Below are 72,089 nucleotides of genomic sequence, written 5' to 3' on the forward strand. Positions count from 1 at the left end.
TTAACCGCTCGCATGAATCTTATTGTTAGTCACTAATCGTTAAGCAAATAACATGTAATGTGTCAGTTACAAACTAATAACAGTAACAAATAAATAAATAAATATAATTAAATAGCGTCAAGAACACGATCATAAATCTCACTAAAACTCTCCGTATCTTTCTGTAAATTAATACTCTATTTTTTATTAACGATTAGTGATTAACGATTAGTGACTAAAAGATTCATGCGAGCGGTTAACATCTTTATATATTCCTGTTTATTATGTCAGTTTTACATTGTTCATTAAAACAATTGTGAATATTATGTCAGTCTGCAGTAAACTTAGTTTAGTCTTACTAATGAATTATATACTTCCGCTTAGTAGGTAATGTATTCTTCGTTTACTGATATTTGGCGTTTATAATTATTTGTGTGATTAATGGTTGAATAAAAGTTATAATTATTTGTGTGTAATTGTTTATAGATTAACTTGAAAAGAACTGCAATGACCGTCGAAACGTTGTATTTCAATTAAGCATCTTTTAATAAATTATTGCCAGTTTGGTTGACTTTTATCATTAATTGAAATTAGGTTTTTTATTTGCTTTTTTCTTCTTTTACTTAATTATCCCAGGTAGCACATGTACGTTTCAGAAATGTTTCCTAGACGTATCCAACATTTATTAACCGTTTAAGTACTTTTAAGAAACATCCCAACAAGAACGTCTTTAAAATTATAATTTAAGAAACATTTCTTTTACGTTTAAATTATATCTCCACAGCACGAAATATTGCTAAAATATTGCAATAAAATAAATATTTCAATATCAAACTACATTACAAATATTGCAACAATACTATAAAATACAAATATTATAAATTAATATTTTATAAGAGACATTGCAAAATTTTATTGCTTTATTATAATGCAATCACATAGTTCCTTTATTTACCGTTATGCGTCGCAAGTTGAGCTATCTATCTCGCTATTAAGTTTTAGTCAGATAATTATATAAAGCATACAAAAAGTAGCTATTACAATCAATAATTTTTATTAGTTTAATTCTTTTGACAATCCCAACAGATTAAACTGATTATTAAAAAATTGGTTAAGTAAATGTCCGAATAAATAAAGAAAATAAATAAGAAATATTTTACAATATTTCATAAATGTCATATTAAGTCGAAAATGTATCAGCATTACAAAAATTATTGCACAATATGCGATTTAGGAGCAGACATAGCAAATATATCTATATTATTGCAAATTCACGAATGAAGTATAAAACGGTAAAAAGTGATATTTTGAACGTTTCTTAAACTCGAAAATAAACGTTTTCCTAAACGTTTTTCGAGTGGACATTTTAACCAAATATAAACGTTTCTGAAACGAATATGTGCTACCTGGGATTTTTCTTCGATTTGCTGAGCATTTAGCGCAAATCTGTTTTTAATTTACGATTGATAAATCTGTTCTCAGTTTGTTGCGTCAATCTGTCGTCGCACTGTTAATGACAGATCTGCTCTGGCGTTACACCCAACTTGATGTTAGAATTAGGATATGCTTTCAACTTTTGATTGCAATTGGGGCGCACTCGAGGACACTCGTAGGCTCTGGATTTGCAGTCGTATTTGGTCATATTTTGTTTCCCGATTGTTAACAATTTTCAAGCAAATGGTTGTTAGTTGGGTTAAGTTTATCTTCAGATACTCTGTAGCCAATGACTGTTTCCACCGAGAGTTCGAATCCGGTCAGAGTCGAGTCACAATCGGGTTATAGTGAGCACTCTTACGGTGGAAACACCAATAACCCTACCTGACTCTGACCCGACTTTGACCCGATTCGAACTCTAGGTGGAAACATAGTCAATGAAATGATCCGTACAGTGTCTGAAGATGAACTTAAGACGATCTTAAATATAAGACCTGACTGTGAATATTGGCCTAACATCAACTGCGTTACGCAGATTCTGCTCGGTTTCTGCCGCCAATCTGCTGTCAGATATATGTGCACAGGCTCTGCGTGGTTTTTGCTGATAATCCGCTCACATTGCCTGTCAGCAGGCTTTGTCGCATTTTTGGCAACAATTTGCCAACATCGTTTGATAGAGTAACTTCTGTATGAAAATTAAATTTTGTCTTTTTCTGACAGCATAAATTGATTGCAGATTTTGCTCAAATCTGTTCACGCATGTTTGATATTTGATATTTTATATGTGTATATATAATTATCTGTAGATTATTATATATATTATACTTTTGCTTTCACGCACGGTTCTCATACCGTTATCAATTAATCTTATCAATATAAGCTTAGGTTTCAAAGGTAGCGCATTACATACCCGAAAAGTTTCGTAATATATTCTTCGAATTCACCCAAAATATCGGAATAAAACGCTCTAGATGTCAGAGTTAATGTCTTGGCTTGATCGATCATCGCTTTGTAGATTCTTGGATGACAGTGGCCTTGATTGACTGCTGAATAAGCACTTAGAAAATCGAAATACCGTTTACCCTCAACATCCCACATAAAAACACCTTGAGCTTTGCACAGGGCCACGGGAAGCGGATGGTAATTATGTGCCCCATACTTTGATTCGCGTTCAAATATTTCTTGAGAGCTAAGGTTTCTGCGATATTGAATAATGTGCTATAAAGAGAAGAGAATTTTAAGTTAATTTATTTTTAAAATATTTAAAAATATTTATACATATATATAAAGTCTTAATAATAAAAAATTATAATTATATATAAAAATAAATCTTTAAGTTATTACAAAAATTTTTTTTAATTTCTTTACATTTTTGAATGACATTTTTGTATGTATATTTAATTATATTAATTATAAGATTACTTTAAGTATAATACAAAATTGTATAAAAAATTAATTATAAAATAAACTTATATAAAATTAATTGTATTAAAAATAAATTATATAAAATTGTATATACATTACCTGAGGTTGAGAGGATAATAGCATTCTTGCCGATCCTTTAATATTTAGCAGCGCCATTCTCGCTAATAAATTGAAAGATATATTGAAGTACTTATTGCTTGTTAAGAGGCGACAAACTGTAGAACGAGAAATTGATATTAGATCATTTTCTGACTGCATAAACTATTATAAGTGATAAAAGGTTCACGAAAAGTGTGTGTGTGTGTGTGTGTGTGTGTGTGTGTGTGTGTGTGTGTGTGTGTGTGTGTGTGTGTGTGTGTATTACGAAGATCTAACAGAGAAGTGTAAGAAAGTTAGACTTATACATATTTTGTTACTGTTTTATGCAGCAATTATATTTGATAAAGTGAAAGTTTATCTTTAGTACAGCATTTTTATTCCTTTGAAAAATATTAATTTAAATATTTGTCAAAAAAAAAAATATATTTTCAATTTATATATTTAGTTATATATTTATTTACAATTTTTTCTATATATTTAAAAAAATATTTTTATATAGACAAACTTTTAAACTATAAAATATTGTACACAGCTATACAATATTGTACATAATAATTAATATTGTACACAATAATTAATATTGTATAATTACAATTATTAATATTTATAATTATATAATAAATTATTTAACAATTTTTTAAATCATATGATAATCATTTATTTGTTGATTTATTATTCCTTATTAATTCTTTAAAGGTCATAAGTATCATATGTAAAGAACTTTAGGTTAGTCATATTAATTATATTATCTATATTTTCTGAAGTTATCATAAAGAGATTACGATGCTTGAATCTTTATGTATAATTAATATAATGTTTAACGATTGAAAATCATATATTAAGAGTTTAAAGAAGATTGATTTGTTAAATCATCTTTTACTCGCGGTAAAATTTTCGGTCCAAATTAATATGTTAACGAATGAACTAATGTGTTAATTTTTTCAACACTGTCACTATAACAACACATACATGAACAAACTTACTTCAGCGGTTCTAATCAGACTCTGACGAATAATATTGTGTTCGTCTTCTGCGTGCAAGTTCAACTTTTATTTATCTTAATCGTACTGTAGAGTGTGTACTGAAGGATAACATTAATATACAGTGTGTCCAGAAAATCGCCCGTAATACTTCGGGAGGTGATTTGGAATCTAAAAGGAAAAAAAAATTATATAAACATAGGCCTGGAAATAAATTATTTCCGAATTATAACTATACTTTTAGGTTTCAAAAAACATAATTTATAGTTTGCTTGGCATTTTTCTCTTAGTTTTTTTTTTAATTTAAAATTTTTTAAAAATTAAAAATATATGATAATCAAGCTCGTATCAAATAAAAAATTAATTCAAAATACAAAGGCTTATAAACGAGCAAATATGGTTGGAAGTGTAAAATTAATATAATATTATAAATGGGACATCAAATTGCATGATACGTTTCGTCACTTACTTATGACTTCTCAATCGCTGAACTTAATACTAATACCTAACATATATGATAAAATTCTAAAATTTCTTATTTTTAATACAATGGTTGTCTTATTAGTGAATATATATGTTTGTCCTTGTTCTTCATATTATAATAGTTTCGGTGATCGGTAATAATATATAGTCAATATATGTTAAAATTAGCGTACAATTAAACGTTTATACGGATTTTTTAAGTATACATAAATCTTGTCAAAATGCATGTTACTTACAATTTTTGTCGGTTTGATCTTCATCATAGTGTGTGTGTTCTTTTGTAACATATAGGCTGAATATACGTAGAATCTCTCTCCCAAGCTTTATACATATATTATTTAGCGGAAGTTTATTTATATATTGAAATTTATTTATATATTGTTTATTTTGTCTAAAATCGGAAAATATGCTTTGTCCAATAAATCAATATCGTTTATAGAGTTCAAGCTGTTTTTTTGTTGTTTAAGTGTAGTGTTTCGGATATTAATCTTTTATTGTAATAATTACTTTCATAATTTAATATTTGAACGCTATTCCAATTCATAGTATGATTTATGTCAATAATATGTTGAGAAACCACGTTCAAATTCGATTGTTTTATTTCTTTTATGTTCATAAATTCTTATATTAAGTTTGCATTTAGTTTGTCCCACGTATATGAGGCGTCGCAATCATTACACATTATTTTATAAATGTTATTTTTTGAAATTTTGACAAGCATATTCCGGTGTATATTCAGTATTTTTGAAAGATTTTTTAATGTGCTGAGAGAGATTCTTAACGTTTGGAAAACCTATGAACTTTTTCTGTGTCGTTCGTATCAAATTTTGATTTGTATTGTAGTTGCAAGTATTGGAGTTATCATATATTATTTTTTTTATCCTTATGTTGATATGTTTGAATATAAATTCTAATGGATACCCATTGTTCAACAATAATTCAATGCAATAATTTATGTTTTTATTGTAATAGGTGAGGTCCGACAAAAGTAATACTCTGTTTGTCAAACTGTAAATTGTGCCTATTTTATGATGGGTTGGGTGGTTTGAGAAAAAAGAAAGGTATATTCCTGAAAAAGTGCTCTATGGTACCAGTCAGTGAGAATTCTATTGTTACTTCTGATTAGTTTTATATGTTTAAAAAGCTGATACTATTTTTTTCTAATTCAATGATAAATTTGATTCTATCATGGTATGAGTTGAATAAGCTAGTTTTGTATTTCTGTGATTTCACTGTGTTTGGTCGGACATATAATGTCTACGTATCTATGGTAAAATAATATGTTATTCTTAATTCTGTATAAAACTTTGTTTTCAATGTCCTGGAGAACATATCAGATATTATTGGGGACAGTGGTGAACCCATGGGTGTGCCAAATATCTGTTTATAAATGTTGTTATTAAATTTGGAATAAGTTGAAACCATTATGAATTGTATCATGTTTATAAACTCATTCTGTGGAAATAACCGTTTCATTTTTTATGTAAGTCTAGGGAAATCATCATTTGTGTTTTCCATTTGAAATGTGTCGCTGTGTTTCAACAACACAAATCAACATTTGCTAACTCTGCTTTTGTAGAGAGTTAGGTTATGTGACATTCAGTTTTACTAACGTCGAAAATGTATCTATTTATTTGATCGTATATCTATAAATTCTATTATATTTAGTACTAATAAGAAAGATTATCGTAGAAAATAGATTATATATCTCTCTACACGTAAGTAAAATATATTCAATAAAATATTTTTAATATAATGTTAAATCTTAATTAGTTTATTAATATACAATAATCTAAAATTTTTTATTTTTGTTAGATTCTACATACAATGGAGAAAAGTGAAATATTTATTCTAGCTAAGAACTTAGTTGATTGCAATTATAAGTTAGTTTTTTATAGCTGAATTTCTTACATTAATTCACTTTCTTTTTAATATTTAAATATTATCATATCTATTTCATTTGCTCTCTATTCGAAAAAACACTATATATAATATTTAATATCCCAGACAGCACACGATATTTATGATAAAAATTCATAAATAATTATGAATACACATTTTTTCAAATATTATATAAATATTTTGAAAATGTTTTATAAAAACCTTTGTTTAACATATTATTAAAACATAGATTAAATATTTCATATAATATTTATGGTATAAGAATTTAACAAGGCTCTGTAATATAAATATAAATATAAATTGAGAGTGTCAAACAGAGCCTTGTTAAATTTTTAATTAAAAAATTAACTCAAAGGCTCGTAAGATTAAAATCACAGAAAAGGGGGGCTGAGAGCCGAAGCCGTTATTGTGACCAAAAATTTTTATTTCTTATAATACAAGCTATTAAAGGAACATAAACGTTTCTGTCTTATTTAGACCATCTTCAGTATGAAATTAAATCTTAATACAATAGATAAAGACGCATATTAGAACAGAATTCGCAAATGCTACTATCGTTTATTATGTTACTTTACTGTCGCTATATACATATATTAATTACTACATATTTTTAATCGAAAGCAATCAAACTTTATTACTATATTTATATTTTGTGGCAAAATTTATATTAATTATCTTAATTATAAACAAAAAATGTTGCGTAACGTTTATGTTACTTTAATACCTTGTATAATAAGAAATAAAAATCTTTGGCCACAATAACGGCTTCGGCTCTCAGCCCCCTTTTTCTGTGATTTTACTTATAAACATTTTTTACTCATTTTTAACTTTTTATAAATGGCTAATAGAGTTTGAAAAACACAAAAACATCTAATCGACCAAATTTTAGATTAGATTATATCAACCGATTATTTTGATTAAAAAATCGTTGATTATGTCTTTTTAACTCATGATTTCTTACTGAGCATTTATATTAAAAAAAATATAAATTTTAAAAAATTTGTATCATAATGATTTAATATATTTATAATATTTACCATAATATTTATCGTAAATATTATCTGATATTTATGATAAATATTTATGATCTATTGAATCTAAGACTCCAAAAACATTTATAAAATATTTATAATAAATATTTATAAAATATTAAAATGTTATTAAAATAATATTATCATAAATATTCTATAAATATTTTATAAATATTCTGTGCTGTCTGGGTCCGAACCTATGTTTATATATAACTTTTTTTCTTCTTGTGTCCTGAATTACCTTTAGAAGTATTGTGGGTGATTTTCCAGACACCCTTGTATCTCGCTTTTATATATTGATATACGTCAATACAAGTTCTATTACTTTCTCACTGATATATCTGTTCTTGTCGTGCGTATTATCGCTGATAACAGCAATACATTCTTATGATACGTCTTTATATATCTATATCTATATATAAAGTCTAACTTTCTTATATTATTCTTTGTTGGATCTTCGTATAATACATAATGTAAAAATTCAACAGAAGTGTAAGAAAGTTTTAAACATGTATATGTTCATAAAGAAACGACTTTTAGGTACGTAAAATAAATAAATCATTTTTTCAATTTTATTCTTTGATAAATAACAGCTATTCAGTTTTTGTATAGAAAAATATTGATATTAAAAAACTGTCGCTGTACGTATATTAATTACTACACATATTTTTAATCGAAAGCAATCAAACTTTACTACTATATTTATATTCTGTGGCAAAATTTATATTAATTATAAACAAAAAATGTTGCGTAATTTTATTATTTATGGAAACAATAAATCAGCTGTTGAAGCTGAAAATAATTCGTCGCAAAATAATAAACAACAATAAATTGCACTTTGCTTTGTTACAACATTCTGCTGTTGTAACAGAGAATAAATAAATTATAAAATGTTATTATCTTTTTTCTAAAAAAGGCATGTTATTGGCATTGTCATTTTCCGCGATGTTGATTGGCTATCTCATTCGCGCGCTTGCTTTATTCGTTTGACTTATATTCGCTTCACACTCGTCAAAATAAATAATCAAGAGACACGGTAGTGTCTCGCGACCAGTTAAGGGCGTAGCCGAGACACCGTGTATCTTAACGCGAGTCGGACATTTGAGTCTTTATAATATTTCGAATTCTCAATAACGGCTGAAGCAATCGAGTTTATACTAGACTTAATCGATAGATTGAGTTTGAATTATATAATAAAAGTGTCTTTATTTCTGCTCTACGTGATTTGTAAGCAGAGATATATAATTGCAAAGTCAAAATATGAAAAATTTCTTTTAAGAAACGTCCCCGTCATCATCATTATTATTATCATCATCGACCACGCAAACATAGTAGTATCGTGCTACACGTATTCACACGTATACAACACATGCGCACACATATATCACACGTACACAACACATGAATAGATGCATGTATTGGAAATGTCCATCTCGCACGTTTTACAACAGACGGCGATAGTTGCCCTCCGCTATATTGACAGCGTGCGGGGTTAGATATTTTCAATTTTCAATTTCAATTTTTACATTCAATTTTAATGTTATTATTTGCAAATTTATTGTCATAATAATTTATGTGCAAGTTTACAGTCTGTGATACAAAATCAGATATTTTGCTATTATTTCAATAATATTTCAATTATATAAATGCCTATGTATGAGTATGCATATATTTTTAATAATTTTCTTAATTAGCTTCTATATTTTTTTCAGTTGTACATCAAGCAGGTAGCATTATCAGCTCACTTGTGAGCATGGGTTGGGCAATGGCTAGTTATCATCGCAGCATTCGATTAGCTTAACAAGATAAATCTAATATCAGTGCTATAGGAACCATTTTACAATTTTTCTGGCATTTTCTTATTGCAGGTACATATATATCCAATAATTAATATACAAAATTAAATATTATTTATCACACACTTTGTATCAAAATAATATATTTTTTAAAATTTATTTAATCATTTTTATCATTGTGATTGTAGTGGCAAGGATCTTATTGCTCAGTGTCATTGCAAGCATCTGGCCTGTATATACCATAATATATTGCGTAATACATTGGCTAAGTATGACAATATGGATTTTGATAGATTCCCATGGAATATTGGAATTTTGTCGGACTTACAGTCATCCACCACATATGCAGCCTACAATTAAAGAACGCATTTATTCCATATGATTTGCTTCCGTTATTGGAATATTTAAAATAAAAATTTTATTAATAAATTTCGATGAAATAATTTATAAGAGGTTGAAGAAACTATGAAACAAATTCAGTCTCATAAAAGGGTAGTTGGAACAATAGTGGTGAATGCAGAAGGTATTACATGAGATCATTGACATGATTTACTTGTAGTTGTAAACAAAAATTTATAAAATTATATCTGTTTTAGGTATTCCTATAAAGTCAACATTAGATAATACGACAACAGTTCAATACGCAGGTTTGATAAGTCAATTGTCAGATAAAGCTCGTTCTGTCGTACGTGACTTGAATCCAACAAATGATTTAACTTTCTTGCGCATACGTAGCAAAAAACATAAAATTATGATGGCACCAGATAAAGAATTCATATTAATAGTACAAAATCCAGTTGATTGATATTTAAAAGAAACAAAAATATATTTCAAAGTTAAGATTTATTTCTTTGGTTGTTAATTTAATCTGTATGCTACATTGTGGATGTTAATATCTATTCAATTAAATAAAGAAAAATAAAAGAATAAAGCTTAAAAATTATACAAAATGCAGTATTTAATTACTAATCTAACAAATTATGAACTTTTAGAGTTTTTAAATAGTGCTTTCTTCTTTGGTAACAATATTATATTTTTAAGTTTGATAATTATGAAAATATGTATATATAGTAATTCATGGCATGTTTATTTTTGTATTTAATATAATTATAAATGTACATTTCTCATCAATAAAATATCACAGTATCTTTTTTATAATTTAATTTTAATATTGAGATTGTTTTTATTCAGTGGAAAAAAAAATGTGTAGTTGGTCCCTATTAATTATACATACATATAAGAGTGTCGCACAAATAATTCTATGCAGTCTTTTTAAGATAATATAAAAATACTTATAAATATAATCAATTAAAATACATATAATCAAAATTGTATGTATTAAAATTCAATAGCATATAAAAAAGATTTTTTGAAATTATATATATATAATAAAAATCCAACATTTTATATATATATATATATATATATATATATTTATTTATTGTATATCATAAATATATATTTATTTATTTATATTTACCTATCTTTTTTTTATATATATGGTAGAAATACAATGTGAGTTATTTTATTTTGCAAAATTTTTGAAAGTTAAACTATACAATGAAATTATTTCATATAATACCGAGATTCTTTTCATAATAAAGATTAAGAGAGAGTTAGATTTTATCATAAGATTTATAAAAGTCATAAGATAAGGTTAATTGCATATTGTATAATTTATCTCTCATTTTTTAAAGTAAATAAATATCAAAGTTACATTGCTTGAACTGGTGCGTTTGAAGTATGTTGTCTTTTTGAGGGATGCAAGACAATATAGTACAAAAGCATTGCTGTAATTCCCAAGAAAAAGGAAATGATACAAATAATAAAGATTATATTAAAGTACTAAGCCTCTTTAACTGCAGGAGGACAAGCATATTGCCATAATAAATTTGCTGCAATATTTTCAAAAAAACAGATAACATAGAAAGATAGATGTTTTCAAAATGTTTTGCTATCTACAGCATTGAGATATATAAAAATGTGCACTATGCCAATAACGGAAGCAAATAATATGGAATAAATGCGTTCTTTAATTGTAGGCTGCATATGTGGTGGATGACTGCAAGTCCGACAAAATTCCAATATTCCATGGGAATCTATCAAAATCCATATTGTCATACTTAGCCAATGTATTACACAATATATTATGGTATATACAGGCCAGATGCTTGCAATGACACTGAGCAATAAAATCCTTGCCACTACAATCACAATGATAAAAATGATTAAATAAATTTAAAATAAATTTTTAAAAATATATTATTTTGATACAAATTGTGTGATGAATAATATTTAATTTTGTATATTAATTATTGGATATATATGTACCTAAAATAAGAAAATGCCAGAAAAATTGAATTTGCTTATTTATTTAAAGATGCTTATCATATACAAAAATGAATGATATAATCTCTAAAAACTCACCTTTAAAAAAAGGTAAAAAAAGGCGACCAGTTAAGGGCACACCATTAACAAAAATTATCCATTGCAAACCCATGTACAATAGAATTGTATGAAAAATTATCGATTATAAACCAATGTACAATCGTAACAAAAGTAATGAAATAAAAAAAAAATTGCGCCAAGTGAAAGTAGAAACTTGTACCAGTGGAAAATTAAAGTTGCAGACATATATAGAGTCGTATAATGAATCAATAAAAATTTAAATTTGCAAATGTAGAATTGTACCATAAAAAAACTTATCTTTTAAAAAAAAAGATAAACAAGATGCCAAGTCCATGCTCCATGTGAAAAAGTGTTAAACAAAAAAGTATTTTTAAGTAAAAAAATCTATCAATTGACAAAAATTTATGTTCTAAAATTAATATCTCTACAAAAAGTAATGTCCAATTATTGCGCGAATAAATAAACATTTTTATAAAAAATTAAAATTTAAAAACTTATGCAAATTTAAAATTAATATAAAATAAAAAGAAATAAAAAAATTTTAGTTAAAAAAACTGGGCGCGCTGCTAAATAATATTCTAATGATATTAAAATTAAATTGTTACTTTTAAACTCATTGCAGCGCGCCCAGTTTTTTTAACTAAAATTTTTTTATTTCTTTTTATTTTATATTAATTTTAAATTTGCATAAGTTTTTAAATTTTAATTTTTTATAAAAATGTTTATTTATTCGCGCAATAATTGGACATTACTTTTTGTAGAGATATTAATTTTAGAACATAAATTTTTGTCAATTGATAGATTTTTTTACTTAAAAATACTTTTTTGTTTAACACTTTTTCACATGGAGCATGGACTTGGCATCTTGTTTATCTTTTTTTTTAAAAGATAAGTTTTTTTATGGTACAATTCTACATTTGCAAATTTAAATTTTTATTGATTCATTATACGACTCTATATATGTCTGCAACTTTAATTTTCCACTGGTACAAGTTTCTACTTTCACTTGGCGCAATTTTTTTTTTATTTCATTACTTTTGTTACGATTGTACATTGGTTTATAATCGATAATTTTTCATACAATTCTATTGTACATGGGTTTGCAATGGATAATTTTTGTTAATGGTGTGCCCTTAACTGGTCGCCTTTTTTTACCTTTTTTTAAAGGTAAAAATAACATCAATAACCCTTGCTGCGCGAAGCGCGCGCTTGTGTTCTCTATTACATAACAAAAATGCAGAAAGTAAAATTATATATCCCTATAAGCGCACGATATTATTTAATATTTAAGCAATATTCGAGGCGTATTTTTAGAATATTTAATATTCTAAAAATACGCCTAGAATATTAAATCATATTATGCGCTTATAGGGATATAATAGAAATTCGGTGGATTAAAATTCCCAGACAGCACACAATATTTATGATAAAGATTCATAAATATTTATGAATATATATTTTTTTCAAATATTATATAAATATTTTGAAAACGTTTTATAAACCTTATTTATTTAACATATTATTAGAACACAGATTAAATATTTCATATATAATAACTAAGATTAAATTACGGCTCTGTAATATATTAAATATAAATCTAAATCGCAAGAAAGGAGGCGTAAAGAGCCATATACGGATGTTGCTGCGTATATTTCCAACGAAACTAAGTTTTCGTTGGAAATAAACCGTGCACAAGGCACGTATTATTCTCGGTATACTACCAAGACTTAAAATTTAAAATAATCTTATACTTGAGATTTAATTTCAAAAACCCCCTAATCTGTCTACGAAAATAAATAAATAAATGCGAGAGAAAAATATAGATCCGAAATCGCTGAATCGGGAATCGAACCCGAGACTTTTCGCTTGCCGGCGACTGCTTTTCCAACTGATCATATATAATATTTATGGTATGTAAAAATAAATATTTATAGTAATTATTTTGTAAATATTTTTAACTAAATTGTTAGTTTTCATTTACCGCCCAATAAGCACAAGTACATCCTATGTACGTACAACGGATGTCCGGTCGGACATTGTGTACATCCATCGGATGTCCAGATTACCTGCAGCGGACGTACAAGGGACGTCCATTGTACGTCCGTTTGCAACTGGTCTGGACGTCCATAAATCGTCCATTATTGGTCATTTATGGATTTTAAATGGATAAATTATGTATCTAACGGACGAATTTTGGATCTTTTATGAATAAATTTTAAATCTTTAATAAACATATTTTGGTTCTTTATTATACATGTATATCGTTGAAAATGACATTTAAAATTCATAAAGAAGAAATTTATAAGCAATAATAAATTTGACATGCAAAATTAATTCATTTTTATACTAATCATAAAATATTGCAGAATATTTCTTATTTTCGCATTTTATTTATCTGAATTTTTCTTTGTCCAATTTCTTCAATTAATTCAATATCTAAATTTTTTGTGTTGGGATAGTATCAGAAAGGTTAAACTGATCAAAATAATTATAACATATTTAACTGTAATAGCCACTTTTTGCATGCGCTTTATAATTTTTTTAACTAAATTTAATAGCGAGATGGACAGCGAATCTTGCGTCGCATAGCGGCAAATGAAAGAACTATTACAAGATAATATTGCATAGTATATTTTGCAATGTCTCCAATGAAATATTAAATTTATAATATTTGCACAATGTTGCTTCAATATTTATTATGATACAATGAAATAAAATATTTATGCAATATTTTAGCAATATTTCGTGCTGTAAGAGAATTTGATGGACATCCTGTGGACGTCCAAATATTAGTCACTGATGGATGTCCGAAATCGGATGTACAATGGACGTTCATTTTATGTCCATGGACGTACATACGTAAAATGGATATAAAATGAACGTCCATAGGACGTCTTGTGCTATCTGGGCGCTATGTGACGTATAATAAAAGTTTTTATATAAAACATTTTCAAAATACCATTTATATATTTGAAAAAATATATATTCATAAATATTTATGAATCTTTTATCATAAATATTGTGTGCTGTCTGGGACATAAGGCTGGCAAAAACCGAAATTAATTAAATTAAAAATGTCATAAAATTATTTCTATTTTTGAGCTACATTCTGCAATATCATATGTCTTTTAACAAATAAATTTACGTATATATATCGATGTGTACGTAAATTTATTTGTTAAACTACTGTCTTGCCTAAATATTATATTTAGTGTATATTATTATATATTCTATTTTAAAATAAATGTCTAATAAGTTACTTATAAACATTTAATTTTTACACGTTTTTAACTTTTATAAATGGCTAATAGAGTTTGGAAAACACAAAAACATCTAATTGACCAAATTTTAGATTAGACTACTATATCACGGTCTTAAGCGGGGAGCACACACTCTTGCATAAGCGCATATAAGCATAAGAAATTTGATTGGTTGAATTTTTTAGACATATGTTCATAGACCAATCAAGATTCTTATGTTTATGCGCCTATTGCAAAAATGTGTGCTCCTCGCTTTACATACAGAGGTCGCAACTCGGCCGAATTTTGAGTGGTGAAGGTGACTCCGGGATTGAAGGCATTTTAATTTTTGATGTCTGCACTTGGTATCGCTGCTATTGAGGGATGTTGTAAAAACCAGAGAGAAATCTCTCTGAATAGACTAATCAAGATTCATAAGCGGGGAGCACACACTCTTGCATAAGCGCATAAGTATATGCATAAGAAATTCGATTGGTTGAATTTTTTATGCATACGTTTATAGACCAATCAAGATTATTATGCTTACGCTTGTGCGCCTATGCAAAAGTGTGCTCCCCGCTTTATGTTTACGCCCAAGGTCCGTAGATGAACGACGGGAGGGAAGTAAGGTCGTCGCATGAGCCGCCATTTTGAGACAACGAAGTTGTGTGTTGTATGTCGGTGTGTGTCGTACGAAGTGGTTAGTAAAAAAAAAAACTATAGTTGAACAGCTGTCCGGTGGCTGGATTGGCGGCGCCATTTTGGGGCCCAATGCCGAAACAATGAATGCGACGACCTTACTTCCCCTCCCGTCGTTCATCTACAGACTTTGGTTTACGCTTATGCGCGCCTATGCAAAAGTGTGTGCTCCTCGCTTTATTCTTGTACTTTATACTCCTGCTGCCATTGTAGACCCCGCATAAAAGTGCCTTTACGCAACATGCTGCAGCAGCAAATCAGTCACGTGATCAAAATTTATTAGAGCATATAATTCTTTGTTCTCTTATTATTTCGAGATTAAAATTACGATTTTTACTTTTATATTCTCACAATAATCTATTTTATTCTTAAAATTCATTATTTAACTAATATAAGAATAACTAATTAAGAATAACAATAATTAGAATCAACTAGTTGCGTGTTCTTTTGCTTTGCTGCTTTTGCTGTTCGTTCAATTGAACTTTATCAATAGCAACAAACTGCTGCGGCAGCACAGATTAATAGACAGATCGCCAAAGGCTTGTCTAAAGAGGAGACCGTCATTTTTGCCCCTTACCGACACACTTTGCCCCTGGTTCGAGTCCAGACTTATAAAATTCTTTGATTTTACCAAAAAACTTTGCCTTTTGTGCGAGTTCAGGCTAAAATCTTTTTATTTTACACGTATAATCAAAGGATTTTAGTCTGAACTCGCACTAGAGGCAAATTTTTTTGGTGAAATTAAATGATTTTATTAGCCTGGACTCGAACCAGGGGCAAAGTGTGTCGGTAAGGGGCAAAAATGACGGTCTCCTCTTTAGAGGCCTTTGGCGATCTGTCTATTAATCTGTGGCGGCAGTATGCTGCACATGAAATAATACCTTAAGGCCGGGTCTACAATAAGTGTAGTAAGCTCTAAGCCTTAAGAAATTGATCAATCACAGTCGATTATTCCCCTTATTCTTGACTGTGATTGGTGAATTTCTTAAAGCTTAGGGCTTACTACATCTGTTGTAGATCCGGCCTAAGATTTTCAAACGCACCTGAACGGTGAAGGGGAAAGAAAAGGTCTGTTCTTTTCAGCTGAACCAAAAAGAATATAGACGAGTACAGAAGCACGGTTTTCGGTACCCCGCGGGTCGCACGAGCTGGGGTACTTTGCTTTGCTATAGTTTACATCACGTATACTGTACTGAAATGCTATAGATAGTACAGTATACGTAACGTAAACTATAGCAAAGTACCTCAGCTCGTGCGACCCGCGGGGTATCGAGAACCGTGCTTCTATATTCGTTTATATTCTTTGGCTGAACTGGCTACATTAGTTTAGAGGTTATCCTTTTCCTTTCAATCTCGAGCAAAAAGGACAATCTCTGAACTAGTGTAGCCAGTTCAGCTGAAAAGAACAGACCTAAAAAGATGCCGAGATTTGGCGGCAAGACGCAATCAGCTGATTGGCGGATGACGTTTGGGCGCGAAACACTGGCGGGAAGAGGTCGGGTGAAACACCCCAAGTCCCAAGATAATTTTGCCGCGTAAATTGCTTCCTGCTTCCGTTGAAACCGGTCACTGGAAACTCGACTGCCGAAAACTAAAACGATGGCATTGCACGAATCCACTAAAGAGAATGTTCGCAAGCATCTTGAGGACGTGTCGTTACACGTGAGTGTATAATTGTGTATTCTTTATATATTATTTCAAGAGTACCACTGCTTTTTCATATCCCGTCCTCTTTTCTTTTTCTACAAAATCACGTTTTTTTTTCTTTTCTACCACACCTCTTCTTATATTGTCAAGCTTCTGTCAAGTTTTTTGACAACACAATATTGAACATGTATTAATGAACAATTTACAGAATCTTCTCATCATATAGTACTTTTTTAGGTTAATATTTTTTGATATATAGAATCTCTGATTGGCATTTAATTTTGAAATTATAACAGATAAATATACTACAACAGATAAATATACTATGGTTTACTCTTAGACCATGTATTTCTGGAAGGAGAATTGAGCATTGAGAGATGAATTCAAGAGCTATGCGAGCAGAGGTGTTACAAGGGGGTACGCAATATACGCTCCAGCATAAGGCGCAAAGTTTAAAGAGGGTGCAAAATTTTGATAGTCAAAAATAATAGAGCCTTTGTCATTGGGGCGCGCGATCAAATTCCAGCGTAGGGGCGCCTAAGACTGTCATAACGCCTCTGCAAGACAGAAAGGTGATGACTGACTATCATCCACAATACACATGTGCTGATATCGTCATGCCATGGGAGTTTGTTTGATGATTTGATTTTGATAAATTTGAAGTCAAACAAATCATCCCATGGCAATGATATCTGCACATGCATATTGAGGATGATAGTCGGTCATTACCATTTTTTTTGCATTACTCTTGAATTCAGGATCATTCCATGAAAATATAAGCAATTTCCCTTTTATTAATATGTTCTAACAATTTATTATTCCATATAAGTACACAATATAAAATATAAAATTTTGAATGTTATTTAGTCTAAAATACAATAAGCATATCTAAATTCAGGATTCAATATATTATTTCTCAATAATAAAATTTTTTATGATTTTGTTGATTATTTTATCATTGAAATGTCACATTTGCATTGACAAATCAATTTGTATAATTAATTTCACAAAATAGTAACCCCACATACTATTTTCTTCAAAAAATATTTAATACGGTGTTTGAATTATGCAAAGATTTCATTGAGTTATTAGTAATTACATGAATAATATAATAAATGATTTAAGAAATAGTTATTATTATGGAAATTATTACTTCATTATCAATAATCTTTTTGTTATAGAGAGAATTTATTTAGATTATATTATTTTATTAAATTTAAGATTAATTGCGATCTTTTTTTGCAGACATCACCAAAGAAATCATGCATATCACCAACTACATCTGAGGACCATGGATTGAAAAATGGAGTAAATATAATTTTACTACTAAATTCAATATATTCTTATTATATTTTATTTTTTATTGAAATTCCATGAATTAAAATACTTATAAATTTTTATAGCTTTCCAAAACAAAAGCAGTGCGAAAGATAGAACTGAAGGAAGAGTTTAATCCAGAATTGGAACCACTACTTCAGGAAGGTCCAAATCGCTTTGTAATTTTCCCCATTCAATATCCTGATATTTGGGACATGTATAAAAAGGCTGTGGCATCCTTTTGGACCATAGAAGAAGTACCTCTTCACAAGGTAAGAACTTAATACATTTTTTCAAAGAAATACAAATAAAGTTTAATGAATTTTGCTTTAAAAAGTTTTTATAATTTACTTTAATTTTTTACAGTTGGACAAAAAAGACTGGGAGGAGAAGCTTAATTCTAACGAAAGATATTTTATTTCTCATATCTTGGCGTTTTTTGCTGCTTCTGATGGAATTGTTAATGAGAATTTGATTGAGAGATTCAGTCAAGAGGTGAAAATCGCGGAAGCACGTTGTTTCTATGGCTTCCAGATAGCCATAGAGAATATTCACTCTGAGATGTATTCTTTGCTTATCGAAACTTATATTTCCGATCAAGAAGAAAAGCAAGTATTATAGTTGACAATATTCTGTAGTCATTTTAACATATGCACATAAATGTGTATATTTATCTTGATATAATGTTTTTTGACATTTTTATTTCAATTTTGTAAGAAGATTGCATATTTTATAATTAATATTACTTATATAATTATATATTGAAATTATTATATACATTATATTTATTTACATCTATTATTTAAAAAATTAACGATTTTAATTACGTTAAATGCATTAATGCCATAATTTTATTTGCAGAGATTTCTTGTTTAATGCAATTGAAACGCTTTCTTGCGTCAGAAAGAAGGCCACCTGGGCATTAAACTGGATTAATCATGAGAGTGCCACATTTCCTGAACGCGTAGTCGCGTTTGCGGCGGTCGAAGGTATCTTCTTTAGTGGCAGTTTTGCTGCAATCTTCTGGCTGAAGAAACGAGGAGTCATGCCAGGTCTCACCTTCAGCAACGAACTTATTTCACGAGACGAAGTTAGTAATTAATTGAAATCATATATATATATAAGTATTTATATAACATTGTTCACTTATTCATTGTTCATTTTTTAGGGATTACATTGCGATTTTGCGTGCTTAATGTTTAAACACATTGTACAGAAGCCATCATTTGAACGCGTAAAATCGATTATCATGGATGCTGTAGAAATTGAAAAGGAATTCTTGACACAAGCGTTACCGGTACAATTGATAGGAATGAATTGTACACTCATGTGTAATTACATTGAATTCGTTGCAGACAGATTGTTTGTTGCGTTAGGATTTGAAAAAGTAAGTATACAAAAATCTGATAACTACTATTTTAATTTGTTTATTTCTTTATATTCTGTAATGATTGATGTTTTATATAAAATAATGATTGATGTTTTATATAAAAGGTATTATTTCTTTCTCTCTCTCTCTTTTTTTTTTTTTATTATAAAATTTCAATTTTACTTTTGTTTGTATTTATCTAATTTATATATTTTAATATTATAATGTGAAATTTAAGGTTTATCACTCGGAGAATCCATTTTCATTTATGAACTTTATCTCATTGGAAGGCAAAACCAATTTCTTCGAAAAGAAGGTGGGTGAATATAAAAAATTCGGAGTCGTAGAGGAAAGTTCTCAGAAGAAGAACAACACATCGGGCGTAGTGTTTAGTGCAAACTTTTAACACACGTAAAAGGTTTTTTAAATATATAAATGTATAGAAATATCGTATAAATGTATGTATATCTCTTCCTAGATGGAGAAAAAATGCTTGTATATTAATTATTATCTATAATTTTAAAATAACTTAAATATCTATAATTTTGAAATAACTTTGTACTAACAATAGCCTTAAAATTGACAAATATTTTTGTGACAGGAAAGAAGAATTTATAACATATTTTAAGATGTATATGCATAACCTAATGGCATTAAAGAAAAGTATTAAAAGTGCATTTTCTATTACAATTATAATAATTGTCTAAGTGCTCTTTTTTTACATGCTTCAAATAAATATAACTTATATTTACGTAGTTTCATACACATTTAATATTTTCTCTTTTTCTATTGTAACTAATTAAAGAAAAAGTTTTCAGGAAGGTAAAAGCTATTATGTTAATCCTTTTAAAAAGTTGCAACTTTACAATTATAATAATACTTTTCATTAGTGTCGTTATTGTTTGACAAGCTTTTCACAGTGATATTTAGACTTATTGATGAATTAAAAGAAATTTTATGTTCTATATTAAGTTAATTTTATATTACAGTACACTACTGCCATACCTGTGGCACTTTTCAAAAATTTCTGTTTATTTTTTGATAATGATTTATTTTATAATGGAACAAATTGATTATAAATAATAGACATATTCTTTATTTCTCGTTAAAATACAAAATCATTTTCATCATATTTTGTTCCAAAGTGCTACATATAACGATTGGATGTGTCAAAAACTGTGTATATAATTTTGAATAATTGTATAAATTAAGATCTTTCCTACTTTAGAATTGAAGCTGGTATAACATTATTTATATATTATATGAATTAATCTTTGTGTGAATATGTCAGACACTAATAATATGGAAATATAAATGTGATTATAAAAAATTAAAAATTTTTGCACCTTCAAACTTTTATGATTGAAAAAAGATTTTAAGTAAAGAAAGAATTTTAACATATCAGAGCAAAACTGAAGTTTTTTTAGAAGAATAAATGCGCAAAAATTAAATTTTTTTTTATTTGTATGTAATAATATTTTGCAAAATTTGGATATTTTACATATAGTTACTTATATTTAGAGATTATTCATGTTTGTTGTATAGTAAAAACATATAATTAATATTTTATATATATAACGAAAAATATACATATTAGATATAAGAAATATATTTTTATGGAAGTGTATATAACATTAATACAGAGTTCTTAAAGGGAAGACTTAAAATCCTTTCTGCAACTGTTTGAGGTATTTTTTGCGACATTCCATGTGATCAGCTGGTCTATTGTATGGCAACCAAACTGGCTCTCCCACAAAGTATCTTTTCGCTTTTATGTAATTCTGAAAGAATTTATTTAGAAATTTTATAGAAAAATATATTTTTAGAATTTATAATAAATTGAGAGGGAGAGAGACAATCTTTTTAAGGACAAAACTTTTTCTTATAAAAAAATTCACATAACTTATCTTTATCTCAATTAATTATCTTTGATATTAAATTTCTCAATATAACATTAATAACTTTTAATAAAGTTAAATATTTATTTAAAAATTATTTACTCTCTTCTGTATCTCTCAGAAAAAGATTGAAAAGAGAAGAACAAAAATATGTAATAAAAAGAAAACAATTATGCTAGGATGCTTACATTAGTATCCAAAGTGAATCGGTGATAAATCCCACTAGGTATAATTATTAGATCGCCGGCCATGACTTCAATTCGAATCCAATGATCATCCTTATCTCGTACATCGAAGTAACCTGATCCATCCAGAATTAAACGTATCTCTTCATCGGTATGAAGATGCTCAGTGAAGAAATTTTTCAACTGAAGATGAAATACTTATTGTTAGATGAAGAGTATTAATATAATTACAAAAATTTTAGAAAACTATAATATTAAATATACAGTTTAAAACTAGGATAAGTTAGTTTAGGACAGTTAAAAACTAGGATTAATGAGCATAAAAGAAATATAAAACAACTATCTGATTTATCTGTCATATCCCAACATATCATGGAGTGCAATCACACAATAAAATGGGAAGAAACAGATATTCTCGATCATGAAAATAATTATTTTAAAAGGTTAATATCTGAAATGATATCCATCAAACAGCAAGAGAATGGATTAAATTATATGGAGGACACCGACTTATTAGACGAATGTTATTTCTCTCTTATAGAAGCGATAAACAGTGTATAAAAATAGTCACCTTCGAATATTGTTTATAAAAAGGTCTATTGTTTGAGCGTTCACCCACAGTATAAATCCATACATAATACGGATAACATGTAAAATAGTGTAGACATGTAAACTGCGATACGAGCGGTGCTTGATCTCATAATGTAAGTGATCATATATACTTCATATGCTTTCAATTTATTAAAAATATGATAAAATCACGCAGATTGACCACAAATAATACAACGTCAAGTCATATACTAAATTTATATAGTTTCTTTATAACGAAGTACGATAGTGGAGTATAAGATGACGGCAATTTTAAATTTTGGATTACTATGCGTAAAATGTAATAAGCGCGGACAAATTGTACTCGTATATTGATGTGTTATATGTTTTTATAATTTAATGATTGATAAGACATAAGTAATGTTCGAAACGTCTCATGGTATAATTACAAATAAAATAATTTAATTATTGCTACATCGTTTATTTACTCGTGTATAAAAAAAGCCTATCAGCATTAGTTGTCATTTATATTTAAATATACAGAAACAGGTAACAAATATATTTTTCATAACTATGACATCTTCATATTATAAGTTTATGAAAAAATTGAACATTTACATCAAGTGTTTAATGAACAAATAGATAAATACTTATTTAGAGGAGTAGTAAAAAATTTGAATACATATCTTTTCAATATTTTTGTTAAAAAATTTTATCAAATTTATTAGCAAAATATAATTAAGCAATAAACTAAACTGAAACAAGCTACTTATTCAAATTCCAAGAATTAAGCTCCTATTGATCTGATTATTAAGCAAAGATGTATGATTGTGAGAAATGACAAAATACAAAAAAATTTACATATTTTTATATTAATTTTCACAATGGCTATTTTATCAAAATCTAAAGTTTGAATTTTATTACATAATTAAATTACTTATAATCGATAAATCTGCTACTTTAATAGCAATCGAATCTAGAATTAGAAATGCAATACATTTTTCTTATACCTTTTCTTCATAATTTGGTAAACACTCTTTGGAGCATGTTATTTCATCCTCATACGTGTAACCACGTTTCTCGCGTAATTCCTTCAAAGTAGTATCTGTACTGTAATTAAGGTAATTTATCTGCAAAAAATATTTCGAAAGCTGCACTATACTAAATTAAAAAATTACATATATATATATATATATATATATATATATGTATATATTAGATTTAATATATTACATATATACATATATAATTTAAAATATTAAATTTTATTATATGTACATAATTATACATAAAAAAATTCATATAATAAATTATATAATATATATATATATATTATATAATTTATTATATAAATTTATGGCTCACCCTGTATATAATATATATATATATATATATATATATATATGTATATATTATATATTTTATATACAAGGTGAGCTATTTTAATCAACGCACGTTAATGTCTCGTATAGTAAGATGGAAAAAAATGTTTTGAACAAAAATTTTTTGACTATGAGGGGAACATAAAATGGTGTTATTGATTTGACCTTGTATAATCATTTAAAGGTCACGTAAAGGTTACTTTCAAAAATAAAACCTGCTATTTTTCATTACATATATATTCTTATAGCTTATCTAGAGAGCTTTCCAAAACCCTATAATAAAGTGTTGTTTGATGAAGTACTTTTCAAATTATAAAAGCTTAAAGTTTTACAATTTTTTGGCATAAAATGTAAAATATCATGTAAAATGTTCAAATCAATGACACCATCTTATGTCCCTCTTATAGTTAAAAAACTTTTGTTTGAGACATTTTTTTCCATCTTGCTTACTATACGAGATATTTACGTGCGTTGATTAAAATGACTCACCCTGTATATATATGTGTATATATATATATATATATATATATATATTATATATATATATATAAATATCAAGAGACACGGTAGTGTCTCGCGACCAGTTAAGGGCGTAGCCGAGACACCGTGTATCTTAACGCGAGTCGGACATTTGAGTCTTTATAATATTTCGAATTCTCAATAACGGCTGAAGCAATCGAGTTTATACTAGACTTAATCGATAGATTGAGTTTGAATTATATAATAAAAGTGTCTTTATTTCTGCTCTACGTGATTTGTAAGCAGAGATATATAATTGCAAAGTCAAAATATGAAAAATTTCTTTTAAGAAACGTCCCCGTCATCATCATTATTATTATCATCATCGACCACGCAAACATAGTAGTATCGTGCTACACGTATTCACACGTATACAACACATGCGCACACATATATCACACGTACACAACACATGAATAGATGCATGTATTGGAAATGTCCATCTCGCACGTTTTACAACAGACGGCGATAGTTGCCCTCCGCTATATTGACAGCGTGCGGGGTTAGATATTTTCAATTTTCAATTTCAATTTTTACATTCAATTTTAATGTTATTATTTGCAAATTTATTGTCATAATAATTTATGTGCAAGTTTACAGTCTGTGATACAAAATCAGATATTTTGCTATTATTTCAATAATATTTCAATTATATAAATGCCTATGTATGAGTATGCATATATTTTTAATAATTTTCTTAATTAGCTTCTATATTTTTTTCAGTTGTACATCAAGCAGGTAGCATTATCAGCTCACTTGTGAGCATGGGTTGGGCAATGGCTAGTTATCATCGCAGCATTCGATTAGCTTAACAAGATAAATCTAATATCAGTGCTATAGGAACCATTTTACAATTTTTCTGGCATTTTCTTATTGCAGGTACATATATATCCAATAATTAATATACAAAATTAAATATTATTTATCACACACTTTGTATCAAAATAATATATTTTTTAAAATTTATTTAATCATTTTTATCATTGTGATTGTAGTGGCAAGGATCTTATTGCTCAGTGTCATTGCAAGCATCTGGCCTGTATATACCATAATATATTGCGTAATACATTGGCTAAGTATGACAATATGGATTTTGATAGATTCCCATGGAATATTGGAATTTTGTCGGACTTACAGTCATCCACCACATATGCAGCCTACAATTAAAGAACGCATTTATTCCATATGATTTGCTTCCGTTATTGGAATATTTAAAATAAAAATTTTATTAATAAATTTCGATGAAATAATTTATAAGAGGTTGAAGAAACTATGAAACAAATTCAGTCTCATAAAAGGGTAGTTGGAACAATAGTGGTGAATGCAGAAGGTATTACATGAGATCATTGACATGATTTACTTGTAGTTGTAAACAAAAATTTATAAAATTATATCTGTTTTAGGTATTCCTATAAAGTCAACATTAGATAATACGACAACAGTTCAATACGCAGGTTTGATAAGTCAATTGTCAGATAAAGCTCGTTCTGTCGTACGTGACTTGAATCCAACAAATGATTTAACTTTCTTGCGCATACGTAGCAAAAAACATAAAATTATGATGGCACCAGATAAAGAATTCATATTAATAGTACAAAATCCAGTTGATTGATATTTAAAAGAAACAAAAATATATTTCAAAGTTAAGATTTATTTCTTTGGTTGTTAATTTAATCTGTATGCTACATTGTGGATGTTAATATCTATTCAATTAAATAAAGAAAAATGAAAGAATAAAGCTTAAAAATTATACAAAATGCAGTATTTAATTACTAATCTAACAAATTATGAACTTTTAGAGTTTTTAAATAGTGCTTTCTTCTTTGGTAACAATATTATATTTTTAAGTTTGATAATTATGAAAATATGTATATATAGTAATTCATGGCATGTTTATTTTTGTATTTAATACAATTATAAATGTACATTTCTCATCAATAAAATATCACAGTATCTTTTTTATAATTTAATTTTAATATTGAGATTGTTTTTATTCAGTGGAAAAAAAAATGTGTAGTTGGTCCCTATTAATTATACATACATATAAGAGTGTCGCACAAATAATTCTATGCAGTCTTTTTAAGATAATATAAAAATACTTATAAATATAATCAATTAAAATACATATAATCAAAATTGTATGTATTAAAATTCAATAGCATATAAAAAAGATTTTTTGAAATTATATATATATAATAAAAATCCAACATTTTATATATATATATATATATATATATATATTTATTTATTGTATATCATAAATATATATTTATTTATTTATATTTACCTATCTTTTTTTTATATATATGGTAGAAATACAATGTGAGTTATTTTATTTTGCAAAATTTTTGAAAGTTAAACTATACAATGAAATTATTTCATATAATACCGAGATTCTTTTCATAATAAAGATTAAGAGAGAGTTAGATTTTATCATAAGATTTATAAAAGTCATAAGATAAGGTTAATTGCATATTGTATAATTTATCTCTCATTTTTTAAAGTAAATAAATATCAAAGTTACATTGCTTGAACTGGTGCGTTTGAAGTATGTTGTCTTTTTGAGGGATGCAAGACAATATAGTACAAAAGCATTGCTGTAATTCCCAAGAAAAAGGAAATGATACAAATAATAAAGATTATATTAAAGTACTAAGCCTCTTTAACTGCAGGAGGACAAGCATATTGCCATAATAAATTTGCTGCAATATTTTCAAAAAAACAGATAACATAGAAAGATAGATGTTTTCAAAATGTTTTGCTATCTACAGCATTGAGATATATAAAAATGTGCACTATGCCAATAACGGAAGCAAATAATATGGAATAAATGCGTTCTTTAATTGTAGGCTGCATATGTGGTGGATGACTGCAAGTCCGACAAAATTCCAATATTCCATGGGAATCTATCAAAATCCATATTGTCATACTTAGCCAATGTATTACACAATATATTATGGTATATACAGGCCAGATGCTTGCAATGACACTGAGCAATAAAATCCTTGCCACTACAATCACAATGATAAAAATGATTAAATAAATTTAAAATAAATTTTTAAAAATATATTATTTTGATACAAATTGTGTGATGAATAATATTTAATTTTGTATATTAATTATTGGATATATATGTACCTAAAATAAGAAAATGCCAGAAAAATTGAATTTGCTTATTTATTTAAAGATGCTTATCATATACAAAAATGAATGATATAATCTCTAAAAACTCACCTTTAAAAAAAGGTAAAAAAAGGCGACCAGTTAAGGGCACACCATTAACAAAAATTATCCATTGCAAACCCATGTACAATAGAATTGTATGAAAAATTATCGATTATAAACCAATGTACAATCGTAACAATAGTAATGAAATAAAAAAAAAATTGCGCCAAGTGAAAGTAGAAACTTGTACCAGTGGAAAATTAAAGTTGCAGACATATATAGAGTCGTATAATGAATCAATAAAAATTTAAATTTGCAAATGTAGAATTGTACCATAAAAAAACTTATCTTTTAAAAAAAAAGATAAACAAGATGCCAAGTCCATGCTCCATGTGAAAAAGTGTTAAACAAAAAAGTATTTTTAAGTAAAAAAATCTATCAATTGACAAAAATTTATGTTCTAAAATTAATATCTCTACAAAAAGTAATGTCCAATTATTGCGCGAATAAATAAACATTTTTATAAAAAATTAAAATTTAAAAACTTATGCAAATTTAAAATTAATATAAAATAAAAAGAAATAAAAAAATTTTAGTTAAAAAAACTGGGCGCGCTGCAATGAGTTTAAAAGTAACAATTTAATTTTAATATCATTAGAATATTATTTAGCAGCGCGCCCAGTTTTTTTAACTAAAATTTTTTTATTTCTTTTTATTTTATATTAATTTTAAATTTGCATAAGTTTTTAAATTTTAATTTTTTATAAAAATGTTTATTTATTTGCGCAATAATTGGACATTACTTTTTGTAGAGATATTAATTTTAGAACATAAATTTTTGTCAATTGATAGATTTTTTTACTTAAAAATACTTTTTTGTTTAACACTTTTTCACATGGAGCATGGACTTGGCATCTTGTTTATCTTTTTTTTTAAAAGATAAGTTTTTTTATGGTACAATTCTACATTTGCAAATTTAAATTTTTATTGATTCATTATACGACTCTATATATGTCTGCAACTTTAATTTTCCACTGGTACAAGTTTCTACTTTCACTTGGCGCAATTTTTTTTTTATTTCATTACTTTTGTTACGATTGTACATTGGTTTATAATCGATAATTTTTCATACAATTCTATTGTACATGGGTTTGCAATGGATAATTTTTGTTAATGGTGAGCCCTTAACTGGTCGCCTTTTTTTACCTTTTTTTAAAGGTGAGTTTTTAGAGTATAAGATGACGGCAATTTTAAATTTTGGATTACTATGCGTAAAATGTAATAAGCGCGGACAAATTGTACTCGTATATTGATGTGTTATATGTTTTTATAATTTAATGATTGATAAGACATAAGTAATGTTCGAAACGTCTCATGGTATAATTACAAATAAAATAATTTAATTATTGCTACATCGTTTATTTACTTGTGTATAAAAAAAGCCTATATATATATATATATTAGTTTTGTTAATTATATAAAAAATGGTAGGTATGTACCCAGCAAACACCGATATATAATTGTTACATTGCTATAATAAAACGGAATATAACAGGTAATATAAGGTGTACGTTACATGTAACATCCATGTTAGTTGTAATTTCCCACTCATAGATGTAAAATTTTAATATAACATATATTACATTGTAGTTCTATTGTAATTATATACCAAATAGCATTATATATATAAATAACATTAATGCATTGATAAGTCAATGCTATCTTGGGATATAATGACAATATAACTACAATGTAATATATGTAATATTAAAAATGTTACATCTATGAGTGAGAAATTACAACTAACATATACGTTATATGTAACATGTTTGAATATACCTGTATAACATTTATATACTGTGTTTGCTAGGTATTTTCTTATTCAAATTTTTACTATTTCCTTTCAAATAAAGTACAAAAGTGATTTTTAATGTAATTTGATCTGCTGAATCCAAATTTGAAGTCAGAAAAATAAAATTTCTATTTTTGCAAATAAATAATTAGTTATTGATATTTACTTTTAAAAAATAAAACTAATATTATTATTTTTAAAAATTATTTTTTCTCTTTTTCTTAAGACATTTCTGTGCTAGAATATTAATTATAATTATCGTATTCTGCACAATTGCACATTTGGCAGTATCAATGATATTTTTAATATTTTAAGAGCTTTCTGTGTTTATACAGGATTAATATTGTCTGTACATTATTTTTCAACCCCAAATTTTACATTTTAAATAATAAAAATTTTTTAAATTTAATTTTAAAAAATGAGTTCGAAAGTCAGGCTCGTTAAATTAAAAAATAACTAATAATTGAAAGGCTAATACGAGCTACGATGTGTGGATGGAAACCAAATAAATTAAAATTCTTGATTAGAAATTATGTGGTACGTTTCTGCACATACTTGTGCTTCTTCAGCTACTATATATTTAAATTTTGCATCAATAAACCAATTCGTAACACTATACTTCATGATCTATAAAATAAAGACCCTAAATTAATTATAAGTCAACTCAATTATTAAAATTTTTTCAAAAATTATGTAATCTCACCATTACTAGATCAAAGTAATTAAATAAAAGAGTTATTAATATTTCCACTCAGAGAACTGCGAAGTTCCCTGATTATTCAAGATTCACATGTTAATAAAATGTTAATAAGTGTCATAAAATTGGTATTATTTATAGTTTAATAGACAGAGCCAAATTACTTTCCAATCCTAATTTTCACAAAAAGAATTTTTTTTGTATTGAGAATTTAATAGACAATGGTTTTCCTCTTCCTCTCATTTTTAAGTATACTAAAAAAAGAATTAAAAAACTGGTTGCCACTAAATATAACAACAATAATAATTCGATGGAAACATTTGTTTTTAATAATAACGATAAAAAAAGGTTTATTGGTTTTCCGTATATAAAAGGCTTGTCTGAACATGATAGCTGTTCATTACGTAATACTGAATTTTCAGCAGGTTATAAATGTTTTAATCGTCTAAACAAGATTATTAGAACACATAAAGATACCACCCTTAATGAGAACAATAACCATGTGATATACAAAATTAACTGCAAAGATTGTGATGCCAGTTATGTGGGACAGACTAAACGACAATTAAAAACTAGAATAAAGGAACATATAACGAATCTTAAGCAGCATCATTCCAGATTGTCGGTGGTCTCCCAACACATGTTAAATAATAATCATGAGATGGATTGGACTAATGTAGAAATTCTCGACTATGAATCTAACTATTTTAAAAGGATCATCCCTGAAACTATTTTTATTAAACTACAAAAAAATGGTTTAAATGTAGTGGAGGACACTGACTCTTTGGATGAAATGTATTTTCCATTGCTTGAGAATTTTACTGAAATTAAAATTTGGAAATGTTTACACGCTTATGATACATGGAAGCTCACCTTCACTGGCTTGGGATAGTCAGTTATTATCAAACGTTGGTTCTGTTAACATGTGAATCTTGAATAATCAGGGAACTTTGCAGTTCTCTGAGTGGAAATATTAATAACTCTTTTATTTAATTACTTTGATTTAGTGATGGTGAGATTACATAATTTTTAAAAAAATTTTAATGATTGAGTTAATTTATAATTAATTTAGGGTCTTTATTTAATAGATCATAAAGTATAGTGTTACGAATTGGTTTATTGATGTAAAATTTAAATATATAGTAGCTGAAGAAGCACAAGTATGTGCAGAAACGTACCACATAATTTCTAATCAAGAATTTTAATTTATTTGGTTTCCATCCACACATCATAGCTCATATTAGCCTTTCAATTATTAGTTATTTTTTAATTTAAAAAACTTAAATTTTAAAAAAACTTCAAAATTTAAAAACTTAAAAAAACTTAAAATTTTAAAACTTAAACCTAAAAAATTCAGAAAAGAAAAAGTAATGTGGGCTTTCAAAAATAACCTACAGACAATATTAACCCGGTATAAACGCAAAAAGCTTTTTCATAAAATATTAAAAATATAATTGATACTGTCAAATGTGCAATTGTGCAGAATACGATTAGTTAATATTCTAGTACAGAAATGTTGTAGTAAGAAAAGAAAAAAGCATTTTTTAAAGTAATATTAATTTTATTTTTTATAAGTAAATATTAATAACTAATTATTTATTTGCAAAAATAGAAATTTTGTTTTTCTGACTTCAGATTCGGATTCAGCGGATCAAATTACATTAAATATAACTTTTGTACTTTATTTGTAATGAAATAGTAAAGATTATTAAATAAAAAAATACATATCATTTTTTATATAATTGACAAAACCAAGGTCATTATTTAACATTTTTCAAAATCGCCAAACAGCATAAAAAACTAGATGCTTCAAGCTAAATTTTAGTACCTTGAAAGTTATATTTACTTCAATACAATTTTAGGCGAAAGGTGGCCGATTTAACGTGAAATGACCCATATATATATATATATACATAAAAAAAAAAAAATATATATATATATATATAAACGCAGCCACACATTGTCAGCTGATCGTTGAGGAACAACACGCGCATAACCTAATCTTCTAATCTGACCTTAAAACATTCGACGCCCGTCGTGATGAACAGGTGATCCTGTGACACAAATTTCGGTGGCTGTCTGTGATGTTCTGATCGTTGATCAGCATCACCGTTGTCCATGTACCAGGTACGCACCATCGTTTCAAGTCTGAAGCCGATTAGAGGACGAATCAAAAGAGCGAAGACGAAGGTCGAACTTATTAGCTGCAACGTGACGTAAATAATTTTAATTATCAAATGATATTTTATTTGCTGACACAGAGAGAAACCTGAGAGCGGACATGAGGATTCAACGGGCACGTGTACTAGTGCGGCCCCCGACAAAGTGGACATAAACTACGTCGTGACACTCGGTAAAAAGTACGGTAAATGATTCGATTCCGCGATATGGTTCATGTCCGAACTATTCAGCTAAGAACCAAGTTGAGAACCAAACAGCTGAATCAGACAAGGACCAGAGAGAAGACTGAGAGACGTCACGGCCCGCTTTTAGGTGATCCATGATCCATGAAAGCGATACGCCCTCTGTGGACATAGAAAACGTGGACATGAACTACATATCCAATGTCCACGAATGTCTCAGTGGGTATATGTAATGTGCACAATTTCTGGTTGTGTTCCGTGCTATGTGCACGAAATGACGCATATATATATATATATATATATATATATATATATATATATATATATAGAATTTTAATGTTGGATGGTCGTAAATCAGCTCTAAATGCAGAAAAAAAAATCTCTAATTTTTTCAGATTTTTACTTTGAGTCCTGAGTCTCCCTGTTTTGGCATGTAATTTTATTAATAATTTTATTAATACTACAGTTCTGCAGCTACTTCTGTCATCAATTTTTGTTGTAAATAGTTTGAAATTTTAGTGAAAAAAAGTTGAAACTATTTGAAAATACCGAAAATATAGTATAAAATAATATAAAATAGTTAAATAATATAAATATAATATAAAATAATTAAAGGATACGGAACAGCATTGCGTTACAGATGCACCGTCCCTGAGAGCGGCGCGCCTTAGTTACGATTATTAAACAACGCGTTGCTAAGATCTTGAGTGTGAGTGGAGGCCGCTAGGCAGTGACTCTCAGAAATCGGCCGAAAAGATTTGGACAGGTTTGCATTATGGCATCAGGCTCAGATACGATTGAAAATAGGTAATAAAATATAAAATACGTCGTTATATATTTGAAAAATGGATAAAAAATAATTAACTGAATTACAAACACCCACGACTCGTGCGGAATAGCCTATATAATATTTATGTGACTATCTTTTATGAAAAATTAAATAATTTTTAAAAAAATAGGAGAGCTGACTGACAAATATTCTTATTAAATAATTTTGTTCACTACTTTTGCAGCTGACTCCATCTACAACTGAAGTAAATTAAGTATTTTTTCAAATTATAAAAAATATAAATAATATTAAAATAATATATAAATGAATAAATAAATGAACTGATATAAGAATATAACATAACACGTGTAAACAGGGAGACTCAAGGCTGAAAATAAAAATCTGAAAAAATTAGAGAATTATTTTTTCTACATTTGGAGCTGATTTATGACTATCCAACATGATGTTCAATTTAACGACCACCCTAATATATATATACATAAACACACACCGACGCGCGTGCGTGTGACAGCATTTGTGTGTAACAATTGTCTTAATTAAGCACATTCAAATTTTGCCAAATAAATCAAATAAATATGCATTATTTACAAATTTATATTACTTATTTCAAAAAAAATTTCACAAATAATATGGTGTAACATCTCGTAATATACTATTCATCGCTTTCGATAATTTTATCTTAATAATTTTCTTTATTTTATTATTTTTTTATAATTATCTCAATAATTACCTTAATAATTCTATATATTTATCTTATTTTAATAATAATTTAATTAATTAAATTACCAGGTATGCTAGAAACGACCCGACTGTCAAAAATATTCCTTATTCTTAAGATGTCACATAGACGACGGTACGACTCTTGGTTTAGGTCCTCTTCAAATCTTAAAATAACATATCAAAACGATTAGTTGTACGAAAAAAGGATAATTACTTCTTTTGTAGAGAATTTTATGAGCTATAATTTTAATAATTTTTTCTCGAAAATTTAATAGTTTCTAAAATAATGGCTAAAACTTATCCTCCATAAAAAAATGCGCTGGATAAAAATAAGGGTACTTTTCAGGATTTTATTAGAACATCGAAATAACAGTCTCCGCAAAAATTTAGCTTGTTCTCAATTTTTATGAAATTTTGCCCTTTTCCAGTCTAATTTTACTGGACAATATAAAAATCTGAATAATGTGTAAAATAGTGTAAAATAATTTGGGTAATGCAGGATTATTTTAGGTATTATTGAAAAAATGTAATTAATTGAACATGTGAATTTATTGTCATTACGTGATGTGTTACATCATAATTTGTACAATACTTAATTTATTTTTTCGGATAGGATGAGAGCTAGATGCACCTACCTATATAACATTTTCTTAACTGTTTTATGTAGGTATTTAGTTATACTTTTTGGGATATATTTATTTAAATGTATTTTTTATAAATTATTTTATATATTTTATATATTTTAAATTTTTGCTGAGGAAAAATCATTTCCAAATCGCCTGAGAAATCTTCCATTATCGTGTGATACGATACGTCTGGGACACTCTGTATATTGCCCAAAAATTTCGGCTTGCGACCTCTCTAGTTATAATTTTTCTATACATTTTACCTGTAAAAATGTCGGGTAGCGTCGCGACATCAGGTACATAAAAATAACAAGACTCGACCCGTTTTTTTGAGGAGTTGCATGGAAAATCGCATATGTCGAAACGTACTATTATATTCAAGGATTCGTGAACAACTGCGGCTGCCACAGTATAGCATCGTTAGGATAAAATTTTCCAGCATTTCGTTTGGCTAACATGAATACTTTCGAATTTTCAGAAATGTTTTTCAATTGTTGCGTGACTGTTTCATTTTATAATGTATATCGATGTTATATAATAATTATAGCGTCTAAAATGAAAAATAATAGTAAATAATAAAATTAAAATTATATCACGCTTTTAATAGAAATAATAAAAATAAATATATCACAGAATATGAATATATAACTTATAATGAAACATCGTACTTTGTAGCACATAACAGAGATCGTAATCAAGTAGTAAAACGTAGAATAGTTGCGACGTCGAATCTTGGATGTTATATTTCTGGCAAATTTTGTCGTATTTCACCAAAAAGTTTGTTTCTTTTTATTTAAATTATATCTTGAATCACATCATCGTTTTCATTTTAAATAATAAGAAACAATTCTTTGCATTCTTTAAATTTCATCCTAGATATCATATCTAAATGATGCACAAAATCGGAACCAATGTCTCTAAAGAAAATACATAAATTTGCTACATTTAAAAATCTGGCGACGAATTTGCGTCACGAATAATCTTTATCTTTAAAATATGATTCTAAAAAGATTTGGAGAGAAATTTTCCATTCCATTCAATGTCCTCTTTGAGTCCAAGCAGACAGTCCTGCGTCGCGTCGTCTATAGTAAAAGTACAGTTATGCTGTCATAACGATATGTGAATATCACAAGTGTGATGTCACAATAATAAATATCATTGTGATGTCAGCGGACATTCGCATATCGTTATGACATCCAGAACATGTCACTATGATATCACTGATGTTTTTGCTATGGGGATTCATACCGCAAATCCCGTAAGTAAAAAGACTTTTATAGTGATTCGCGGTTATATGGTATAGTTGCTTACAAGAAATTATAAAGGAGGAAATATATGTATATTACAATTTGAAAAATATGTAATTACACACAACATTTAACACATTTCTCTTTTTTTTCTTGTTGTTTTTCCTCGACTTGCAACGATCATGAGTTCCGTTGGGATTCTCCGGGATTCTGCATGGGGAAAAACGACAAGAAAAAAGAAATTGCAGAAATGTTTTACATAAAAAAACAAGGAAAAGTTTAAATTTTACAGAAAGATACGGAGAATTTCAGTGGGTTTTTATGATCGTGTTCTTGACTTATTTAAGTCGTTTTATATTTATTTTTATTTTTAAATTTTATTTTTATTTTTATATCCACCTATTATTTATTTTTATTTATTTGACTTTATTATGACGATTTAAATTTACAAAAGACCCATTTAGTTTCGTCTCAATCTTCTTAACGCTTAGGACTAAGATTCTTGTGACCAGTTAACATACTATTTAATATGTGCTTACTTCTGTCAGTCTTACATTGTTCATCCAAACAAGCGTTAACATTGTCGGTAGTTGCATAGAAGTTGATTTACTGTTTTTAAAATTTGGTATGTAACACATTTTTGTATTAAATGTATATTAATTGTTGCGAATAAGTGTATTAAATTATAATTATTTTGATTGAACTTTTTATAGATGTACTTGAAAAGGGCTGCAATGACAGCCGAAACGTTGTTGTTGTATTTCAAATAATTATTTATAATAAATTATTGCCAGTCTGGTCGACTTTAAACATTGAGGAGTGGTTTTTTATAAAAATAAAATTCTAATACTAAGTCGCTATATAAGTCAAGTAATTAAAAACTGATGTCAAGATTAAAAGGCGAATACATTGACATTAAATTTAAATCACAAGCATAGCTCGACACGAACAGTCCACACTGAGTGCAAAATCTATAACTAATCCGGTTAATCTATATTATTTTAAAATTAATCAATATTTAATTTAACTTCCTACCATTTTTTGCTCGTTTATAAGCCTTTGTATTTTGAATTTAAATTTCTTTGATACGAGCTTGATTATTACATACTTTAATTTTAAAAAAATTTGTAAGCCAATTTTATGTTATCTTCTTGCTTTACTCACTTTTAACAACTCTCCAGCAAAAAAATGTTGCACATGAAGGACGGACTGAAAGGTCCAAGCGGATGTTGTCGCGCTTCACGTGCAGACGTAATACATTGCTGGTTATCTCTCCTGAAAAAATAAATAAATAAATAAATCACAAATATCAATTATGCAAGCTAATTTTTTAATCAAAGCTAATCGAGATTATTAGAGTGTTCTTGGATCTACAAATTTATCACCAACTCCGAATGAAACGCAAAGTCGATTTTTTACAAAGTTTTCTCTTTTAATATGAGTATTTAAAAAAAAATGCGATAAATATTCATGTTATAAAAGACAATCACACATATATTATATGTATAAACAATTTACAATTCGGTCAGATTATTTCATAAAATACATTTATAAATAAAATAATGTACATGTCAAATATAAAAAACGATCAGTTTATTTATTATTATTAAATATATATGTAATCTATAATTTGTATATGCCTATCATATTTATGCAGGATTAACAGTTTTTATGCATTATGTATTATCTTAAAATAGTTAATTTATATACGATATATTATATTAAAATTTATATACGTATATATATATTATTTTAAATATTCTTTTAAAATTAAAATAAAAATTTAAATATTAAATAATTACCCGCATATTTTAATTTGATAATCAAAATATGCTAGTAATTTTTAAGAAATTGATAAGATATTTTTATAAGCTAAGATAATATATATATACACCACGCGCCGACACACACACACACATAATGTATACATATTGTATAAATAGAAATATCAATGTTCATCAATCAAGTCAAATAAATAGAATTATAAAATAAATTTTCAAAATTTAAAATATATATATATTAAAATATATTCCAATTTTAGAATTGTGACAATTATATCTTCTTTATTTTTATGGTGAATATTTATAACAATCATATTTCCTAATTATCATATTTTTTAATTATCATATATGAATAATTAAAAATCTTTATTTTATGCAAATCTTCAGAATCGATCAACATATTTGTTTTTCTACTCCGTTTTTTCTGTTAACCTTTCCAAATAATTTTGTAAAAGAATGTATTATTGTTAGTAAATAATGTGATATAATAAAAAAAAAAAAAATATATTTTAATATAATACAATAATTATTATATTCAAAATAATTAATAATAAAAAATTAAATAATTAAAAAATTCGATTTTCTCGAATAACAAAAGAAAATAATGCTGCAAATGAAATGATGTGAAATGCCAAAAAAAGAAAAAAATTACAAAAAGATCGATGTTTTCTTTTCGGGGGAAAGGCTTTGAAAATTGGGAAATTACTCTTTATGCAAGTAAAATTTTTTTTGAGAGAAGCGGTGAAAAGGCAAATGATATGAGGATAAATCGTAAAAAAAAGACGATGCGTTGCGCTTTAAATTTTCAACATACATAATACTACATACAAAACATTTTTTTATTACATAAAGTTTTATCCTCTTTTCTACTCTTTTGACTTTTCTCCGAATAAACTTAATTACGTCACAAGAAAAAGATGAAAAAGGATAAAAAAAATATATCGTTGTTGTGTCTTGACGACCACCCGAAAATTTTTCTTTCAAAAACGTTCGAAACTCTTTTCTCACACGCGATTCTCTCAAAAAAACTTTTGCAATTTTTTTTCAGAAGATAAATTAATCTGGGAAACTAAAAATTGTATTTTGATGAAATTTTACACCCTAAAAAATAAATAATAATTTAGAAATTTTTATTTGTAAAAATTTAGAAATTTTGTTTTTTTAAATTAATTGCTACCCCTCTCATTTTGTGTGTGTAGCATTAATCTTAAAAAATTTTTCCAGATCAAAAATGTTTTAAAGTTTCAGGTAAGAAATCTTTTTTAACTCATTAATAAAATTTTGAAAAAAAATTTTTGTTCTAAATTTAAAAATGTTAAAATTATTTTTTTATAAAAAATTTTAAAAAATTTATTTATGTATTTTATTATACAATTTAATATTATATTTACATTATTATTTTTAATACTATTTTTATATTTATTAACTTATTAAAATTTAATATAACATTAAAATTATAAATATATATTACATTTTAAAATTTTTTATATAATAATATTTTTAATATTGTTTAGATAATAAAAATAGTTTCGCTATGGAAATTTTTGATCAAAAATTTTTTTCGATATCTCAAAAGCTTTTCCAGAAAAGGGGTTATAAGAATTGAAAAAAATTCCCCTTTTGCGCAAAAAAGGAAATAGTAACATAACAATTGTTTCAAAAGTTTTAAAAATAAAAAGTGCGATTAAAAATACGATCATTCCTTTTCAAACTCAATTTTTATTTTTTGTTTTCCCATTATGCCCCGCCAAAGAAGAGCGTTTTAATGAGCTATTTTTTTCAAAACGCAATGCTTGGGATATTCGAGGTTTTCCCGATAAAAATTGTGCTGAAATTTCAGATTTCGTTCGCTTTTTTTCGTCCAACTGACCAAATTTGGTCGAAAATATTGTAATAAGTTTAAAAAAAAACTTAGCCCAAAAGAAACTCGAGCAACCTCGCTCCTCTGGTTAAAGTGAGATATACAGGGTGAATAAATTCATCAAGTCAAAAAAAGTCGAAAATAAGAATGACAAAATTACGTTTGAGCCTTCTTTAAAGAGTTACAATCGAATAATCGAAAACTTTTAATTGGAGCAAAATTTATTTTATTTAAGTTTGAAAACCATAACATGAATTATGGTTATTATTATTATTTTATTATTATTATTATTATTATTATTTTATTATTTTATTTTTATTATTATATTTTATTATTATTTTTATATTATTAACCCCATTATTTTGATTGATGCGATTTATGATACACCCTGTATATAATCTGGGGCGGATTTTTTTTCAGTTTTCTCAATAATCCCGAGCCCCAAACGTCATGAAACTCTTTGAAGGAGCTGATTACGAACGAGGGAACAAATAATTTCGCTCGAGAGGTTATCAGATGATGATGGTCGCTGGGAGACGTCCATATCCCCAGAGCTTACTTAAGAGTGAGGACCGATAGAAACAGCATCGCTTTGTTCGCCATATCTCTCTGAGTGTCCGATTGTAGATATAACACGAATGTGGAGCTGACATCATACAAAGATGACAGCCGATAGATTTCGTTGGCGTTTCTACGCCGCGGGTAATTAATTATATTATGTAGCTTGATATAGGCGCATAGAAAGCCATCGTAGAATTTTAAAATGTCCTTTCAAGATCAAGAGGAAGTCTTTGGTAAATGAAGATATATACCCGAATAAGAGAAATACGTGGTAATTCGATAATACTGATCAGTGACTGTCCTATTATAAAAGAGATCCCAATAAGAGAATATGCTTTTTTATTCTTTGTTTTTCTTCTGTTTTTTCATTATGACGTAATTCGAATCGAATAAAAAATAAACATAAAAAATATTTCTGATGAAAGATAACACTGGTCCAACGAAAGAAAAGAACTTTTTAGTTGCCAAGGATGTTTGAATTAAAGTTTAGGATTTTTTTGGGATGCTAAATCCAAAACACAAGTTTTGCTAAATTAGCTCTAGTTTTTGAGAAAATAGATGCTCAAATTTGAATTTTATCCCGATTAATACGATCTGTATTAGGGTAATAATATATAATATTATATATATAAAATATATATTATATAACATAAAATATATATAACATTATTACCACATATCGGGCCAACATTGGCCGGGTATTGCAAAGACTGGCAATCCTATATGGGTGTAGCAAAATTCGATCTGCCTTTTATTCTTTAATATTGTTTTTATCTCCAATGTGATCTAATGGCATATGTAAAGAAAATCGTACAAACAGCATTAATTGTGATTGTCTGAAACAGCTTTCTTTGTTTTATGTTATTTTACTAAATGCAACGCATTAGGTATTTCATATACATACTTTTGGTTGTAAGATAATTTGAGACAGTTTGATAGATGATGGATTTGGGCGATTTTAAGACGTTTAGTGGATGATGGATTGATGGGTGAGTTAGGGATCCAAGATATATTTTTTTCATTTTTATGTTTTTCATAGAGCACTCACATTATCTAAATAATTAACCAATTTAGGAAACAATGTCATTTTCGGAATCAATGACTGGTGACACAAAGTTACCCTAAAATTGATCTAATATAATTGGCAATAAAATCAGTATTGTACAGTAATGTGACATTTCATTTTTAATGCTAGCTGATTGGGTTCCGAAAATTTGGTTTATTAGCAAATATATATTAAAAATAAATAACAGGCACTTAAACGGTGTAATTATGCATTAAGCAGTACGCAAAAGCATACAACAAATACCGAAAGTTTTCATAAACGCTACGCTTGATGTAAAATAAATAAATACAATTGAATAGTAAATGAAAGATGGGTGAGAAAAGATTAAATCGCATAGCATGAATGCACTCAACCTATGAACATTTTCACCGTTAAAAGAAAGACCGTTAGTTCATATCGGTAAACGATATCTCTTTCTAGTCTTATTATGCAGTTTTTTAACTCTGTCATATTGATGCAACTACCTGGCACTTCTGCAATTTCCACATATCAACCTTATTAAATCTCATCATCAAAAAATAAATTTTGAAAAATTAAGTAATGAAAAAATGTTTTTTCTTTTTACACAGACAACTCATGATATACAGGGTGTCCCAACTTACTGTAAACCTGTTAATGACATTTCGGGGACATTTGGGACCATCAAAATAAGGTCATCATTTTTTACTGTGCCCAATTTTTGCTAATATCTACTTTTGTAAGCCTTAAATTAAAATTTTTTAAAAGTAAACTCTACCTGATTAACAAAGAATGTAGTTTATTTTTTTTCTACAAAAGGCTTAGTTTCAAAATCCTTTATTTTCAATAACTTATAACTCGAAATTATTGTGGGCTCCTGGAATTTTTTCATCAATAGGTTTTACGATAGATCTGGAATACTCTGAGATCATTATTTATATTAAAAAAAATTATTTTTTATCAAAAAATAAATAAAAAATAAATGTATATAAATGCGCATTTCAGATATAAATTATGCACCATATAAATATTCAAATTTAAATCCACTGCGAGCAAAATTATCGATAAAAATTGCAAAAACAATCTACGTCGTGATCAAAGGTACAAAAAAATTAATTTTAAAATTAAACTTCAGAATTTGCTAAATCGATTGAAGATTAGTACATTCCAAGATACGGAATGCAAAGCGCAAGTTTTTGTCATCGCACGTGAACAATAATGGCATCTAACATCTGCATCTTGCGTATCAGTCGATCAACCTGCGTGCAAAGATCACATACTTTTAGACTTAGACTTTAGTCCTTCAAAAACATCATTCGAATAAATGATGTCCTTGATGTTGTATATTATCGATATAGGAAAAGAAAAAAGCAAGAATATTCCCCGGGATAGATGCCTTTTCTGCAAACGCAATCATATCGATTAAACATTTTTGGAAATCTATAATAATGAAAAAAGGAAGGAGCAATTAATTGATCAATTCAAACGAGAGAAAAGGTTCCGAGATTAAATCATAATGTCGATTTTATGATTACTATAAGGAAAAGTATTAACATTCTTACATTCTTTACATTTTTTCTTCAAGGAAAACAAAAACAAAGAATAATGTCACTATTGTCAAAATGCGTGTTAAGCGGTTAAATGCGTTTTCGTCTCAGACCTTTTAAATCCACTTCAAACCCTTAAAACGTACTCGCGAGCCTTAAGTCGTTTGGCACCGTCGGCATTGACCAACTTTGATTCGCGTCATTTTACATTGAAAGGATACACGAAACATCTTTTGGGTTTCATTTCACGCGACACACATATCGAACACTCTTCTCGTGTGCAAAAAAACTGATCAATGTTTCTGTTTTCTATTGATTTTTCTAATTTACTTCAAAGTGTGTAAATACACAAAGGAAAGTACAGGTACTAAGAAAAGGAATAGAAAATATCCATCAAAGGCAATAGAATAATATTTTATTTTCTGTTTCTATTATAAATATTTCCATTCCCTATTTCTATTATCCTAAAAAGAGGTCCTTAGGGTTGGAATCCCAATAAAATAATCGGGATAAAAAATATCGAGACTCAAATTCTAAGACCTGTAGGATTTTTCTTTCAGTAGGTAATCATTTTACCCAGAGAACTATTAGGTTCTTATCCCAATATAATTTAAACTTCTGACTAAACAAAATTTGTTTTTCTACTTTTAAAAATTTTTTCAGTGAAATTTTTTAATCTTGTTGTTAACTTATTTTGCAAAACTTATTATGTTTTAATGACTTAACTATTTTGCTCATACATCTACATGCATTGTTTTAAATTTTTTCTTGATTTGTTTGTGTACTTAATCTATACAATTTCATTTTTTTAGTCCTTTCTTTTTGTTTTTCCACATTATTTTATCTACTTGTAATTTTTTTACATCCATTATCTCAAAAATTACAGTTAATCAGGAAACTAATCTAGCAAAAACGCCCATATTGAAAATCAGCGACACAAAATTATCCTAAAATCATCTATTAAAATAATTAAGGTTGACAAGCGAATCGCAAATACCATGGAGATTAGTACACACTTTTTTATCAAACGCCAAAACGACAGATCGTATCTTAATTGGATCACCCATAATTCTTTCTATAACTGACAACTTATCGCGCAGATAAGCCCCAGGCTACAAAAAAAATTTTTAATTATCGCTAAAAAAATATCTAGCTAGCAGCTTTTGGAATTTCCGTGTATCTCTTATGAATCTCAATAAACAACATGATGAAAGATTTTCGTGCAAAACTCCACTGATAACGAAAAAATATTCCTAAGATAATTAAACTATAATTCAAACGTGAATTTTAACCTATAAAATCTCCCCTTCAGAAAGTTATTTTCCCAGAGTTATTCCAGTAATTCTTTCTTTGTCACTTATATAATAGCCCTACAAAAAGATTTTTTTTTCTCAGAATTTAAAAAACCAAAAAAAAGTTTTTAGGTTTGGATTTTAACCTCACTTTTAAAAGGGGTTTTTGTTCTTTAGCTGCACTGCTGCTTGATGCAAAAAATTGAATAAATTAAAAATATTTATGAAATAAATAAAAAATATACTTTATTCATTCAAATTTATTGCCCCATGCAGCAGTGCACTAAAATGGAAAACTAATACGTCTCCAATTTTGATTTCGGTCGACGCTTTTTGCTCCGGTCAGATCATCGAGATTGTGAAACACAAAAAAAAACCAAAGGCTTTTATTATATGGGCCGTCCCATTATTTTTCTCAAAATAAACGTGCATTTGTAACCTAGTTCTAGGAAAAACCAAATTGCGCTTTTGGGGCAAAAAAAACCACACAAAAAACACGTCCAACCTTTCAAAAAAGGGTTTATCCTCTGACTCGCTCATTTTGATTGCCCATGATTTGATTGCGTTTGGGTTAAAACAATACTTTTTTATCGTTAGCTCATCGCTGTAGCTCTTTTACTTTAAACTATCCATAAAATCTATAGAACTTTAAGCCTACCGCCTTTTTGTGCGTCACGTTTGAAAATTTAAAAATCTTGCGAAAATAATAAGCGGTAAAAATAAGACGGAAAGAGAACTATAAAAAATTATTTCGATTTTTTAATTGTAAATTCAACCTAGTTTTTAAATTCAAAAACCCTTTAAAAAATTTTTTAAAAATTTTTTTTAATTTTGAAAAATTTATTTTTTGTATGTTTTTAATTATCTTAAGGAATGTACTAGTTTTTTTTTATCGAAAAATATTATTTTCATTCAACTCTTTTTATAGCATTAGGCACTTACCTACCATAAAAAAAACTGTAATTTTAATTTCTTGGTTTTTTTTAAATAATAAAAGCCCACTTTTTGTTTTTATAATACTTAAATTCTAGTAAAGCATTTTTCATCCTGTATACCCAAAAAAAGAATAAAAAATGAAAAATTTTGTCGATAAAAAAAGTAAGTTCCTCTTATGGATGCTTTCACACTTTTTGCTGTATATAAAATTTGGGTGGAATCATATTGTAGGGTTTAATAAATCATGCCTTTGTGACAAAAACCCAAGACGCGTTTTTATACACGTGTGTGTAAGTTACCGTTTTTAATTTCAAATGGGAACACGTATCCCAGCCACGTCTCTTCCTGTTCTCGATGAGAAGCGTAGCTCTCTGAGATATATAAAAACTCGTCTCAGTCCGAAATTGGTTATGCAAGACTAGTTATATACTTGACTTTGTCATTCGATCGAAAAAAATTCATGAATCCTCTTCATTAGGAAGTGTAAAGAAAAAAAAACAAAAAAATGTATTTATAAATCTCGCGTCTGAATTCACTTGAGTAAAATAGATTTTTAAGTTTTAAATTATTGCGAATTTTTAATAAAATAAAAAATATATGAAAAAGTGCAAAAAAAATTTAAAAATTAATTGAAAAAAAAAACCTAAACTATATTGAAACGATAAACAAGATTTTTTACTTTTTTTTAGATTTAAAAAGAAAAGGGAAAATTTTATTTAGTTTTTAATTACTCTATCCCCATTATTATTTAATTTCTTTATTATTAAAATTTTTTTTTTTATAAAAAAATTTGGGATTTTTTAAATTTTATAACTATTGGAAGAAAACATTTAAAACCAAAATTGATTGTTAATTAAGTAAAAAATTTATGAAACACCCGCTTCGTTTTCACTTAAACAAGTGCGAATTTGATTTTGCGAAAATATTTATCTTAAAAATGTAAAATATACCCGGCAATCTTTTTCGATACAAAAAAAAAGTTAAAAATCATGCAAATAAAACTTAAAGTTAATAAATATAAAAAAAATTTAAACATTATTGTACAATAATATAAAAAAATTTAAATATATAAAAAAAATTAAAATATATAAATAAAAAAATTTTAAGAATAGAGAGGAAAAATTGACTTCGTTTTTAGTTTTATACAAGAAAAATGTTTTTTTATTAATTAATTATTCTAAAGTTTTTCCTATTTTATTGTAAAAACTCTTAAAGATTATTTTTGTAAGTTTTAAATTTAATTAATTATAAATATTTTATAAAATATAAAATTTTTTTATTTTATGTCATCTATTAAAATTATATTTAATTTATATTTATATTTAAAAATTTAAAAAAATAAAAAAAATTTTATAAGTGATAAAAGCATTGCTTAAAAAATTACAAATTTTCATTAATATTCTTTTTTTTAACATTTTTTTTTTAAATTTTTTTTTTTTTTTTTTTTTTTTTTTTTTTTTTTTTTTTTTCAAAAAATCGTTTTTCAATAAAAATATTTTAAAAAATCAAAAAAAAAAAAACCATTAATTTTTAATATAAACGCGCTCGTTTACTCGCATTCAGGGATTCGTAATATACAATAATATACATAATGGGGAACAGCGCAAAGGGGGTACAGAACACCCGAAAAAAGTGAAGTGTTTTTTCCGTCTTTCATGATAAAAATAAAAAGGGGCACACCATCTGCAAAACCTTGCGCGGAAAAACAAAAAAAATTTCCTCCCGTGAAAAAATTTGGGTTAAATATTTGTGTATACAGGGGGTGCCCCATAAAAAATTGTTGAAACTAATCAACTGTATTTTTTAATACAATAGTTTTTCGGAAAAAAAAAATTGTTAAAAAGAGGTTGTTTTTGGAATAAAAAAATGTTTGTATATCATTTTTTTTTTATTTAAAAAAGTGCTAATAATTAATAAACAATATGAAAATAAGATAAATATTTCGAAGTGCGCCCATTTGAATTTGTATAAATTCGTTCTTTTTCGAAACTCGTAAACCTTTTTTTAAAGTTTTTTTTGAAGTGATTAACAATCCTTTTAATAGTGTATTAAATCGGCCCCTGTTGAAAATATTTTTCATTTGTTTTTGTGATTTTATGTGATTATTACACTTTTTTTATTATGTTTTATCATGTTTTTCCATTAAAAACTGCAGACTTTCCTCTTTCCAAAACCCAAAAATTTTTTTTTCTCAAAAACGCACACATTAAAAAAGACATCTGATTTGTTTCAACACCCTGTATATTCGTTGTATTGTGTCATGCCCTTCTTCTAAAAGCGGACCCATTTACAATTAAAGTTTGCATTTTCGATGACTGATGCTATTTTGCAAATGATTTTAGGATTTAAAGCGGTCACGTAAGTTCGATGCATCGATCGGGGGAACTTTTGAAATTCGATCCATTTGCGCAGCGCGGAAAATTTTCAAATGTAACGGTACAATTATCTGTTCAAGTTTAAAACGACGATAAGAGCGCTCTTCTCCTCCCCCCCAATTTATTACAAAGTTAAAAAAAAAAGCAAAATTTTTTTTTTGAAAAAAACTTGAGGAAAAAATTTTAAAATGTAGATTCTTCGCCTTTGGGCTTGCAAAACGAATAAAGAAAATTTTTTTTGTCTTACGATCAATTTTTAAATAATCTGTAAAGCATTTCGCATAATTTAATTTTTTATTTTTAAATTTTAATGATCTATTCCTTTTTTAATACAATGATTTTTTTTTTTCCCCAAAAAGGGTGAAAATTTTATTTAATTTACATAAACATCGACGAAACTTTAAAAAAGGTTTAAATTTTAAAAAAAAAATTTCGAAAAAAACTGGAAAAAAAAAAAAATTTAAAAAAAAAAATAAAAATAAATGATTTTTAAAAAAAGGCTTTGCCCCCAAATCTTTGGGAAATTGTATATTTATTACTTTTCCTTTTTTTAAAATGCCCCATTTTTCGCTAGAAATATTTGACGGATTTTTTTTATTGTCACAGGTTTGGGTTTTAAAGATTTGAATAGCTAAAATGGGGAATGGGGGGAAACAAAAGTGAAAAAAAAAAGGGGAAAAAAATCAATTTTAATTATTGGGGAAAACCCCCTTTGTTCTTGTGGGGTTTTCGCCGGTGAAAGGGGAAAAATATAATGAAATTGAGAACCCTTTTTAAAGAAAAAAATGAACAAAATAAAAATATATCTATTAAATAAAAAATTAAAGCGTATTTAAGCGTTCGTGTAGGGAAAAAATTTTTATTTTACCTTTGACGAAGCCTTATAATTATAAAATAGACTTATTGTTAGCCGAACTCGCCGTAAAAAAATACTACGTTTTTTTAAAACTAAAAAACAGTAAAATTAATCATGTAAGTTCTTTTTTTTTGTATTTGGGTTTTTTATTATACAGAATGTAATAAAAAAAAAAACATATATGAAGCACACTATTTGATTCTAAATTTTGAAAACATTTTTCCTTAAAAATGTCAAAGGAGATAATCATTTTTTGCATATTCCCAGTTTTTACCATTTGTATCTTTGTAACTTTATAAGAAACCTTAAATTAAAATTCTATTAGAGTAAACTTTATTGAAATTAACTGAAGACTGAGTTTTATTAATATTTAACTATAAAGTTTAGTTTCTGAAAAACCTTTTTTTTAATCATTATAACTTAAAAATTATTGGTCCCCAACATTTTTTGCTGACAATGAGGAAGAATCGTCTTCAAATTGACCCAAAAAAATTTTATGGTGCGCTCCGTAATGTTTGTTCAGTTAAAACCCGTACATCTAATAATATATTTTTTTTTTTTTATTTATATAAATAATATTTTATTAATATATTTATTTCTATATATCAATATATTTAAATAAAATATTATATTTATATTAGATATATATTTTTATTTTTTTCACAGATCGTTGAAATTTTGCACAGCATTATTAATATATATGTTTATGTGGTTTTGGCAATTGATTTTTTGAGAGGAAGATATATGAGGGGGTGCTAATTTTAATTTTGGACCTATGTTTATAGGAACTTTTTTCTTATTTTGTTTTTAAAATCTCTGACATAGTTTTAGAAACACCCTGTTTAATATACATATACATATTTAAAATATTAAACATTTTTTTGTATATCAGAAAGAAATATTTTCATCGGCTCTCCAAAATTAAGAATATAAATATGTTTTTTAAATCGGCCAACAGAGCCAAAACACGAAAAATTAATTATTCGGAAATGTATCTCTTGGTTTGAGATCACTAAATTCTATATATAAATTAATCTCGAAAATTACATATGGAGAAATAGGCGCGAAAAAAATAGGTCCGAAAAGTCGCTGAAGCGGATTCGGACCTATATTTTTCGCGCCTATTTCTCTATATGTAAAATTTTGAGATTAATTTATATATAGAATTAGTGATCTCAACCAAGAGATACAGTTCCGAATAATTAATTTTTCGTGCTTTGGCTCTGTTGGCATTTAAAAAACATCATATTTATATTTCTTGTATATATTTTCCTTTCATTTTTTTATTCCTATTTTTGTTTTAGAGTTAACCTAAAAATTTTCATACAAATTTCCACTCGCGTTGGATCCCAGTAGCTTCTTTTGTCATTAAAAAAAAATTCTCTTACGGTCAGCAAACCAGTAGAGAGATTCGAGTTCACTCACCGAGAGGCAGATCGCAAAGCAGGGAGCCGCGGCGATAGCCCCCGCGGATGCGCCGCTTATCTTGTTCAGCAGTAAGTGCGGCGCGTATTTTTTGAAGCATACCGCCACGCCGACGTGGTAGATGCCAGGAAGCCGCAGCCGGCGAACGACAGATTCATGTTGCCCTTCTCTGGTCCTCCCCTTTTTATATCCTCCTCAATTCGTGCTTATATATACACGCGAAAAAAACCTTCAAGGCCGTCGCCACGAGTCACGGTGTGTTAAACAAAGCGAGCTCTCGTGCCCGACCGGAAACTAATTTATTATTCGCCTTCCTTCGACCCTCGATAAATGTCAAACGATGTTAACCTCCGATAGCGATATTATATCGTCACTCGTTCGCGAGAGAAGCGGAGAACACGTGTACGTGGCACGACGGTCGATGTCTTCTGGTCTCCCGTCGACGCGCGCGAGCAACAGCTGTTCGTTCCCGATTAAAATCCCGCGCGCCCCCGCGAGAAACGATAGGAAGGAGCGAGACACCACACGTGGAGACGATGAGTGTATAGAATGGTATAGATACCGGGCCGTGGGCCACATAGCAGCGCCAGCGATAATACACTCCCCGCGTGTGACGTAGGCCGCGCCGCCGTGACATTTGACGTTCGTCGCGCGACTGACGTCCGAGTGGTCGGCGCTGGTGGTGCGGTTCCGCGCGGACACGCCTCTTTTTATTGCGCACGCGCAATGTCTTAGCCGTTTTCATAAGTAGGGGTTGTTTTTTTTAAACCGAAAGGAGTGCGAGCTCTTTGGGTAAACCCACTTATATACATTTGAAAAGGTTTGCATATATTGTCTAACAAGATAAATTATGTAGATAATCATCTATATAGATACAATTTGGCGTCATTCTATATAAAAAAATAGAAATAAAAATATGTAATTATCAAATTCTTCTGCATCTTAGATGAAAAAAAATTTTCTTTTACTAAACGTTACCCCGCGTGATGTATTTTTCTCGTACAAAAAAACTAGAACAAATTAAATTACTCATAAAAAAATTAAAAAATATTAAAATAATTTAATTATATATAATGATATAAAAACATTTTATAAAAAACAGATTCAATAAATATAAGTTATATATTTTACAGTACTTATTTTCTTGAATCTGTTTTTTAATAAAATGTTTTATAAGCTTAGAAAAACTTGACTTTGCGTACTAGCAATTTTATTTAATTATTTCACGACGGTTTTTTGACGTAATAAAATGTTTTATTATTATTATATAAAATATAAGTTTAATTCTTTAATTAATTTTTAATCTTTTATGATAATTATTTACTCTAATTATTTTTTGTACGAGAAAATACTATCATGGGTATACGTTTTATAAATTATTTAATATATTTGTGTTAAAATTATATTTGACTTTAATTTTATTTTTATTTTATTAAAATAATAATTAAACATATAGACTTATTGCGAATTATATGGATGAAAAAATCCCATTATGGTGTGTAAGAGATTTCGGAACTCTTTGCTATAAATAATTAAAATTAAAAGTCAAATATAAATTTTTGAAACACTTTATATTATTAAGAATATATAATTCGATTCCCGAAATATATTAATTCATTATAAAACGTATACCGTGATTTATTTTTCTCATATAAAAATGACTAGAATAAATTAAATTAATTATTAAAAAACTAAAAAGTAATTAAACTACTTAGTACTTAAGATATAATAATAATGAAACATTTTTAAAAAAAGATTCAATAACATAGGTCAGGTTAAATTTTTTTATTTTTTATACATTTGAGCTTTAACTCATCATCCTCGTTTTTTCTCTCGGGCTTGTTTCATTTGCAATCACAAACGATATATATACCGTATGGTCCTACTTCAACTTCGAGAATCTAAACACAAAACTCGTGTCCAATATACAGGGTGTTTCCCCGGGACTACAGACCAATGATTACAAATGGATTTTTTGGTCAATTTGGGAACGATTTTCCTCAGCGAAAGTCGAAAAAGGTCATCATTTTTTACAACTTTTTCCCAAACTTTGTCATTAAAGTATCTTTTTAAATAAGCCTTAATTAAATTTTATTATAGTAATTTTCCTATTGCCAATTAATTGTATCACTACTTTACTCTTACTCTCCCATATGCACTTTCGTTTGCGGTTTTCAGTATAACGAATTTTTAATCGTAGTTACTGAAAATTAGTATGTGAATTATACTTGTGCAGATTTGAAATTTACAATTTCGTTGAAATTGGTTTGATTTTTCAAAAAAATTACGAGATTCGCGGAAATTGCGTGCTTTCTTGGCATTTTCCGTTCGCGGCAGGCGGTTATTTTGATTGTTGCAAGTGTTTTTTTTTTTTTTTATTAAAATATATAATAAATAATGTGAAATCAATCACGATATTTGACGATGTTCATCATATATAAATTGTAATAATATATAATTATAATCATAAAATTGTAAATGTTTTTCATTTTTTTATAGACTGCGATAAAAGATTTTACATTTGGATAGAAACTACTTGCGTAAGTACAATATAAAATTCTTGAAAACGTAAAAATTTTGATAACTAAAAGGTGAACTTTGAAAATAGAACTTAACAATTGCCCTAATAAATGGGCATATATATGTGAGGCGTGCGCGGATGTAGTGTGTTATTATCGAATTTAATTATTAGATTGAGAATTAATCCCAATTTTAAGTCTTCATACATGTCCAAGGCTATTTTTTGTACCTCGTGGGGTCATTTTTGAAAGTTTATAATCGAAAAATTAAATTTCAATATGCGTCTTACATCTCACATTTGCAGTACGGCTCACATATACCTATTGATCTCTTATACTTATTTCAACCCTTATAGAAATTTATACTAGTAACGCACGCCAATTTATCCTTATTCGAGTATGAATCACTTTTATTTCGAATACTTAAATTACTGTATATTATAATTTTTTAAATACTCACAATAAGTGATTAATTGGCGTAGTGATAAATTGCGACAAGAAGAATAAGGAGCCTTTAATTCTAATGTAAAAAATTTCAAGTAATTTTCTTTAATAAAATTTAATTAAAAATTTTATTAAAAAATTTTTGAACACTTGTTATATCAAAGTTAAAATCGTGATTATTCAATAAAAAACTTTTATATGTGTAAAAAAATTATATTTTTTATATTTAATTAAATTTTTATATATATCATATATGTAAAATATTCTCTCGTCTCTCTCGTCTCTCCACACACACGAGAAGCCACCACACCACACACACAACGGGGGCCAAATCTCTCAAATTGGTCTCATGATCAATTAGCTCTGGATTCGCACAGGGGCAAAGTCTGTTGGTAATGTCAAACGAATTTAGCCTGGACTTGCACCAGGGGCAAAGTCTTGTGGTCGAGTCTACGAAATTTAGCAACGGACTCGAACTCAGGGTCAAAGTCTTTTGTTCAATCCTATACGAATTTTAGCACGGACTCGAACGCAGCAAAGTGTGTCGGTAAGGGCAAAGTCTATTGCACGAAATGGCGTCTCTTCTTTAGGCAGCCCTTGTGCGATCTGTCTATTAATCTGTGATATTGTGATCTAAATGTCCATTCCAACGTTTTTTCAAATCAAGCTAATTTTTTTTTTCTATCAAAATTGAATTCCTCATCAATTTTCGACAGGAAAAGTTTATAAAAGAATTTAATATAGAAGTGAAAATGAATAATATAGTTTTATAGATAAATTTTTTTTTATCCATGAATAGTATAATTTTATCCGTACACAATATCATTACTCTCAATGTTTTATTGAGGGGGTAACCACTTATGTATCGTGGGACAGTGGTCCCCGAATTATTATGAAATCCTATGAAATCCTTATGAAATCCCGTGTAATAATAGTTTGTAATCAATGGTAAGTGACTAAAGTCCATGAAATCTGCGGGAATCAATTAAAAAATCATAAGAAATATATGTGATTCAGCATAAATCATTTTGGAATTTTCGTGTAATCATTGAATCAATGTGTAATCATATGAATCTGGATAAAACATATATGTGCTGCAGCAGCACTTTCCGTAGTAAATTGCGATCACATTCCAAGATAAATGCTATTTAATAATTTTTTATGTTCACAATAAAATCCTAAATGATTACATGTGCAAATCACGAAAATGCATTGTGGTAATCAGATGAAATCATACTTTTTATGAAATGATTTCATATGTTAATGAAAACAATCTATTTGCAAATCAGATGAAATCATTTGTAATCAGATACAATCATTTATAATCAGATGACACCGTTTGTAATTAGATGAAATCATGAAATCAAATGAATCATGAAATCAAATGAAATCATGTAATCTTGTGGGACCAACAACCTTTTAGCTATGGTTACCCCCCCTCTGTTTTATATATATCTTATATATATAAACATCCTTTTAATTTGCCAAAATAATGGAAAGAATAAACAAAATATAGATATATATAATATATATATATTATATATCTATATATATAATTAAATACATATATAATTAAATAATAATAAGTCTTTTTATGTGCTAAAACCCTAACTAAATTATCAGCTGAATAATATCTTAGATAAATAGTAAAGATAACACTCTTTTTATCTAGTGTAGATATCATGATCCATATATATACTTTTAATTTTATTAACCCCCACCCCCATCAAAAATACATGACGTCAAAATTACTCTATTGTCGATTGATATATCATATCTATATACTTTTTATCTTAGATAAACAGCAAACATACTGATAATATGAAAATTTTACCTAAATAAAAGCAAACACTATGATAATACGAAATTTGACTAGATAACAGCAAACCTGATAATACGTCATTTTATTTAGATAATATCAAATATGATAATACGATAGTTTTTTAATAAAATGGTACCGACTGAAGGACAAAATAAATTGCGCCTTTTCGATCTCCCGTGCCGAAGATGGGCTGCATTGATAAAAAGTTCCGCGCTCATTTCCTTATTTATATATTAATAGATATTTCAAGAAAAGTTTAATATACATTATAGTTTCACGTCAAGCATTGCCTGCGACGATGTTTCTGCTTTTTGGTCGATCTCGGACCGTGACACAAAAATATCCAAAACAACGAACTATAATGTATAGCGGAACCGAGGAGGAGATCAGTCTGTACAAGAGCAGCCGAGGTCGCTTGCTGTTCTGCTCGCGACGCCAGTCGCGGAGAGAACTTCGATCGGGCGAGACGTGGTGTTAAACGGTTCGTGTCGCGGTTGTTGTGCGAACGATAGAGGCTCAACCACCCGCGAGGATCCGCACGAAGAGCGTCGAGACCCAGCACGGATCCGCTGCCGCGTAGCTGTCACTGTCATACGGGAGTGCGCGCGCGCCGCACCGCGCGCGGCGCATTGTGCTGTTTGTTGTGCCGGCGCCCCATTCCCTGGTGCACGATGACTACTTACTCCAGTTGTCGCGCTCGCAACTAACCCCTCGCGCATCCCCGACTAGGTCCTTTTGTGTCCTCGTCGTCGTTCGCGTTATTATGCGCGCGGCATTAGCAACACGCATAAAACCGCTGTGAAGGAAGGGACCGTTCCCCCCTCCTCCGGCCTCCTTTTATTCCGCACATCACTGGAATTGTATGTATAAGAGAATTTATTTTTGTGCTCACTCCGGAGATCGTCAGCGTGGACGGTGGAATGCTTTCGCTTCTCTCTCCTTCTTTCTCTCTCGCTCATCATCTTCTTCTCTGTCTCTGTCTCTCTCTCATACATTCTCCGCTGTGATAACATATAAAAAATTGAACGTTTAAAGGAAATGTTAAAACAGTAATTTTTATGATTATGTAAATTAGATTTGTATTACAATTGCTGAGAAAGAGTTATAAAGATCATCAATCAATTTTTCTTTCTTTTCTGAGAGAGAGAGAGAGGAGAAAGAGAGAGAGAGAGAGAGGAGAGAGAGAGAGATACATCCCGAGGTGTGAATTGCGGTTGCGGCGTCACCCTTCCGAAATATTATTATAGTATGAGGAAGGATATACCCCCTCGTGTCTTCGAGCTTCCTTGAATTTTTCTGTAAAAAAAAACGGAACAATGGAATTAGTTCTTATATATTTAGTTTTTTATTATATATGTAATTTATTTAATTAATTTATATTTAATATGTAAATGCAATGTATGTAGGTAGAGTATATATGTGTGTCCCAGAATTAAGGGATCACCTGTTAATGACAGATTCCCTGGGATGTGGAAACGATTTTTTTCCATCAGCGAAAATGTCGAGGGATACATCATTTTTTTGGCATGTTTCAATTTTATGGGGGATTATCTTTGTAACCAGTTTGTGCTTACATGATTTCAAAATAGCTAAATAAAGTGAAATAAAAATATGCAAATTCATCTTAGATAAGATAAAAATATTTTAAATATATCTACATACCAATAAATATATCTAGATACAAAGATAAAATTAATATTACGATTCATCTAGATTAATTTTTTGGGGCGATGTGTCTTATGCTAAATACAGTCATAAAAAATGTAATTATGTAACGAAATAACAAAATCATATTCATATTTTTTGTAATGTTTTTATTGCTTACTGTCTATAAATTCTACTTATTTTTAAATTTTTTACGATCCTAAATCAAATTATCTGAACAATATTCTAAATAATTTATAGATAACACTTTTTTAGTCTAAGATGTAAGATATAGATAATTACAATATTTTTTTTATGTATATAAAAATAAGATGACGCCAAATGTTATCTAGAATAACCATCTATATTTTTTATTTGGATAATAGCAAACACTGTTGTACCTTAACAATTAAGTTTTAAATTCAAAAAATTCTATATAGTAACTCTATTTGAAATAATTGAAAAATTAGTTAGTTTACTATTTTACTACACAGACGTAGTTGGCGAAAAACCTTTTATATTTTCAGTCGCTTTGTACTTCGAAAATTATTAGTGCCGCGAATTTTCTGATTGTTAGAAAAAATTGTCTCAAATAATCTCAAAATCTACCCTTAATAGTTGATCCGCTAATTTTTTAGGCTGATTCTCTTAAATGTCACGAGAGTTTGGCCTGACGTGCACAAGCAGACAAACAGACTAAGCATTGACGCGGGAGACTTAAGATGCACAGGACCACCGATGCTGCACATTGTATGTGTACGTCCTTGAACAAAACCAAGCCATCAAAGCATAGCGAGGAGCGTAAAAATCAGCATGGGGTCTTACGTGCAAGGGTGGCTCACAGACTTGAACCATGGTACACGACGAATGTCGGTCGGCATACACAGAGTGTATAGTTCGAACGTATCTTTCATTTAATTATGTATTATAAAATTAACATTGTAGAGAAATTTAATATTAACAAAAATGTTTATTTTGGATTCTTCTTTTCTCCTTTAAAAGTTTGTCAACCTAATTTTTTAACAATTCCTATAGTAATATAATTAATTATTTGGCAATAATTTAGTTCGAAAGGGGATTTATAATTAATGATATAGCATAACGTACCCTGGATGCAACATTATTTTTCGTCTGTTCTACAGTTATCCCTTCTCAGTGTATATAAATTACCCGTGCGTAGGCCTTGTGCTGTTCACGGCATTGTAACGTGAGAAACGCGACAATGTGCTCGGACTGAGTACACGGCGACTTTGCTCGTTGAGATTGGTATCTACACACAAGAGTCACCTAGTCGTCGTCGCGATCTCTAGCTGTAGAAGGAGTACGAGATCTAGAAAGTCGTAATCCATCTCATTAGTGGGTCTTAGTGGCATAATAATGGTCAATGTCAGTGATTGTATACATAGTAGACTGTCTAAAGTCTTCAGTGCAAATACCCACACACGTAATGATTCGTGTTTGCGTCCAGGGTCTACCTATATCGTGAACAATGTTGATACAGCAACTCTCACTACATAGCAACAGCTGCAGTTCCCCCGGTCTTCAGTCGTTAGTCAGATTGCTGGTGTAAACAATACTAAGAAACATGATTCATCATATACAATAAATAAAATTAGCCAACATAATACAATTAATGAAATTAATCTCTCTAACGTCAATCTTTTACCTAATTCACTCAGTAAGTCCACTATCATGTCGGGCCGTTCAGTGTAGCAACGCTTGGCGGCCCGACACTGTAGCACCATGACACACACCAGCACAACAATGACAATAATTCCCCTACATAAAAGTGCTCGGATCGACCTGACATAACAACATAGCAACTATCCATAACTAGTAAGTAGACTACTTAGTTGTGCGTGTTTCACCGGATAGGCAATCATAACTGAGTAAATTGTTCGCCTGTAGCCCATAACAGATTTTCTCTGACATTAGTCTTCTTTGGCTATGTCTTATAATAGGTGACTATAGAACAATTTAGTCGGAAAACATTACCTTATTGTATTCTCGTCGACAACAACATGTGATATTCACAACCACACAATCTATACACATCGTGAGCGTACAAAGTTCTCTCTGTTACTGCGTCGAAGACGAATGACATGTCGTGACATGGCACATAAAAAAAGAAACACCGTGACAATATCGAACATCACAATCGAGAACCTCACGAATAAACTGCGCAACACGAATAATAAGGCATACCAAGTACTAAGCTGTGCAATAATAATAACAATTCGATCTAAATAACTAGGTGATTTATACAGCCTATAAATATTGGGGTCATCAAATCTACTCCCCCTCGCTCTCACTTCAACACTACTTTAACTGCGGGCATCGTTGCGTGGGGTGCTCAAGACCAGCTGTTCAAAACAATTAGTAAGTGAAAGAAGGAGGTCGCTATTAGGGTAGGAATAAAAGAAATTATATATATGGTTCTTCTAGATACGCAACCCACTCTACGTGCGAGGCGCACACACACATCATTGTGAAACATCCGTGAAAGACCGCGTGCATAGTGACCGGATATACTGAAGCAGTGTTCGTTGTTCCTGGTTATTTAATCAGCATGTGCTCTAATGTGGATCTATGCGAGCAATCTACGTTGCCGAGCTACCAGGTGCTGCGCGCGCATATGCGACCTCCACTATAGTCTCGTACTAGCCAACCTTAGTAACGTGTGCTCCTACTCTTCTGACATGTAACCCTTTCCACTTGTGCGGCGAACACAACATGGCTCATCCTGATATTTTTATACAATCTTCATCTTTGGATCTGCTTACAGCGCTGTGCGAACGGTCAATAGGAATAGTCGTCCATGACGGGCAGTCCAGACGACAGCTAAATTAATGAACGACTTTCTTGAACTAACAATGATTACGGAGGAGGATCCCAGTGAGTTCGTCGTGTAAATAAATATACATGATTGCAAGAAACACTACTGGGCGTATGGACAATCTGAGTAGCACATATGGTCTCGATGTATTGTAGCTTGTGGAGCCTATTACAATTGCTGGTTCAGCAGATCATAAAACTAGCCTCTTCTTAAAAGCTGCAAAGACTATTCGTGGCCCATGAGTGTGATAGCAACTTTGTTATGGCAAATGACTGCGCATGGCGCAATATCAACTACGGCAAACTTGGATCCTAGTAAACTGGGTCCATATTAACAGTCATTTTTGGCGCTGTTTTATTATAAAGGGGACAGAATAATTTTTTCAAATACTTAGAGTGTTTAAAGCTACCTAATTGCTGTTCCTTGAAATAATCTTTTTATTTGGTTTTTTTTTTCGCCTCTTACGCTCACAATTCTACAATGGCCGGGTAGGACCATAAGCCTTAAATAAAAAAGAAATTGATCACACACATTGGATAAATGATTTCTATATTTCTTATAAAAAATCTACAAAAAGTACAGAGTTCCCCATATAAATTGCTGAAAGTAATCGTCATTTTTTTAATGCATGCAGTTATTAAGAAACCAAAATTGTGTTGGAAACGAGGAAAGTCCTACAGACCCTTTTTTCATTACTTTTTTCAATAAAATAAACTGTATAATACAAACGTTTTTTAATATCCAGTTAAAACTATTAGACTTTCCTCTTTTCAACTCAATTTTTGTTTTTCGCAATCACTCTGCGCATTAAAAAATAACAGCTGATTAGTTTTCAGTATCGTTCCTAAGGCCCATCGCTGTATTCTATATGATTATGAACTAACGAGTTTTCACAATACTTTAAATCTTACAAATACAAAATAAATTTTCCTGGAAGATTCCTGAATTTTCCAGATAGCGTTTGTTCAAAATTTCCAGTAAAATTAAAGTATTTTTAGTAAATAATACTTAGAATCCAATTTTGAAATAATTATTGTTATACGTATTTGAGAGTGCTAAAGTTTTCCCCTCCCGCCGTCCTTTTTTCCTCTCCTCCTGTACTCGCGTCTCTCTTCCACTGACCTCTATTTTCCTCTCCTCCTTTCTCTACCCCTCCTCCACTCACTTCTCTTCCTTCCCCTCTCTCTTTTCCCTCCCCGGCGCCCTTTTTTTCCGCCCTTTCCCCTGCGTTCCCCTCCCCTCCTGCTCCTGTTCCCGCCTTTTTTCCGGTCGCCCCCCCTTCCTTTAGAGAATAACTCTCTGAGAATTTCAGGTTTTTTCCAGATTTTTTAGAGAGTATACACGATCCTGGTTTTTTTATATTTATATAACATTTTCCACTTTTTTAACATATATCTAGGATATTTTGGAGATGAGCTCCTCTTTTTTTGATCGCTGATGAGGAGATGGATTACCTGTGTGGGCTCTGACAATGTCGAAAGCAGCTGCAATCGCTTCTTTCGCAGCATGTTCCGTGCTTTCCTGATGACGGCTGCTGGGTCATCGGGCTCACCAGTGCCCTCGCCCTTGCAGGCAGTCTTGCAACTCTTGCAGCGCGTAACATCCGGCAATCAACACAGCAATTGTTTAAGGAACACTCCTTTTGTGAAATTGTGGTGGGTTGCCTAATTTTTTCACATATTGTAGCTTGGTACCTATTAAACAAAAGATGTAACAAACTTCAAAGCTAAATAATGGACAGTTATTGATTCAACACAGCTTCCGATCCAAACGTTTTTGTGTTTAACTAGCTGTAAATCCTAAATATATTATCTAGTTACTCTACAGTCAACATATAAAAATGTTAACTCTACAAAAAATGAAAAAATCAAAATATCTTACTAAGATTCAATTTATATAGGATTAGTTAGGGGTTTTTTTGAATCTTTAAAAAGAAAGCTAGGTGAAATTAGATCTCGATAAAATTCAGTTGGTTTTTCTATATTTAGTTTATGATCTGCTGAACAAGAAATGTAATAGCCAAAGCTAAATACTCATCAATTATTGATTTCTGCCAGTCAACATGAAAAACTCGAACTCTGTAAAGTGGTTCTAAAACTGTTCATTATTTAGCTTTGAACTATTACATCTTTTATTCAGCGGTCGTCGCTACAACCTATTAAAAATCAGCAGTTTCACCGAAATCCCAATTTTCATGAAGATTACATAAAATTTATAAGGATTCCTAAGAATTAGGGATCCGTATTTGTGCCTTATTCAAGTAGATGATAATAACCAAAATGATAAAAAGAAAACAACTAATCTAATAATGTACAGATTTTTAAATTTTAATCATGATTTGTTCTCCAGTAATTCTATCTAGAAGAACATAGATAATATTTCTTTTTATTTAAATAAATATAGAGACCTCCTTCTTTTCATTAATAATTGTTTTGCCAATTATATTACGCAAGAAATCTGCTTTAGAGTTTAATAAGGAGATAGAGATGAAATATTTATAGGTATAAAACTTATTTATCTTGAATTACAAGATACTAATATCATTCGCTTGTTCCTCTTTATTCATATGATTTTGACTTTCCTTGAGTCATGTCCCAACATGTAATTTCGTATTCGAGTTCAGTACCCAGAGAGAACGTTGTACGTCCAGATGTGGTATAAATTGGTGCTAAATCACATGTTTGTTGTCGATAATACAATGAGGTAAGTTTTCCGACTAACTTTTCTAAGAGGCACCATATATTATCCATATATTTTATTTAAAAAAGTTAGCCGGAAAAATATTAACTCATTATATTCCTTGCAACAATATTAAATATATTATTATATTATTTTATTATCTTGTATTTTATTTATCCTATTCTTTTTTTATTTATTTTATATATATATATTTATATTAAATAATTGAAAGTTAATTTCATTAATTGTATTATTTGGTGAATTTTTATGTATTGTATATAGGAATTGTTTCGTTAGGATATTTTCAAGCATTTCTTAATAAATAATTTATATTTTATTACAATTTATAAATTCTTCGTTTAAATCTACAAAAGACTATTTTTGTTGATTGATTAAATTTAATCTAATTAACTCTTGCAATCTATTTTCAAAAAAAACATTAACTTCCTATAGTTGTAATATTTTTCTTTAAATACCCCACACAAGTCCGTAATAGCATTTTTTTATTTATTGCGTAATCAATCACTCATAATTATAATACGAATTAATTAACAAGACATATGTTCTCATTAGTTATTATATAAGCATTAATTATAAAGCCCCTTCGACTAAATTTTGCCAAATATTAAATTATATTACTATAGAGAATGTTAAAAAATAGGTTGACAAACTTTTAAAGACAAAGAGATTCCAAAATAACATTTTTTTTGTTAATATTAATTTCCTCTACATTTCATTTTAATACATAATTTAAATAAAACATTTAATAATTTTAATGGAGCATTTTTTGAGAATTTATTGTGAGAGAATTGTTACTTTTAAATATACTTTTTCGTTGTTTTGTTCAAATTACAAACAATACATTTAATTTTTCCACTTAAGTATACGTTTTTTAATTGTTTATCGTTTTAATCACAAACCCATTCTATGTAAAAAAGACAAAATTATCGGATCACCTATTATGGTAATTTTCTGAGATTATTTGAGACAATTTTTTCTCATCATCATCAAAAATGTCGAAGGCACAATAAGTGCGAATTCAAGGCGACTGAAAATAAAAGGTTTTTCGCCAACTAAGTCTTGTGAAGTAACATATTAAATCAACTACATTTTTTTTTCAATTAATTTCAAATAGAGTTACTAATGATTAGATTTTAATTAAAATTCTTGTTAAGTACAACAGTGTTTGCATTATCACATAAAACTAATATAGATGGTTATCTAGATAACATTTGGGGCGTCATCTTATTTTATATACAGAAAAAAAATATGTTATCTAATATCTACATCTTAGATAACAAAAGTGTTATCTTTACTAATTATTTGAATAAATTGTTTCAGATAATTTGATTTAGGATCGTAAATATTTAACAATAAGTAGACTTTAGCAGTACGCAATAAAATTACAAAAAATATGATATATTTTTGTTATTTCGTTTACATAATTTACATTATTTTATGACTGTATTTAGCATAAGCAATCGCAAAATAATATCTATATGAATCGTATATAATTTTATCTTTTATCTAGATATATTTATTTTTATGTAAGATAATATTAAAATTATTTTTATCTTATCTAAGAGACTTTGCATTTTTTCTTTCAATCTTTATTTAGCTAATTTTGAAATCATTAAGCACACACTGGGTTACAAATACATAAAAAATTGAAACTGCAAAAAATGATAGTCTCCCTCGACATTTTCGCTGAGAAAAATCGTTTCCAAATCCCAGGATCTGTCATTACCAGGTGTCCCCTAATTCTGGGACAACCCTATATATACTATACCTACATATACATGCATTTACATATGTACATATAAATTAAATTAAATAAATATATAATAAAAATAATATCTAAGAACTAATCCCTTGTTCCGTTTTTTTTTACTAGAAAAATTCAGGCAAGCTCGAAGACACGAGGTATATCCTTTCCTCATACTATAAACGATTTCGGAAGGGTGACGCAACCAAATTCACCTCGGGATGTCTCTCTCCTCTCGCTCTCTCTCTCTCTCTCAGTGTTTGGGGGTAAAATGAGATGGGGGGAAGGGGTGTTGTGGTGGTGGGGGGGTGGAGCGTGGTTTAGATGGGTAGGGAAGAAAAAAATTTTGATTGATAATTTTTATAACTTTTTCAGCATTGTAATACAAATCTATTTTAATTAAACCCATAAACATCTTTTTTAAATTCTCTTTAAACGTCTCCATTTTTTTTTTATTTTTACACAGGAGAATGTATGAAGAAAAGACAGAAAAGAGATAGAGAGAGAGAGAAGAGAGATAGAGAAAACCGAAAAGCATTCACCGTCCCCGCGATCGTTCCGGAGTGCGCAAAAAAAATAAAACTCTCTTTATCCCTACAATCCCGTAGATGTGGCGATAAAAGAGGCGGAAACCGGCTCACCCTTTCCTTCCCAAACTTTTTTTGCGCTGCTAAGCCTGACGCGATAATAACGCGACGACGACAGGAAAATGACCTTCGGGGATCGCGAGGGGTTATTTTCCCACGAGCGACACTGGAGTAACGGCACCAGGAATGTGCGCCGGCACACACACGCACACATGCGCCCGGGGCGCGTGCGCGCGCGCGCACCCCGATGAAGGTGACAAACTCCCCGGCCGCGAGCCGTGCTGGTCCGCGCTCTTCGTGCGGATCCTCGCGTTGGTTTTTCCTTCGTTCGAACAACAACCGCGACAAAGACGTAACACCTTTTGCCCGTCGAACTTCTTTTCCCCCGACTGGCGTCGCGGCAGAAAGCAGCGCCCCCGGCTGCTCTTGTACTGCTCCCTCCTGGTTCCGTATCCTTAGTTCGTTGTTTTGATTTTTTTGTGTCAGGGACTCGATCGACCAAACGCAGAACATCGTCGCAGCAATGGGTTAGTGAAACTATAATAAATTAACTTTATGAAATATATATTAAATATATAAATAAAGGGAAAATTTAAGCGGAACTTTTTTATCCCTGCAAAGGGCCCTTTCCGCGACAGGGAGAACTACAAGGCGCAATTTTTTTTCCTTTGCGGTCATTTTTATTTAAAAAATATCGTTTATAGTATTTGTTTATTAAGATAAAAGGATCGTATATCAGTGTTTGCGTTATCTAGATCAAATTATCGTATTATCAATTTTTTGCTTTTATTTAGGAAAAATTTCATATTACAGTATTTTTGCTGTTATCTAATAAAGTTATAGATATGTCATATAATTCTAAATAGATGTGTAAATTTTGACGCCCCATCGTATTTTTTGAAAATTTATATAAAGTATATAGATATTTATTCTAACTTTAGATAAAAAGTGTTATCTTACTATTTTTTCTAAGTATTATCAGATAATTTAGTTAGGGTTTTAGCACATAAAAATATTTAATTTAAATTATTTTAATTATTATGTATTTAATTTTTTATATAAAATATATAATATATATATATATTTTTTTGTTTTATTTTTTTCTTATTTTGGCCTATTAAAATTGTTTATATTATAGATTATATAAAACCGAGGGGGTAACCACTAGCTAAAATGTTGTCCCACAGATTATGATTTTTTTGTTTTTCATAAATTTCATTTGATTTCATGATTCATTAATTACAAAGATTTCTATGATTATAAATGTTTCATTGTTTACAAATGATTTTCTGATTGCAAATAGTTTTTTTTTCATTCCTATGAAATCATTTCTAAAAGTAATGGTTCATCTGATTACACAATGTTTCTATTCCCATGTAATCATTTGGATTTTATGTGAACATAAAAATTTAAATAGCTTTTTTAATCTTGAATTTTATCGCAATTTAACGGAAAGTGCCGTGCCACACATATATGTTTTTAATCAAGTTTCATAATGTTTACACATGTTCCAATGTTTCCGAATTCAAATATTTTCTGCGACTCCATAAAATTTTTCTTTTGTTTTTTAAGATTCCGCATGATTTCATTGACTTTATCATTACTTGATTACAAACGATTACACGGGATTTTCAAAAAGGATTTCAAAAGATTCAATAATTTCGGGGAAAACTGTCCACGATTCATTAAGTGTTCCCCCCTAAATAAAAACTTGAGAGTAGAATATTTTTTACGTGATTATATATTTATACTTATTCATGTTAAAAAAAATTATCTAAAAACTATATTATTCATTTTTCACATTTTAATTAAATTTTTTTTATAATTTTTTCCTGTCGAAATTATGAGAATCAATTTTATATAAAAAAATTAGCTTGACTTTGAAAAACGTTCCCGAAGGACATTTTTGATCCCCATCCACAGATTAAAAACGATCCCCAAAAGGGCCCCTAAAGAAAGACGCCATCTCCGTCCCATAAAATTTTTGCCCCTTACGACACACTTTGCCCGGGTTTTCGGTCCGTGCTATCGTAGATTGAACCAAAAATTTTTCCTGGTTCGAGTCCGGCAAAATTTTTTTGTAGATCGACCAAAAGACTTTGCCCTGGTGCAATCCAGGCTAAATTCGTTTGACATTACCAACGACTTGCCCCTGGTCCCGATCCAGGCTAATTGACATGAGACATTTAAAGATTTGGCCCCCGTTGTGTGTGTGTGTGTGTTGTGTGTGTGTGGAGAGAGAGAGAGAGGAGAATATTTTCCCTAAGCAATATTAAAAAATTTTTTTAAAAACAAAAAAAAAAAATAAAAAAAAAAATATATTTTTTACACATAAATTTTTTTTTTATGAAATAATCACGATTTTAAATGTATATAACACAGTTTTCAAAAATTTTTTTAATTATTTTTTAATTAAATTTATTAAAGAAATTACTTGAATTTTTTCCCTTAAGAATTTTTAAGGCCCCTTTATTCTTTGTAGAAATTTTTCACTACGCCAATTATCACTTTTTTGAGTATTTAATACTATATATACCGTAATTTAAGTATTCGAAATAAAAGTGATTAATTTCTCGAAATAAGTGATAAATTGGCGTTACTAGTAATAAATTTCTATAAGGGTGAATAAAGTATAAGAGATAATAGTCTAGATGTGAGCCGTATGCGAAATGTGAGTGTAGACGCATATTGAATTTAATTTTTCATATAACTTTCAAAAAGGGACACGAGGGACAAAAAATTTGTTGGACCTTTGTAAAGACTAAAATTGGGATTAATTCTCATTCTATAATTAAATTTCCCCCCCCATTACACACCTTACATCCGCGCACGGCTTTACATAATATAGCCCCTTTATTAGTGCCCAATTTTTTTAAATTCTTTTTTTCAAAGTTCACCTTTTACTTTACAAATATTTTTACGTTTTAAGAATTTTTATTTTTACTTACCGCAGTTTCTTAATCCAAAGGGAAAAAACTTTTTCGCAAGTCTAATAAAAATTGAAACAGTTTTCATTTTTTTGAATAATATTATATTATTTCATTTCTTATATATGCATCTGGGCAAATATCGTGTTTATTTCACATTTTATTATCTATTTTAATAAAAAAAAAAAACACTTGCAACAAAAAATAACCGTGCCGCGAACGGAAAAGGGCCCAAAAAGCACGCAATTTCCCCCCGAAAAAACTCGTAATTTTTGTGAAAAACAACAATTTCAACGAAATTGTAAATTCTCAAATCACTGCACCAAGAAAAATTCACAATAAAATTTCAGTAATACGATAAAAATCGTATCGAAAACCGCAACGAAAGTGCAATGGAGAAGATTAAAAATCTGTGATAAAATTTTAAATTGCATAGAAAATTAATAATTTTTTAAAAAGAAAAATTTTGAAATTACCCAGGATTTACAAATATAAGTAAAATATTAATAATTTTTGTTTTCGAATTTTCTCGGAGAGGATTTTTTAAAAAAGATTTTTAGAAGAGAGGCCTTTAAAATATAAAGGCAAAACGTTGGAAAATTAAGCGGCGGTTTTAAAAGAAAACGCAATGAAAAAAAAAGCAATTGTTTTTTCTTTTCGCTGTAAGCTCACAAGTTTGAGTGTCTAACCTTATATATATATCAAAGGGGCCCCGGGAACTAAGGACAATGATTAGGGCGGATTCTCTGGCCAATTTTTGGGGACGATTTTTCCTTTAAAAAAATGTTGAGAAGTCAATATTTTGAGTTTAAGCGATTGAAAAAATAGGTTTTTGAAAACTAAACGTTTTTGGAGTTAAAAGTCTAACATAATTTTCATCTTCAGTTAATTTAGGTAGAGTTTACTATAATAAAATTTTATTTTAAAGGTTATTTATAAATACATAATTACAAAGATTTTGGAAAATTGGGAAAAAATGATGACCTTTTTTGACATTCGCTGAGGAAAATCGTTTTCCCCCAAATTGGGCCAAAGAATCCATTTGTTTAAAATTGGGCGGGTTTGTTACCGGACCCCTGTTTTATTGGACACGAGTTCGTGTTTCAGATTCTCGAGAGTTAATAGGAACATACGAGTATCATATATGGGTTTTTGACTTTCCCAAGAAAGGGAAGCAGAGAGAGAACGGATGATGAGCAATAGCTCATAATGTTATAAATAATAAATAAAAAATTATAACCTGACCTACTAAATTATTGAATCTTTTTTTATAAAATTTTCATTATTTTATCATCTAAGTCTAAGTCGTTTAATTACTTTTTAGTTTTTTAATCTTAATTTAATTTATTCTAGTCTTTTTATATGAGACAAATAATATCACGTATACGGTTTATAATGAATTAATATATTTCGGAATCGAATTAATATATTCTTATAATATAAAGTGGTTCAAAAATTATATTTACTTTTAATTTTTATTATTTTATAGCAAAGAGTTCCGAATCTCTTACACACATCATGGATTTTTTTCATCCATATACATTCGCAATAAGTAGATATGTTAATTATTAATTTTAATAAAATAAAATTAAAATAACGTTCAATATCATTTTTAAACACAAATATATTAAATTAGATTATCAAACGTAACCCCATGATAGTATTTATTCTCGTCAAAAATAATTAGAGTCAATTAAATTAATGCATAAAAGATTAAAATTATTAAAGAATTTTAAACTTATATTTTATATAATACTAATAAAACATTTTTATTACTCAAACAGTCTGAAATAATTAATAAATTTGCTTTACGTCAAGTCAGTTTTCTAGCTTATAAAACATTTTTTTAAAAACAGATTCAATCACTATAAGTACATGTTATAATAACTTATATTATTGAATCTGTTTTTTTATAAAATGTTTTATTATATCATATATAATATAAATTATTTACAAGTAATTTTTTTAATTTTTTTTATGAGTAATTTACTTTGTTCTAGTTATATTTTGTACGAGAAAAATACTATCACGCGGGCTACGTTGTTAGTAAAAAGACAACTTTTTTTTTTCATCTAAATGCAGATATCGATAATTACATATTTTCATTCTTATAATATGATAGATTACGCCAAAAACATTGTATCTATATAGATGATTATCCTACATAAGTTTATCTTTTGTTAGACACTATATAGCAGTGAAACCCTGCAAATGTTATATACGTTGACAAAAGCTCGCACTCCCGTTTCGTAAACAAAAACCGTACAAACAAAAAACCTTATGAACTAGCCCTAAGACATGCGCGTCGCGCAATAAAAGGGAAGGCGTGGTCCGCGCGGACCCACCACCAGCGCGCCCCTCGGACGTCAGTCGCGCGACGAACGTCAACTGTCACGTGCGGCGCGCCTAAAAACGTCACACGCGGCGGAGTGTATTATCGCTGCGCTGCTATGGTGGTTCCCACGGCCCTCAGTACTATACCCATTCTAAAAAAAATACACTCATCGTCTCCACGTGTGGTGTCTCGCTCCTTCCTTGGATCGTTTCTCGCGTGCCGCGGCTTTACTCGGGACCGATCAGCTGTTTGCTCGCGCGCGTCGCTGTAACCATAAGACGATCGACCGTCGTGCCACTTAACACGTGTGCTCCGCTCTCTACTCGCGAACGAGTGACGATATATATCGCTATCGGGGTTAACATCGTTTTGACATTATCGAGGGTCCGAAGGAAGCGACTAATAAATTGTTCCGGTCGGGCCCGAGGAGCTTCGCTTTGTTTTATATCACACCGTGCCTCGTGGCGACGCCTGAAGGGTTTTTTTTCGCGTGTATATATAGCACTAATTGAGGAGGGATATAGAGGGAGACCGAGAACGGCAACATGAATCCTGTCGTTCGCCGGCTGCCGGCTTCCTGGGCATCTACCACGTCGGCGTGGCGTATGCTTCAAAAAATACGCGCCGCATTACTGCTGAACAAGATAAGCGGCGCATCCGCGGGGGCTATCGCCGCGTGCTGCCTGCTTTGCGATCTGGCCTCTCGTTGAGTGAAACTGAATCTCTCTACTCTGTTTGCTGACGTAAGAGAATTTTTTTTAAAAAAAAAAAATGACAAAAGAAGCTACTGGGATCCAAACGCGAGTGGGAAATTTGTATGAATAATTTCTTAGGTTAACACCCCCCCCCCCCCCCCCCCCCCCCCCCCCATAAAGATGGAGGGCGGGCGAGTGGGGAGAAAGAGAAATGAGGAGGAGAATAGGTTAACCCCCCCCCCGTGATACAAAATAGGAAGTAAAAAATGAAAAGGAAAATATCTACAGAAATATAAATTATGATGTTTTTAAAATCCTCAGAGTTAACATGTGGAGGAGAATTGGAGGATATACTGTATTTAGAGTGGAGAATGAGTGGGAAGACGGAGAGCAAGGAGACGGAAAGAAAAATGAAGGGGAAGGTAGAGAGAAAGAAGGTGTGGGGGGAGTGATCGGGAAAGTATTTTATGTGGGGCGGAGGGGAGTTGAGGAAACGGGGGGTTGGGGTGAGAGAGTAGGGGCAGTGAGAAAGAGAATGAGGTAGAAAGGTCTACAATAAAAGTGGAAAGGTAAAAAATAGGAGGGAGAGGAATGGATAATGACGGGGGGATTCCCTCTTCACCAACAGACCAAGCACAAAAATTAATTATTCGGAACTGTATCTCTTGGTTTGGAGATCCCTAACTTCTAATATATAACATTAATCCTCGAAATTACATATGAGAAATAGGCCGCGAAAAATTAGGTCCGAATCCCGCTTCAGCTACTTTTTCGGACCTATATTTTTCGCGCCTATTTCCTATGTAAGTTTCGAGATTAATTTATATATAGATTTGTGATCTCAAACAAGAGATACATTTCCGAATAATTATTTTTTCGTGTTTTGCTCTGTTGGCCGATTTAAACAACATATTTTATATTCTTAATATTGAGAGCCGATGAAAATATTTTTTCTGATATACAATAAATGTTTAAGAGATATATGTATTGTATATACAGGGTGTTTCTAAACTATGTCAGAGATTTTACAAACACAATAAGAAAAAGTTCCTATAACCAAGGTCCAAAATTCAATTAGCACCCCTCATATATCTTTCCTCTCACAAAATTCTGCCCAAACCACATAACCATATATATTAATAATGCTGTGCAAAATTTCAACGATCTGTGAAAAAATATATAATATATATCTAATATAATATATAATATTTTATATTAATATATTTATATATAGAAATATATATTCCTCTCCTCTCTCTTTCTCATCCCCTCCCCCCCCCCCCGCTCTCTCGTCGCTGTCCGGGCTTTTCACTGAAACAAAATAGACGCAGCGCACCATCAAATTTTTTGGTCCATTTGACGACGATCTTCCTCATTGTCAGCGAAAATGTTGAGACCAATAATTTTTAAGTTATCAGATTAACAAGAAGAGTTTTTCAGAACTAAACTTATAGTTAAAATATTAATACACTACAGTCCTTCATTTATTTCAAATAAAGTTTACTCTAATAGATTTTTAATTTAAGTTTCTATAACGTTTACAAAGAACAAGATGGTAAAAACTGGATTGCAAAAAATGATTATTCCTTTGACATTTTTCATGAAAAATTGGTTTTCAAATTGAAGAATCAAATAGTGTGCTTCATATCTGTTTTTTTTTATTACATTCGTATAATAAAACTAAATACAAATTAAAGACCTTCCATGATTATTTTACTGTTTTTTTTAGTTTAAAAATCGTAGTAAGTTTTTTACGGCGAGTTCGCTAACATAAGTCGTTTGACTAATTATAAGGCTTATCTGTCAAGGTAAATAACAATTTTACCGTAACGCCGAGACGCTTAAATACGCTTTAATATTATTTTTATTTCATATAATTGTATATATTTTTACTTGTGTTTCTATTAGCTTCTTTTCAAAAGATGATTCTCAATTACCTTATATTTTTAATGTATTGATTATATTTTTTTTCATATATATTTCTTTGGTATTTTTAAAATAGTTTTTTTATTTTACAAAATGCCAAAAAAATCAGCATTTTTTCATTTAAAAAAATATATATTTGCTTTGTAACACATAACTACAATATTTTTTTCTTTTTCATAAAAAAACATATACTCGAATATTGTTTTTATGTAAATATTTTCTGCAAAAACTTTTAAAAATTACTACAATTGCATTTTGCTATTTCGCACAGAATGAACCATTGTTTAAAGATTTAACTCTTTTTTCTAATATTTATCATCTACATAGATCAGAGAATTATTGAGGCTATATATTTTCAAATATTTGCACTTAAAAAAAGTGGCAAAATTATTTATAAATTAGTATTATGTTACATATTATAATCATAATAATTTTCGTAATTATCTGATA

At 29.0% G+C, this 72,089-nt stretch overlaps 4 protein-coding genes across 10 annotated transcripts; 2 read left to right on the top strand and 2 right to left on the bottom strand.

The window, feature by feature from the left end:
- Positions 1–2,069: 2,069 nt before the first annotated feature.
- LOC146721245 (ornithine aminotransferase, mitochondrial-like) lies at positions 2,070–4,005 on the bottom strand. Of its 2 annotated transcripts, none has more exons than XM_085487262.1 (3): positions 3,921–4,005; positions 2,938–3,053; positions 2,070–2,631 (listed from the first exon to the last, which is right to left on the bottom strand). In XM_085487262.1, the coding sequence occupies exons 2-3, from the start codon at positions 2,992–2,994 to the stop codon at positions 2,302–2,304; spliced, it is 387 nt and encodes a 128-aa protein (XP_085343388.1). In that variant the 5' UTR covers positions 2,995–3,053; positions 3,921–4,005; the 3' UTR covers positions 2,070–2,301. The 2 variants fall into 2 exon arrangements, with proteins under 2 accessions (XP_085343388.1, XP_085343390.1); XM_085487264.1 differs by having other exon boundaries at positions 3,907–3,962.
- A 4,401-nt stretch (positions 4,006–8,406) lies between these two features.
- On the top strand, positions 8,407–10,079 carry LOC146721246 (dynein light chain roadblock-type 2-like). Of its 2 annotated transcripts, none has more exons than XM_085487266.1 (4): positions 8,407–8,560; positions 9,046–9,201; positions 9,318–9,652; positions 9,726–10,079. In XM_085487266.1, the coding sequence occupies exons 3-4, from the start codon at positions 9,595–9,597 to the stop codon at positions 9,932–9,934; spliced, it is 267 nt and encodes an 88-aa protein (XP_085343392.1). In that variant the 5' UTR covers positions 8,407–8,560; positions 9,046–9,201; positions 9,318–9,594; the 3' UTR covers positions 9,935–10,079. The 2 variants fall into 2 exon arrangements, with proteins under 2 accessions (XP_085343392.1, XP_085343391.1); XM_085487265.1 differs by lacking the exon at positions 8,407–8,560 and adding an exon at positions 8,585–8,824.
- A 6,720-nt stretch (positions 10,080–16,799) lies between these two features.
- LOC146721247 (ribonucleoside-diphosphate reductase subunit M2 B-like) lies at positions 16,800–25,995 on the top strand. The gene is made up of 10 exons (XM_085487256.1): positions 16,800–17,138; positions 18,369–18,431; positions 18,527–18,712; positions 18,807–19,048; positions 19,302–19,530; positions 19,609–19,827; positions 20,048–22,596; positions 25,066–25,221; positions 25,338–25,672; positions 25,746–25,995. The coding sequence occupies exons 1-7, from the start codon at positions 17,076–17,078 to the stop codon at positions 20,213–20,215; spliced, it is 1,170 nt and encodes a 389-aa protein (XP_085343382.1). The 5' UTR covers positions 16,800–17,075; the 3' UTR covers positions 20,216–22,596; positions 25,066–25,221; positions 25,338–25,672; positions 25,746–25,995.
- Positions 21,403–32,503, bottom strand: Adi1 (acireductone dioxygenase 1). Of its 5 annotated transcripts, none has more exons than XM_085487260.1 (5): positions 32,338–32,501; positions 32,072–32,260; positions 23,452–23,571; positions 21,896–22,075; positions 21,403–21,590 (listed from the first exon to the last, which is right to left on the bottom strand). In XM_085487260.1, the coding sequence occupies exons 2-5, from the start codon at positions 32,192–32,194 to the stop codon at positions 21,471–21,473; spliced, it is 543 nt and encodes a 180-aa protein (XP_085343386.1). In that variant the 5' UTR covers positions 32,195–32,260; positions 32,338–32,501; the 3' UTR covers positions 21,403–21,470. The 5 variants fall into 5 exon arrangements, with proteins under 5 accessions (XP_085343386.1, XP_085343385.1, XP_085343387.1 ...); XM_085487259.1 differs by having other exon boundaries at positions 32,326–32,501; XM_085487261.1 differs by having other exon boundaries at positions 23,452–23,551; positions 32,072–32,502.
- Between the last annotated feature and the right edge of the window lie 39,586 nt (positions 32,504–72,089).

This window comes from Nylanderia fulva, unplaced genomic scaffold, assembly GCF_048542155.1.
Source record: "Nylanderia fulva isolate GAGA-0341 unplaced genomic scaffold, ASM4854215v1 Scaffold514, whole genome shotgun sequence".
In the NCBI taxonomy this organism is placed as follows: domain Eukaryota; kingdom Metazoa; phylum Arthropoda; class Insecta; order Hymenoptera; family Formicidae; genus Nylanderia; species Nylanderia fulva.

Excerpts from the sequence above, each read along its gene's own strand:
- LOC146721247 (XM_085487256.1), top strand. The coding sequence starts at position 17,076 with ATGGCATTGCACGAATCCACTAAAGAGAATGTTCGCAAGCATCTTGAG. Across the intron at positions 18,432-18,526 it reads ACCATGGATTGAAAAATGGA|CTTTCCAAAACAAAAGCAGT; the intron begins GTAAATATAATT and ends AAATTTTTATAG. Across the intron at positions 19,049-19,301 it reads ATTTCCGATCAAGAAGAAAA|AGATTTCTTGTTTAATGCAA; the intron begins GCAAGTATTATA and ends TTTTATTTGCAG.
- LOC146721245 (XM_085487262.1), bottom strand. The coding sequence starts at position 2,994 with ATGGCGCTGCTAAATATTAAAGGATCGGCAAGAATGCTATTATCCTCT. Across the intron at positions 2,632-2,937 it reads TATTATCCTCTCAACCTCAG|CACATTATTCAATATCGCAG; the intron begins GTAATGTATATA and ends TTCTCTTTATAG.
- Adi1 (XM_085487257.1), bottom strand. The coding sequence starts at position 32,389 with ATGTCCACTTTGTCGGGGGCCGCACTAGTACACGTGCCCGTTGAATCC. Across the intron at positions 23,572-32,071 it reads CGGGCGTCGAATGTTTTAAG|ATAAATTACCTTAATTACAG; the intron begins GTCAGATTAGAA and ends TATTTTTTGCAG. Across the intron at positions 21,591-21,895 it reads GATTCACTTTGGATACTAAT|AATTACATAAAAGCGAAAAG; the intron begins GTAAGCATCCTA and ends AAATTCTTTCAG.
- LOC146721246 (XM_085487266.1), top strand. The coding sequence starts at position 9,595 with ATGAAACAAATTCAGTCTCATAAAAGGGTAGTTGGAACAATAGTGGTG. Across the intron at positions 9,653-9,725 it reads AATAGTGGTGAATGCAGAAG|GTATTCCTATAAAGTCAACA; the intron begins GTATTACATGAG and ends TATCTGTTTTAG.